We start from the raw sequence: 71,168 nt of genomic DNA, 5'->3' as shown, positions 1-71,168 counted from the left end.
AAAAAAAAAAAAATCAATATAGCAATTAGAGCTATAGATTTGATTCCAGAAACATGGAAAAGCAAAAAAATAATAATAGCGTCTGTTTGTAGCTCTTTAAAGTGACTGCATCTTTTTCCTAGATGACAGAGGCCAGCAGAGTGATTCTGGGTTAGGACTCTGCTGCCTTAAAGAGCTGCAGACGGGTGCTTAACATTTGTACTTTTCCAGATTATTGACAAAGCATGGCACAACGCTAAAAGCAGTGCATGTACACACAAGCAGAAGGAACTCAGATAAATCATCTTTTTACTTGCATCAGATTTTGTATCGTAGTAAATAGCTTTAGTGTGTTTATGCACGTACAGCTCCGTACGCGGCTTGATATTACAGATATAAGTCTGCGTGCAGGTGATGCTCGGCTTACAACCACAAAACTGAGCCCTGATTTCTGCCTTCAGGTGATTTTTCAGGGAAGATCCTATTGACCCCCAAAATCTCATTTAACAGCCAGGCAAGGCAAGACTCCAAGCTCTTGTTTCGTTGCTCTGCTGTCCGACGGTCCTAAACCGGAACAGGAGAGTAGAAGCATTAACTGAAATGAGCAAAGGAGGGCAGCATTACATAACTAGGAAACTGCAGCTAAGGTGGAAATTCTAGATTTTGAATGAAGGGCTCGTAGTTGGAGATTGCAATGCCAGCTGAGCTCAGCCAGGCAGCAAGTAAAACTCTTGAAACTTAACACACCAGTTACTCCAGGAGCTACAAGCACTAGCCTTGGATTGGGTTCAGCATGACCTCAAAACCCCCAGGGATTTTGATGTTAAAGAAACTATTTTAATATTGAATTTAATTACAGTGGCAAGGTTATTGATTGGTCAATACTGGAAGAAAGATTCATTGCCTACATTAGAAGAATGGATATTTAAGGTTTCCAATTTGGCAGAAATGGCTAAAATTTCTGCTTATTTAAAGGATCATACACAAGAAAGATATATTATGGTATGGAGAAGATGGATAGATTATATTCAGATTAAATATGGGACTGAAAAGTTTCATTTATTTTATGATTAAAAAATAAGTATTATTAATAATAAGATTTAAAGGGAGTTAAGGGTTAAGTATGATATTAATTGTACAAATTGTTAAACTTGTTTAGCGTATGATTAATATATTTGTTAACTTAGATTATGTTTAATATGTTTGTTATACCCTGTATTTGGTTCCGGGAAGTGGGGGGGGGGGTAGGGGGGGTTATTGGGTTTATTATGTAATTATTAATAAAACTTTTTAATAAAAAAACCCAGGGATAAAAAAAACTAAGACTCCATAGTTAGTGATTAGAGTAGGGGGTCTTCAAACTTGGCCCTTTTATGACTGGTGGACTTCAACTCCCAGAATTCCTCAGCCAGGCATGCTGGCTAAGGAATTCTGGGAGTTGAAGTCCACGAGTCATAAAAGAGCCAAGGTTGCCTAGCCCTGATTTAGGAGGATTTCAAGATGCAAGTTTCAGTTTGGTTTTGAAGGAATATTTTTTTGTTTTTGTTTTCCTGGGCTGTTTCACGTTGGTCTTGAGTTTTATATAGATGGTTGGGGACTTGCTTTCTGGTACTAAAATCCTGCAAAGTTGAGCCTCCAACCGTATGTTTTTTAAAGTCAACTGCTTTGTTGTATGACGATCTAGCATCAGTATTTATGTATAATATTGGACAGGCTTTGCTGCTAAATTTTCGAATTATTTTGTTCTGCTAGATTTCCTTTCTTTAAAATATATATTTTATTGATTTTTGTTACAAATAGCAATCTTTAGTGCTTAGTAAATGACGTGTTGTCTGGGTTCGTATAGTTAGCAACAATCAATAATAATTCATTTCTATGATTTCATAATCAGCACATTAACTAGAAATACCTTTCCTTGATGCTAGATTTCCTAATGCTTGGGTTTTTTATAAAAAATTTAAGATCGTTACTGGTTATTTTATTCATGCTGCTAGATATTGGAAGCTGGTACGGCAAAACTGTAATTCCACACTGTACTTCAGACACAAAGGGGGGATCTTTGTACACACAACCCAATTTCCCATTCCAGAGAGACCAATCAAGTATAATTATTGAGTGTAAGACTAAAATCTCAGAAATAAAGAATACAGGGGGGGAAAATAGACAGCGCCACTTCTTTTTAAAAAGTTGAGTTTTCCTTGGAAAGACAATTCAGTGTCTGAATGCATCGTGTCTGGAATAATTGGTATGTTGGGAAGAAAAAGGGAGTCATTGACTTAAATGAGTGCTCTCTAAATTAGCTTTGTTGCCAAAAGTTCAATGAGCCAGCGAATCTGTCTTCTTTCTTCTGCAGGACCTGGGGATAACGAAAGTGGGTCATATGAAGCGAATTCTTCAGGGAATTAAAGAATTCAGCCGGAGTCCACCGTTAGCGGAACTGTAACCGTGCCAGCTTCCTCTGTCGAGGAAGCACTACTTACGCAAAGGTGTTGAAGGTTGCGGGTTCCTCCCCGGCCGAGTAAAGGCCAGGTTGCGAGAAGAGCGTTCCTCTGATCGGGGGCGAGGTTTGACGAATGAGCGGGATGCGGGTCCCCCAAAAATTTTGTGCATCTAAAAAAGAACTTTATTGTGAGAAGTAATCAAAATGTCTCCATTACGGTAAAAACATTTCCTGGGTAGCGTTGGCGTCCCATGGACTCTGGTAATCCACACGGTTCCTTTCCGATCCAGGTCCCTTTCAACGCAACGACAAATTATTTTACAAAATGAGATTGCTCTCTTTGACACACCCTTGAAGCCAGCGGTGGGATTCAAATACGGGAACAACCGGTTCTCTGCATGGATGCCACTTCTGGAAGTCCCATCTGGGCCTGCTGGGCATCAAAAAATTGGCTACCGGTTCTGCCAAAGTGGTGCAAAATGGCTGAATCCCACCCCTGCTTGAAGTCTAACTTTATCTGGAATCTCTGGTGTCTGATAGACTTGGTCCCATCCGGGTGTTTCGGTGACGCTGGTACCTCAAACTATAACTCTCTCGGGTTTTTCTCCCCCCCCCTTTCATTGGCTGAAAATAATGTTGGAATGCCGTGAATGGAGACGCTAAACTCCTGGCTTTTTTGGCCCAAACCGCCTGCCTGTTTACATGATACTTCTTACACTTGAAAAACTTTTATATCTGTTTTAATAAGGTTTAATTTATTACTGTTTGGGGTTAGGGGTTTTTTTTTTGTTTTTTTTTCCTTATGTGATGTAAAAATGCTGCGTGTGGGCGGACCGGGTTTCCCCTATTCTAGCTGCGAAAAACATCTTATATATATACTCTGGCTTCAGGTCATTTCAGAGTATTGCAAAAATGCTAGAACAGGGCAGATTTGAGATTTGGTCCCCGAGGGAGAAAGATTTGAACGTTTTCCTTAAGTCTCTTCCTTAAAACCGCTTCCGGGTTTACCTCGAATGTCGGAGCTTCAAAATGTGGCGGTCGACTCAAAAGTGCATCAGATTTGGTGAACATCGGGACTCGGTTATGCAATTTGAACGAAATCTCGGAAAGTTATAGAGCCCTGTCTTTTAAGTATGCATTTTTCTCCCTCCCCTTGCCAGTTTAGAGATAGATTTCGCCTTGTCAGAAAGATTGCTATCCAATCATTTGTTAATATGGATTGGAAAATTTGGTGGATCGGGCCAGAAAAAGAAATTCCTTTTCTGAAACCTCGGGATTCTAGATATTACTGAACCCAGGAAGATCAGCAGAGGAATTAAAAAAAAAAAAAAGTTGAGATGGTATCGTGATGGTGTTGGCTATTATGGACTCACCTCCCACTCTGGTTGAACTACAGCTCCCAGCATCCCCCACGCTTGTCTACAGAGATTCTCAACCATTCAGCTCATGGATTTCCCAAAGGTGCTTTTTCCAAAGGACTTTCTTGCGTGTTTTTCGTTTCTCATCCTAGAAGCTTCTTCAGTTCACAATGAAGAGACCTGAAGAACTGAACTGAACAGAAGCGAAGAAGCTTCTTGGATGAGAAGTGAAATATTTTCAAAGGAAAAATAAACCAACAAACCAAGAACGTCCAGTTGCCTTTGGGGAAAAGCACCTTTGTGATCTCCCGCTGTTGATATTGTGAGCTCTTAAATTCCTTCTACCATCTTTTAAAACATTAAAAGCGAACCAGTATGCGGGCTGGCTGAGGAATTCTGGGAGCTGAAGTCCACAAGTCATCAAAGGGCGAAGTTTGAAGACCCCTGTCTTAAATCTAACCAACAAAATGGAGGCTGGCTAAGGGATTCTGGGAGCTGAAGTCCACAAGTCATAAAAGGGTCAAGTTTGAAGACCCCTGTCTTTAACAAACAAAATGGAGACTGGCTGAGGAATTCTGGGAGCTGAAGTTCACAAGTCGTAAAAGGACCAGGTTTGAAGAACCCTGTCTTAAATCTAACCAACAAAATGGAGGCTGGCTGAGGAATTCTGGGAGCTGAAGTTCACAAGTCATCAAAGGGCCAAGATTGAAGACCCCTGTCTTAAATCTAACAAACAAAATGACGGCTGGCTTAGGAATTCTGGGAGTTGAAGTCCACAAGTCATCAAAGGGCCAAGTTTGAAGACCCCTGTATTAAATCTAACCAACAAAATGGAGGCTGGCTGAGGAATTCTGGGAGCTGAAGTTCACAAGTCGTACAAGGACCAGGTCTGAAGACCCCTGCTCTAGATCAATCCTTTGTTTCCAGTTTGGGTTCCTTTAAGAACCCAACCTCCTGCTTCACACATTAGACTTAAGCTTTTGTCCTCTTGCTGAGTGTCAATTATAGGTAGTCCTCAGCTTACAGCAGTTAATTTAGTGACCGTTTGAAGTTACAGCAGAACCGGTTGTTAAGTGAATCTGGCTTCCCCATTGACTTTGCTTGTCAGAAGTTCGCAAAAGGGGATCACGTGACGCCAGGACATTGCAACCATCATAAATATGAACCAGTAATTTTGATCATGCTGCAACAGTTGTAAGTGTGAAAAACGGCCATACGTCCCTTTTTTCAATGTCCTTGTAACTTTGAACGATCACTAAATGAGCGGATGTAAATCGAGGTGCATAAGCTATAAGTTATTGAAAGTCACAGAGATTGACAATATAGCCTTACCAAGCTTAACTGCCACTAAAGAGAGCAACATCTACTCAAGCAGGCGAATATGATCAATATTAAATGTTTATTTAGATTCAAGATGGCTTAGTGTCTATGTGCAAACCCTTGGCATGGAATTGTGTGCAAGGCAAAGGAAGTGTAAGGAAGAGCAACTAAGATGATTAAGGGCCTGGAGATTAAAAACATGAAGAACGGTTACAGGATTTGGGTATGGCTAGTTGAGAGAAAAAAAAGGACTGGGGGGGGGCATAATAGGAGTTTCCCAGTATTTGAGGGTCTGCCACTTTTTTCAAAGTCTCAACATCTTTTTTGCAATCCAGTTTTGCTCACCACATTAGAAAAAAAAGATGTTGAGACTTTGGAAAAAGTACAAAGAAGAGCTACTAAGATGATTAAAGGCCTGGAGACTAAAACATACAAAGAACGGTTGCAGGACTTGGGTTTGGCTAGTCTGAAAAAAAGAAGAAATAGGGGGGACATGATAGCAGTCTTCCAATATTTGAGGGGCTGCCACAAAGAAGAGGGGAGTAGTCAACCTCTTCTCCAAAGCGCCTGAAGGCAGGACAAGAAGCAACGGGTGGAAACTAATCAAGGAGAGAAGCAACCTAGAACTAAGGAGAAACTTCCTGACAGTGAGAACAATTAATCAGTGGAACAGCTTGCCTCCAGAAGCAGTAAATGCTCCAACACTGGAAGTTTTTAAGAAGAGACTGTACAGCCATTTGTCCGAAATGGTGTAGGGTTTCCTGCCCGAGCAGGGGGTTGGACTAGATGACCTCCAAGGTCCCTTCCAACTTTACTACTATTACTATTACTAATTAACCAACGGAACTGCATTTTGGGTGCTCCATCCCTGGAGGTTTTTAAGAAGAGATCGGACAGCCACTTGTCCGAAATCGTCTAGGGTCTCCTGCTTGAGTAGGGGGCTGGACTAGATGACCTCCAAGGATCCCTTCCAGCTGTATTCTGATTGATTGGTTTGAAAAGCAAAGGGCTTGTAAACTGACCTCACTTACTGAAACCATCATAGGTAGTTCATTATTTTCTCAGTAGTTGCATTGACATTTTCCCCAGATTGCATTGTTACTACACTCATTTTGATATTTTGCCATACCTATCGCATTCTTGGCTCACAAAGTCGCAAATGCCGCCTTCCTTGGCGCAATAATCCTTTTTTCTTCTTCCCTTTTTTAAAAGCATCCTGGTGGATATATATATATATATATATATATATATATATATATATATATATATATGGAAATAACAGAAAGCTGCCATGCACAGAAAAGAAGGCTAGAATTATTTGTAATTTAGCCACCATTACTCACTCTGTGGTTTTTTCCCCCCTTCAGAATATTAATATGCTGTTCTAGGGAAGTTAACGGGGCTGAATGCAGAAAATTAGATATATATATATTTTTAAAGAAAAAAAAATCACCCATTTTCTACTCTTTGGAAGTAGAATTTCCCTGCTGCTTCCTTGTGATTTCATTAGGCACTGTTCTACATTTGCACAAAAAGATTGGTCTTCATTCTTCTCTTTCTTTTTTTCAATCCCGAAAAATAGAAATGAAGCCCTTTTAGGAAAACGGTATTAGCATAGATATTGTGAGGTTTCCCCCTCTCCCCCAATCCATAATTCACGGTTATTTGATTAATATAGTCCTAAATTTTTCTGTTGAAAGTAGCAGGTCACAAAAGTGGATTACATGACCCCGGGACACTGCACCCGTCATAAATATGAGTCAGTGGCCAAAAGTCTGAATTTTTGATCCCGTGACTGTGAGGGCCTGCTGCAACGGTTGTAAATGTGAAAAATGGCCACAAGTCCCTTTTTCAGTGCTGTTGTAACTTCAAACGGTCGCTAAATGAATTGTTGTAAGCCAAGGACTATCTGGGTCTGGAAGGTGGGGTGCCAGTTTAATATTTAAGGTGACGCTTCAGTATTGAGCACTGGAAAACCGAGTGAGAAAATGCCACGTTTTTTCCAAATAATGGGTTGATTGCAAGAATTTGAACAAGCATGTTGTAAGAGTTACCGTGTTAGTCAAGGGGCGAATTGCTCTTGGTTTCAGTTCTTGGGGGTTTATGCTTGCACTAGTAAGATTTGGCAGGTTTCATGTTTATTGTAATTTTACATCACCAAACCGTGTTTGGATAAAGTTTAGGCTTTAAGGTCACAAGTGACCCCCCCTCGACACAACCTCATATATTAGAGAATTATGCTCCGATTGTAATTTTGGCTTCCGTTTAACAGCCACTTACACATGTCAAATCCCACATAATTGAGAGGAAGAAAACGGATCACCTGGCCAGGTCAAGCACCTGCAATGTACTTGTTCTAGGTCAGGGGTCTTCAAACTTGGCCCTTTTATGACTTGCAGACTTCAACTCCCAGAATTCCTCAGCCAGCGTGAGGGAACTATCACCCTTTTATGACTTGCAGACTTCAACTCCCAGAATTCCTCAGCCAGCGTGAGGGAACTATGACTCTTTTATGACTTGTGGACTTCAACTCCCAGAATTCCTCAGCCAGCATGAGGGAATTATGACTCTTTTATGACTTGCAGACTTCAACTCCCAGAATTCCTCAGCCAGCATGAGGGAATTATGACCCTTTTATGACTTGCAGACTTCAACTCCCAGAATTCCTCAGTCAGCGTGAGGGAACTATCATCCTTTTATGATTTGCGGACTTCAACTCCCAGAATTCCTCAGCCAGTGTGAGGAACTATGACCCTTTTATGACTTGCGGACTTCACCTCCCAGAATTCCTCAGCCAGCATGGGGGAACTAAGGCCCCTTCATGTCTCGTGGACTTCAACTCCCAGAATTCCTGAGCCAACATGGGGGAACTATGGCCCCTTCATGACTTGCGGACTTCAACTCCCAGAATTCCTCAGCCAGCATGCCTGGCTGAGGAATTCTGGGAGTTGAAGTCCACAAGTCATAAAAGGGCTATGTTTGAAGACCCCTGGTCTAGGGTAATATGTGCTAGTGTATAAATGAGGTATGATGATGATAAATATTTCAGGATGAGGCCACTGTGGGAAATAACCAGGCTGAGACCGAGGGGGGGGGGGTCAAAGGCGTGATATGACTGACATGTGTCATATGTCCCTGTGTGCTTACAAATAATCTAAATCCCTTGAAGGCTGTTCTTATCTCCTGCTCATTTCCCTTGACCGTTAGTTGGTCAGATTCTTGTAGAGACCTTAAGCTTGCAATCAATCTTTATGCAGGTAATCCTCAGCTTACGACCACAGTTGAGCCCAGAATTTATGTTGCTAAGCGAGAAATTTGTTAAGTGAGATTCCCCCCACCCCTGCCCCATTTTACGACCATCAGATTCACTTAACAACCGTGCTACTAACGTAACTGCCGTGATTCACTTAACAACCGTGGCATAAAACGAGGCAAAACTCGCTTAAAGGGTGTTTCACTTAGCAACGGGCTCAACTGTGTTTGCGTACTTCGAGGACTCCCTGTATACATTATTTGGCCAACGCATTCACTTTGAGAGACCTGATTTCAGCCAGGCTGGTGCAAACATTGGGGTGAATTTCCCAACTGAAATACGGTAGGTCCCAACCCCCTTCACACACACACACACACACACACACTCACACCCATTGTCTCTCCCCAAAGCAAACATTTGCTATCTCGCGTTTTCTAAAATCAGGATCCCAAACGCAAAGCTTGAATTGTGTAGAGGCAACCGAAGCAAACTTGTTGCAAACTTAGAACGTCTTGGTATTAAAGGATAATTAATGAAGTCTCTGCAGCATTGAGAAGGCAAAAGCTAACAGGAACGATTGAAATGTTATCAAAAGCTTAGTTAGCTTATCGGGGAGCTGTCTTAATTATTGTTGGAACAGCAATTCCTGAACGTGTCGCAAAAAAACTTGAATTGCCAATCAATGTTCTCTGATGTTCCTTCTTTGGGGAGGTGTGATTTAATTGATTTACCTGCTGATCGATAAGTTAAATCACCAAACGCACCAAGTTACAAATTCAACACACGCCCGCTAAAGCAAAGCCACATTTCAGTGAGTCACAAAATCAGAGGTTGTTTTCTTGCTGTTGTGATGCAAAAAAACACAAAAAAACTGCAAGGGGTCGAGGCGACAAAACGTCTCACAAATAAGAGGATCCCACTAGTGCGCTAACCTGCTCTGCAGTGGGCAAGAGTCGTGTGACGTATGAGAACGGGGTATACAGGTTGTCCTCGACTTACGACAGCAGTGGAGCCCAACCTTTCCGTTGCTAAGCGAGACAGTGGTTCAGTTGAGTTTTGCCCCATTTTACGACCTTTCTAGGCGGGTTTTTAAAGTCAATCACTGCAGTCATCCGGTCGTTAAGTGAATCTTGGCTTCCCCCATTGATTTTGCTTGTCAGAAGTTTGCAAAAGGACATCACGTGACCCCGTGGGACGCTGCAACCGTCATAAGTACATGCCAGTGGCCAAGCATTTGAATGTAAACCACGTGACTGTGGGGAGGCTGCAACAGTCGTAAGGGTGAAAAACAGTCGTAAATCACTTTTTTCAGTGCTGTTGCAACTTTGAACGACCACTAAACGAACTGTTGTAAATTGAGGACAGCCTGTAATCTCTCTCTCTCTTTTTTTTAAACCTAGTTACTTTTTTAAATAAACTTTTGATAAGGCACCATATAACCCTAAGCAGGAAAGGACTGGATGGCGTTGAGTTATGTTGCTGTGAATCTATTAATTTATCCAGATTAGCATCGCGTCTGCTGCTTGAGCAGGGGGTTGGACTAGAAGACCTCCAAGGTCCCTTCCAACTCTTGTTATTCTGTTAGTAAGAAAAATCATATGGTCCCAAAGCCACTCTCCGTTTTGAAGAAACGGAATAAGATTTCCTGTGCCGATGTACTTTTCTGCTTAGATTTCTAAATATTTTCCCATAGTATGCTGGGTTTTAAGTCAATTCTTGGAAAAAATTGTGCAAGCGACAAATAATGGGGGATTGTGGAAAACAGGATTTCTTCATACAGAAATAACCAGGAACATCTAGACGAGATTATACTTCGTTGTTACTCCACCTTGGAAGTTTCGTGAACTTCATGACTGGTGGAGGAATTCTGGCTTCAGAAGCCAACACAACTTAAATTTTCCAAGGTTGAGAAACAGTCTAGACATCAGATTCTCCATTTTTTGCCAACTATTTCATAAAATTCAAGTGGTAAGACTTTTTTTTTTCTCTTTTAACTAAGCCAAGATGTCCAGGCATAATACATACGGAAAAGTCAGTTAGGTCAAGCTTTTAATATGCTATTTTTTTAAAAAAACTCGATGGAATTGAACAATTTATCGTTTCACACGCAAGAGGTTTCTTTAACTAACGTTTTGCGCTACGAAGTGCTTTCTCTAAAAACGAACACGCTGTGCAATTCTTATACAGTTCACGTTAAACTGAAGCCGTTGCAATTCTTATCCCATTTTTCCCTCATTCGTGAGCTGTTTGGGGAGGCAAGGATGGAAACACCGAGCTGCAGTAGTAAATTAAAGTCAGGCTTTGTTGGAAAATACTTGCAATTTCTTTTAAAGGAATTAGCTTTTGATCCTTGATCCTTGCGGGGGGGGGGGGGGGAATAGTCAATGGATTCTGGTAGGTCAAAAAAAAACAAAAAACAACGGCACGTGCAACACACCTAAAAAAGAAGAGAGAATTCAGTTGTGTGCTCACAGCCACATCTTGAGTCCTTTTAATCAATCAATCAATCAATCAATCAATCAGAATAGAGCTGAAAGGGACCTTGGAGGTCTTCTAGTCCAACCCTACCATTTCAGACAAATGGCTGTGCAGTCTCTTCTTAAAAACCTTCAGTGATGGAGCATCCACAGCTTCAGGTGGCAGGTTGTTCCACTGATTAATTGTTCTCAGTGTCAGGAAGTTTCTCCTTAGTTCTAGGTTGCTTCTCTCTTTGGTTTGTTTCCATCCATTGTTGCTTCTTGTCCTGCCTTCAGGGGCTTTGGAGAAGAGCTTGACTCCCTCTTCTTTGGGGCAACCCTTCAAATATTGGAATATTGCTATTAATGTCACCCCCCCCCCCGTCCTTCTTTTTTCTAGATTAGCCCAACCCAAATCCTCCTTATGTTTTACTCTCCGGGCTTTTAATCATCTTAAATTGCTCTTCTCTGCACTTCCCCCAAAGTCTTCCTGAAACAATTTGCTGATTTGTTCCTTGGTCAAATATTGAGAGCTAATTTCTTTAACCACCAACTGCCCATCACAGCCAGTTATCCAGGACGGTATATGATCTGCTGGCTTGAGCAGGGGGTTGGACTAGAAGACCTCCAAGGTCCCTCCAGCTCTCGTTATTCTGCAATGCATTTAGTTCAGACTTTTCATCAACCATGATAAGAGCAGGTTAAACTTTAAAACAGACTTAGGATTTGCCCATATGAAACCACGGTTAAAATGCCCAGGGAAAGAAACCACGTTTTATCCAATGCTTGAAAGTCTGCAGCTGTGCACTCATAAAAGAGTTACTTTCGCCCCCTAGAATTAAGATTTTCTTAATTAAGAATTATGGGTGCCATAACTGCCAGTGTCATAATTTTGTTCCCGATCTGTGTGATTTCGCAGAAGCTAACTTTTTCTCTGCTTGATTTCATTCCTCTTTGGAGAATGTTGATTACACCATTCCTCCTATTTTTAAATAGATATAGGAACCAAACAATAAATAATGCCAAGAGTTCACTTAAAGTTAGTGGGAGTTATTTTAATCGTGCACAATGCCCCATTGCTTGTTTTGAATTTACAATTTCACACGCATGAAAACATCCAGAGTCAGCAGCCAAAACAATCTAAAAATCATCTCCACGCATGCGATGATTAGTTGAATTGCAATTACAAGTAAGTCCTCGACTTACAACGGTACATTTAGTGACCGTTCATAGTTATAACGGCACTGGAGAAAAAAAAATCACGACCGTTTTTCAAAGTCACACCCTTTGTAGCATCCCCTTGGTCAAAATTCAGCCACTTGGCCACTGCCTCATACTTATGACCGTCCCAAGATCACGTGATCCCCTTCCGACAAGCAAAGTCAACGGGGAAGCCAGCTTCACGTAACAACTGGGTGGCTAACTTTACAACGGCAGTGCTTCTCTTAACGGCCATGGTGAGAAAGGTCGTAAAATGGGGCAACATTCATTTAACAAATGCCTCACTTAACGACATAAATTTTAGGCTCCGTTGTGGTCGTAAGTCTAGGGCTACCTATACCGCAAAGATTAGTTTCATTGTTTTAATTTTTTTTTTACAGGTTTACCGATCTTGACAAATAGGTCTACATTCCCGGCGGGAATAAATAGCAAATATTGTGTGAATTTTCCACCGACCTATAGGAGTTTTCAAAGCACTATCTAGCCAAACTCAAGGATCTCCAAATTTAGAGTAGCTTTGGAGTTAATTCTGCAGATTGCCCAAGGCTGTAATCTCTGCAGTATAGTTTAAATAATAATCACCATCATCATCAAAAATTTAAATCTTCACCCATGATTAAAAAAAAAAAATCTGCTGAGCAGAGAATGCTGTAAGTTTGGGAATATATTTACTTGTATTTTTTTTTTTTAAAGAAACGGTGAGTTTCGGTTGTTTACATACTGCTTACAGCAGCACAGGTTTATTTTTTAATATATATATATATATATGAAAAAGGAGATATTTATTGCATATCCTATTTTGAGAGATGTTTTATGTGTGTTTTGCACCTTTGGGGATATATTGTTACATTGCTGCGTGCAGAATATTTGGGCGGTTTTTTTGTTAATCGTAATTTTATGATTCCTAAATGACCAGTTTTTTTGGGGGGGGGTGTTGTGCCTTTTTATTATTGGACGCATGATTACTTATTTATTGTTGTATGGAGGTCACGGAGATGTGTATTTTTGTACGCTGTTGGAAACAATGGTTGACTTTGTTGTACTTTTATGAGAGGCCCTCCTTTCCAGGGTGCCATTTGCTCTTCCTTCCGAAATAAACACACGCATACAAGCCCCCAGGGTCTCCTTTTACCTATTTTGTTTTGAAAGTTTGATTTAATGGATTTAAACACCCGTGCTTCCCAGTTTTTTTTTTTCCTTTTAAAGAGGGAGGGTGATCCTTGAAGAAAAGTAAAATAATAAAAGCCTCCAGTTGACCCAACCGTCTGAAGGACATGAGGAGAACGGGACCACTGGAAATTAAAAAAAAAAGAAAGAAAACGAGAGAGAACGTGAGCCTGATGTGTTCAGATGAAGGCCCTGCAAACTCCATCAGAAGAGAATTCCAAGCCAGCAGGACTGCACCGAAGGCAACTGAGCCTTCGCACTCTGCTTTAGCACCACAACAGGCACCTTGCCTGAGCTCAATTCCATGTTGGTGACAATGCTAAACTCCATCCATCCATCCATCCATCATTCCATCCATCCATCCATAGGTAGAGGGATATATATATATGTATATATGTATATATATGTATGCATATAAATGTATGTATGTATAAAGTATATGTGTATGTGTTTGTATGTATGTGTGTATATGAGAGAAAGAGAGAGGGAGAGAGAGAGAGATTAGATGATAGAATACTTAGATAGCTAGATAGTCCTCCACCCATCCATCCTTACCTGTCTTTTTCTTTCATGTCTGTCTGTCTGTCTGTCTGTCTCTCTCTCTCTCTCTCTCTCTCAGTGGTTCTCAACCTTTCTAATGCCACGACCCCATAATACAGTTCCCCATATTGTGGTGACCCCCAACCACTTATACATCACTGGGTGCCAGGGCCGTGGCCAAAGAAAAGGGGGAAAAATGGCAGACAGTCTTGTGTGGCGACCCCTGTGAAATGGTCGTTCGACCCCAAATGGGGTCCCGACCCACAGGTTGAGAACCACTGATCTATCTATCTACCTATCTATCTATCTATCTAATCATGTCTATCTCTACCATCTATCATATCTAATTATCTATCTCTAGCTATCCATATGTCTACCATCTTTTCTATCTATATATCTGTCTGTCTGTCTACCTACTTCTTTCTTTCTTTTTCTATCTGTCTATCTCTATCTGTCTATCTATGTATCTATCTATCTATCTATCTATCTATCTATCTATCTATCTATCTATCTATCTATGTCTGCCTGCCTGCCTGCCTACCTGCCTGCCTGCCTGCCTATCCATCCATCCATCCATCCATCCATCCATCCATCCATCCATCCATCCATCCTTCATCTCTCTCTCTCTCTCTACCTACCTACCTACCTACCTATCTATCCCATCCATCCATCCATCCATCCATCCATCCATCCATCCATCCATCCATCCTCTAATGTATATGTATCTGCCTATCTACCTATTATCTATCTCTCTATCTCAGTGATGGCGAACCTTTTAGAGACCGAGTGCCCCAAAACAGGCCCCGCCCCCACCCTGCCCGCTCCGCCCCCACCTCGCCCCTATCCTGCCCCTGGCCCTGCCTGCCCGCAGGGCCACCCACCGCCTCCACAGCCTGCCACAGATTGCCCAGGCGGCCCAGCAGTGCCATGGCAGCCACACCCTCGGCCTGCACCCCACAGAATCAACTGCGCACGACAGGGCACGAAGGCAGAGTCTTGTCCCCACTGCCTGGCTGCCATGTTCTTGGCTGCGCTGCTCCGTGTGGGCCGCACTCGGTGACTCTCCTCTGGGGGGGCTGCTGGTGAGGTGGGGGCCGCGGGGGGAGGCGGGGCTGGGGCAACAGCACGCATGCCCACAGAGAGGGCTCCGAGTGCCGCCTCTGGCACGCGTGCCATAGGTTCGCCACCACTGCTTGATCTCCTAGGTAGCTACTTACAGGTCCCAACTTACCACCATTCCTTTACTGACCATTCAAAGTTACAACACCAGTGAAAAAAATGACTCATTTTTCACACTTGCAACCGCTGCAACCACCCTCATGGTCACGTGATCAGGATTCAGAGGCTTGGCCACTGGCATGTACTTATGACAGTTGCAGCATCCTCGGGGGGGGTGTCACGTGATCCCCTTTTGCGACCTTCCGACAAGCAAAGTCAATGGGGGAAGCCGGATTCGCTTAACGACCGGATTCCTAGCTTAACAACTGCAGCGATTCACTTAATTGTAGCGAGAAAGGTTGTAGACTCGGCAAAAGTCATGTATCAACTCTCTGGCTTAGCAACGGACGTTGTGGGTTCAACCGTCGTCACATCCCTGCAGGACCCAATTTTGATTCCTTTGCAGACTCTCAGTTGCACAACCAACCAGTCACTTCGGAGTGTTAGCATATTGCATTACCTCTACTAACCACAATGACACCCTTGGAAACCCCGCCCCCCCCCCGGTTTTATTCATTTCAGGGCCCCATTTCCTGACTACCAGGAACTTCCAAATTCACTGCAAGATTCTTGACTCCATTCTTAGGCCGAAACAGCAGGGACAGCCTTATTTCAAAATGTTTTTGCCCATCTTTCTTTCCCCTTAGACCAGGGATAGGCCATCTTGGCTCTTTTATGACTCGTGGACTTCAACTCCCAGAATTCTTGAGCCAGCCATGCTGAGGAGAAAGGGAGAGGTTTCCAAGCTGAGCCATGCTGGCTGAGGAATTCTGGGAGTTGAAGTCCGCGAGTCATGAGGGGGCCATAGTTCCCCCATGCTGGCTCAGGAATTCTGGGAGTTGAAGTCCACCAGTCATGAGGGGGCCATAGTTCCCCCATGCTGGCTGAGGAATTCTGGGAGTTGAAGTCCGCGAGTCATGAGGAGGCCATAGTTCCCCCATGCTGACTGAGGAATTCTGGGAGTTGAAGTTCACAAGTCATGAGGGGGCCATAGTTCCCCCATGCTGGCTCAGGAATTCTGGGAGTTGAAGTCCACCAGTCATGAGGGGGCCATAGTTCCCCCATTCTGGCTCAGGAATTCTGGGAGTTGAAGTCCACCAGTCATGAGGGGGCCATAGTTCCCCCATGCTGGCTCAGGAATTCTGGGAGTTGAAGTCCATGAGTCATGAAGGGGCCATAGTTCCCCCATGCTGCTGAGGAATTCTGGGAGTTGAAGTCCATGAGTCATGAGGAGGCCATAGTTCCCCCATGCTGACTGAGGAATTCTGGGAGTTGAAGTTCACAAGTCAAGAGGGGGGCATAGTTCCCCCATGCTGGCTCAGGAATTCTGGGAGTTGAAGTCCACCAGTCATGAGGGGGCCATAGTTCCCCCATTCTGGCTCAGGAATTCTGGGAGTTGAAGTCCACCAGTCATGAGGGGGCCATAGTTCCCCCATGCTGGCTCAGGAATTCTGGGAGTTGAAGTCCATGAGTCATGAAGGGGCCATAGTTCCCCCATGCTGCTGAGGAATTCTGGGAGTTGAAGTCCATGAGTCATGAGGAGGCCATAGTTCCCCCATGCTGGCTCAGGAATTCTGGGAGTTGAAGTCCGCGAGTCATGAGGAGGCCATAGTTCCCCCATGCTGACTGAGGAATTCTGGGAGTTGAAGTTCACAAGTCAAGAGGGGGGCATAGTTCCCCCATGCTGGCTCAGGAATTCTGGGAGTTGAAGTCCATCAGTCATGAAGGGGCCATAGTTCCCCCATGCTGGCTCAGGAATTCTGGGAGTTGAAGTCCGCAAGTCATGAAGGGGCCATAGTTCCCCCATGCTGGCTGAGGAATTCTTGGAGTTGAAGTCCACCAGTCATGAGGGGCCATAGTTCCCCCATGCTGACTGAGGAATTCTGGGAGTTGAAGTTCACGAGTCATGAGGGGGCCATAGTTCCCCCATGCTGGCTCAGGAATGCTGGGAGTTGAAGTCTGCGAGTCATGAGGAGGCCATAGTTCCCCCATGCTGAGGAATTCTGGGAGTTGAAGTTCACAAGTCATGAGGGGGCCATAGTTCCCCCATGCTGGCTGAGGAATTCTTGGAGTTGAAGTCCACCAGTCATGAGGGGGCCATAGTTCCCCCATGCTGACTGAGGAATTCTGGGAGTTGAAGTTCACGAGTCATGAGGGGGCCATAGTTCCCCCATGCTGACTGAGGAATTCTGGAAGTCCATGAGTCATAAAAGAGCCGAGGTGGCCTACCCCTGCCTTAGATTAACAATGTCTCAGTTAGATGGAAGACAATTCAGGGCCCAAGCCACATCAGAATTTAAGACCATGAGCTTCGCTCGCCCAGTGCAAAATCAACAGATTCAGAAGCACAACCTGCTAAAAGAAGCTAGTTTTACTCACTTTTTGAGTAGTTGTTGAGGTAGCTTTAGTGCGTGTTAGCAACACGATTTGTTTTCTTCTCCTTCGTTTATGTTATTACAAAACTTAAATACATTGTGTTGTTCCAATACATTGTTTGTGTAACATGACTGGGGACTGCTGACTGTTCAATTGCAGGGGACTTGCCGGCTTCCAGAATTCCCCAGCCAGCCATGCTGGCTAGGGGATTCTGGGAATTGAAGTCCACCAATCTCAAAGTTCCCAGCATTGCCCCCCCCCCCCGTTCTATGGCTTAGATTTTATTTTATTTATTTATTTTAAAGGATTTAGATAGCCCCCTATTTGCTCCCAGCCACTCTAGGTGGCTTACAAACACAAACACAACGTAGAAAATAATAATCATAATAAAGAATGATGGCTTCAAATAGGAACAGGGTTTATTTGGCTCACCTGCTCTTAACCCAGATCTGCAAAACTGGGTTTAATTTCGTTTCTCCAAACCTGCCCTGTCAAACTGCAGCTGGCACCCGCAAGAAAGAAACCTCTTTATGCTTTTTGCAGATTAAGACCCCCCCACCCCCCTCTGCCTCTTGCAGTGCCCCCAAAAACCACTTCTGCTGAGTAGCAGTCACAATCTTTGGGTTCAGCAGACCCCCCCTCCCCTCCCCAAGTAGCACTCGGCCTTCTCTCCAGAGAGAACTTGGGGTGGGGAAGGGGTTTCCCTTCCACGCTAAGCTTGTCTCCAAAGCGCCTGAAGGCAGGACAAGAAGCAACGGGTGGAAACTAAGCAAGGAGAGAAGCAACCTGGAACTAAGGAGAAACTTCCTGACAGTGAGAACAATTAACCAGTGGAACAACTTGTCTCCAGAAGCAGTAAATGCTCCAACACTGGAAGTTTTTAAGAAGAGACTGCACAGCCATTTGTCCGAAATGGTGTAGGGCAGTGGATCTCTACCTGTGGGTCGGGACCCCATTTGGGGCCGAACGACCATTTCACGGGGGTTGCCAAACAACACAGTCCGTCATTTTTTCCCCCTTTTCCTTAGCTGTGCTACTTCCTTTTATTCTATTGGCTTTTGAAAGCCAATAGAATATACTCTCTTGAATAGAGTCTAATTCTATTGGCTTTCAAAAGCCAATAGGAATTGTCCAGGCTGTCTCTGCCCTGCTGAGCCCGCCAAAAGTCCCATTCTGCAAACGGTGCTGCACCAGTTGAGTAGTCCTCGACTTACGACCGGTTGAGTAGTCCTTGACTTACGACCGGTTGGGTGTCGCGGCATTAAAAAGGTTGAGAACCACTGGTGTAGGGTTTCCTGCCTGAGCAGGGGGTTGGACTAGATGACCTCCAAGGTCCCTTCCAACTTCACTACTATTATTATTATTATTAAGCCAGCTGCGCCCCGCTTAAGCGCTTGAAGAGTCGCCCCCCAAAAGTGGGCATCAAGGAGAGGGGAAGCTTAGCCAAGGCGGAGAGGGAGGGAGGGAGGGAGGGGGGTGGTGGCTGCATCTGGGGGACCCTCCCCCCAATTGCAAACCCTAGGGCGCTTTGGAGAGCCCCAACCCAAAGGGGGGGTACCCCTGCTTTCCAGGCGCAGCTCAAAGCAGGGCGCACAGGCGCGCTCCAGGCTGCCGGGGAGACCCCCCCCTGCGCCCAGCCGCTTCCCGGGGAGACCCCCCCCCACCAGCGCACCCCGGTGCCTTGGAAGGAAGTCTCCGCTCTCGCGAGAAGCGGCGGAGAAGAGGAGGAGGAGGAGGAGGAGGAAGCGGCGGCGGAGGAGCCACGGAGCAGTAAGCTGGAGAGCTGCGGCAGGGTAGGAAGATGCGCACCGTGGCGAGGCCATGGGGACCCGCCGGGGAGAGGGGGGGGGGGAGATCAAAGGGGGTTGCTAGCGGCTGGGGGCGACCCCGAAGGCTTCCCCCTGCCTCTCTGCAGCCTCGTCCCCGGTTTGCAACGGGGGGAGGGTCCCCCAGATGCAGCCACCCCCCCCACACCCCCCCTCTCTCCGCCTTTGCTAAGCTGCCTCCCCTGTCTTGCTCCGCGCGCGGTCTTTAATGCTCCCTTTTTGCAAGGCTTTTTTTTGGGGGGGGGGAGGGTTCCTTGCAGCAGAATCCTTCCCCCTCCCGCTTCGGAGTTGGAGGAGGGGACCTCCTTCCTCCCCACCCCCTTTTTGCACGGTTTTTGCATGCAGCCCATCTCTCCCCCCCTCCTGTTTTGAGCTGGGGGTGGAGACAGGAGGAGGGGACCCCCACGCCACGCCCCTCCCCAGGCGCTTCAGGGCTTTGGGGGGGGGGTTCCGGGGGGGGAAGAGATGGGCTCCCCGAGTTCTATCCGTTCAAGGGGAGGGTCTCCTAGCAAGGATCCACAAGCGCTTCTGATCCCAGATTCTGCCCTTCCTTTGCCCCCCCCCTACCCCACCCCCTGCCTCTTTGGCCAAATTTTTCTGCAAGCAACTGGCCTTAAAATTGGTGGTGGAGGTGACCACAATGGGGATGTGAACCAGTTTGGGGAGTAAATAAAGACTTTGTCTGTCTGTCTGTCTGTCTGTCTGTCTGTATCTATCTATCTATCTATCTATCTATCTATCTATCTATCTATCTATCTATCTATCTATCTATCTATCTATCCACACACACACACACACACACACACACACACACACACACACACACGTGTACAGGTAGTTCCTCCACCACAATTGAGCCCCAGACCAAAAGGCGATCACGAGACCTTAAGATACAACAACGGTCGTAAGTATGAATCAGTGGCCAAGCGTCTGAATTCGGATCCCATGATCAAATGGGGATTTTTCCCTCACCCCCAAGCTCGTAACTGGGGAAAACGCTCCTGACTCCTATTTATGACACAGCAACGGTCATAAATATGAGACAGTGGCTAAGCGGCTGGATTTTGATTAAGGGGATGCTACAAAGGAAACTTTGTAACTTTGAAAAAATCACTTCTTTTTTTTCAGCGCCGTTGTCGCTTTGAATGGTCACTAAATGAACTGTTGTAAGTTGAGGACTCGCTGTGTTGCTTTTTGAAGAGTTAAAATGTCTGCCGGTGTTTCAACAACCTTGTGTGCTAAGAAAGCAGATCAAAGATTTTTAAGTGGAGTAGAAGCGGTTCAAATACCAACATGTAGTAATAATAATAATAATAATAATAATAATAATAATAATAATAATAATAATAATAATAATAAGAAGAAGAAGAAGAAGAAGAAGAAGAAATTGGAAGGGACCTTGGAGGTCATCTAGTCCAGCCCCCTGCTCAGGCAGGAAACCCTACACCATTTCAGACAAATGGCTGTCCAGTCTCTCCCAGTGTTGGAGCATTCACCGCTTCTGGAGGCAGGTTGTTCCACTAGTTAATTGTTCTCGCTGTCCGGAAGTTTCTCCTTAGTTCCAGGTTGCTTCTCTCCTTGATTCGTTTCCATGTTCCCCTTCTTGGCTCACCTGGATTTTCTGCCTGAATAATTTAGGCAGAATGGTTTCTGTTTTGTTGATTTAAGCCATGGGGTGTGTAATTGCAAGGGAATGTAAATTCCTGAAAGAGAGAGAGAGAGAAAACCCCAGTGAAAGTATTACTTTTCGGTTGGCAATACGCAGTTCGCACTTTCTTTTGGTTAGGCCTGTTCTGCAGTTTTGTCCACAGGGTCTGCAAAGCTGACCGACCGCCCCCCCTTTTTTCAGAAATTGTCTATTTTTTTTTACCTTTAAGGATCAGTTTTTCTTTTTTGTTTCATCCAGGCCTCACCTGTGCTATAAACACCTCCCTCGTTTGCATCGTTCCGGTGATCGGGCGGCGTACGGTTATACTTTGCATTTAATTTTTCTTTACGGTTGAAAGTTAGAGATGGATCTCAAATGACATATAATGTGTGGACATAAAAAGAAAGCAAAATAGATTTAAGAACTTGTTACATACAGCTCTAGCACTGTGCTAGGCTCCTACAACTGTGTCAGCACTTACTATGAGCACACTGTACCAGATCATTGCATGAAACAATTCCTACCTATGATTAAGTTACAGGTAAGTCCTCAACTTAAAACAGTTCATTTAGTTTGCAATGGCACTGAAAAAAAAATGACTTATGACCAGTATTCACACTTATGACCGTTGGAGGCTCCCCCTTCGTCCCCTGATTGACATTTGGATAATAATAATAATAATAATAATAATAATAATAATAATAATACTGCGACGATACCTGTAATACCATCAAACATCCACATCTGCCTATCCCAGGTCCTGGGTAAGGACTCGATAGGTAGACAAAATGCCAAATCCAGTCTGAACATCTGGCTGACTGTGCGATGATCGATAATAATAATAATAAAAGTTGGAAGGGATCTTGGAGGTCATCTAGTCCAAACCCCTGCTCAGGCAGGAAACCTATAACATTTCAGACAAATGGCTGTCCAGTCTCTTCTTAAAAACTTCCACTGCTGGAGCATTCACCGCTTCTGGAGGCAGGTTGTTCCACTGGTTAATTGTTCTAATTGTCAGGAAGTTTCTCCTTAGTTCTAGGTTGTTTCTCTCCTTGGTCAGTTTCCATCCATTGCTTCTTTTTCTGCCTTCAGGTGCTTTGGAGAATAGTTTGACTCCCTCTTCTTTGGGGCAGCCCCTGAGATACTGGAACACTGCTATCACATCACCCCTAGTCCTTAACAACAACAACAACAACATTATTATTATTATTATTATTAATAATAAAGTTGGAAGGGACCTTGAAGGTCATATAGTCCAATCCCCTGCTCAGGCAGGAAACCCTATACCATTTCAGACAAATGTCTGTCCAGTCTCTTCTTAAAAGCTTTCAGTGTTGGAGCATCCACAACTTCTGGAGGCAGGTTGTTCCACTGGTTAATCGTTCTCACTGTCAGGAAGTTTCTCCTTAGTTCTAGGTTGCTTCTCTCCTTGATGAGTTTCCACCCGTTGCTTCTTGTCCTGCCTTCAGGCGCTTTGGAGAATAGCTTGACAACTGCTTCATATTTATGACGGTTTCAGTGTCCCGAGGTCACGTTTGCAGTGTTACTCCCTTAGCAACGGTGGCAAGACAAGGTCGTAAAATGGGGCAAAAAACATGTTTATCAAACGTCTCAGCAACCCAATTTGGGGTTGTCAATTGCGGGTGGAGAACCGCTCGCTTTACAAATAGTTTTCAAAGCAGGAAATAAGGAATAGTTTGGGTGTTACTTGTTTATTCATTTGATGGGCTTTTCCACTGGAAAACAAACGGAATCCTGAACTTTCCCCTTTTGCAAAGACCGTAGATAGAAGCGATGGTAGAGTTGGCATGTCAGCCAAATCTATTCCATAAAACAATAATCTCCTTGGGTTAAAGTTTCCGGTCTACTTTTTTTTATTGCATCCTGCAGAGATTTTTCAAAACCTGGGTGTGTAGGGATCGAAAGGAAGGCGAAGTGGCAGAGATTTTTCAAAACCTGGGTGTGTAGGGATCGAAAGGAAGGCGAAGTTGAGTTTTTCCCGTTGACGCTGATATCCTGAATCTCCCTTTTAGCTTAATTGTGGGTGTCATCCAGAGCGAGGATGGGCCATTAATTTGTTGGAAGGAGCCACACAAGGAACTGGGAGCGCCATGGAGGGCTGTGAAGCTGTGTAGGCGTGCCTGCCTGAAAATGCAGGTAGTATTTATATAGTCCTCGGTTTACGACCACAATGAAGCCCAAAGTTTCCGCGGTTGTGTGAGACATTTGTTGAGTTTAGCCCCGTTTTACGACTTTTCTTCCGTTGTTAAGTGAACCACTGGTGGTTAAATGAAACATGCCCCTCCCCCTTGACTTTGCTCGTCCAAAGGGCGCGGAAGGGGGTGACGTGGCCTCATGGAAGGCTGCGACCGTCATAAATATGAACCGGTGGCCAAGCCCCTGAATTTTGACCACGTGATCACGGGAAAGCTGCAAAAGTCTGAAAAATGGTCCTAAGTCCCGTTTTTTTCCCGTGCCGTTGTGACTTTGGACGGTCACGATATGAATGTTTGTAAGTCGAGGACTTACCTGTATCTGACATCGTCGGTGCTAGGAGGAGGTGGGGTTTATTGGGGGGGAGGGGGAAAGGAGAAGAGGGGGGGCGGTGGGGTCCTGGGGGCTGTCTGAGCTTGGGGGTTTTTCTCGTAAACATTTCATGACCCAAACGAGGTAATGTCATCGATGCACTGATGAAGTTCCCTAGTTGGGTCGTGAAACGTCTGCAAGAAAAACCCCCAGCTCAGAGGGCTCCAAGGATCCCCCTCCTCTTCCTCCTCCTCCTCCTCTGCAAACTCCTCTCCCTTCTAGCACTGATGATGTTCCCTAGTTGGGTCATGAAACATCTGCAAGAAAACCACCAAGCTCAGAGAGCATCAAGGAGCCCACAGTTCTCCTCCTCCTCCTCCTCCTCCTCCTCCTCCTCCTCCTCCTCCTCCTCTTTCTTTCCCCAAACACACTCCCTTCTAGCTCTGATGATGTTCCCTATTAGGTCATGAAACGTCTGCAAGAAAAGCCCCAAGCTTAGAGAGCACCAAGGAACCCACAGTCCTCTTCCTTCCTTCCTCTCCTCCTCCTCCTCCTCCTCCTCTGCAAACTCCTCTCCTTACTAGCTCTGATGATGTTCCCTAGTTGGGTCATGAAATGTCTGCAAGAAAACCCCCCAAGCTTAGAGAGCACCAGGGACCCCACAGTCCTCTTCCTTCCTTCTCCTCCTCCTCCTCCTCCTCCCCCTTCCCCCCTCCCCCTTCCTCCTCCTCTGCAAACTCCTCCTCCCTTCTAGCACTGATGGTGTTGCCTAGTTGGGTCACGAAACGTCTGCCAGAAAACCCCCAGCTCCGAGGGCCCCAAGGAGCCCACAGTTCACCCCTGGGCCACAGATATCCTCCTTTATTGGAGAACCCTCAGTCCCCACGCGCAGAGAGCCCCCTCTGACTTCAGGACCTCGTGGAAACCTCAGGGCTTCCTGGCAGGGGATCGGTGCCCCTTCCGAACTGGGGTGGGGGTGGGGGTGGCAGGGGGCATTAGCGGCACCTGTTCAAAGTCCACTCCATCCCAAGAGGGCTTTTTCCGGGATGACGGAAAGCGTAAACTCCGGGTTTCAGCTTTCAGGAAACGGCCCCGGTGCCCAGAAAAGCGACAGACGCGACTTTAGCAGGCATAAAAATAGACCAGGATGCTTTGACTCAATGCAGCGTTTCTCCCCCCCCCCTTTTTTTCAACAGGGATCCTGAGAATAGAGTACAAGTCGGTCCTTGACTTACAACGGTTCATTTAGTGACCGAGATGAAGTTAGAACGGCGCTTTTGACCGTCGCAGCATCCGAACGGTTTAGGTGATCAAAATTCGAACCCTTGGCAACTGGCATGTACTTATGACGGTTGCAGCCTCCCCACAGTCATGTGATCTATATTTGGAGGCTCGGCAACTGGCATGTACTTAGGACGGTTGCAGCGTCCCGGGGGGGGTCACGTGATCCCTTTTTGTGACCTGAACAAGCAAAGTCAACGGGGGAGAAGCCGGATCTGCTTAACAACCGCGCAACAAATGCAAGAAACTGAGGCGAAACTCACTCAAGAAGCATCTCGCTTAGCAACAGAAATTTTGGGCTCAATTGCGGTCGTAAGGCGAGGACCACCCGTATGTGCCAGACAGACAGACAAGTGGCGCAGAACGAGGGCAGACCGGAATTGTCTACTTTTAAAATTAATTTGGCACTGCTCGTCTCCGGAAATGTAAATCTAAGTGATCTCCCTGACATTTTTTTTTAAAAAAACCTTGCTTTCGCAGGTGGTCCTCAGACTTACGACCACAACAGAGCCCAAAATTTCTGTCGCTAAGTGAGACATTTGTTAAGAGAGTTTTGCCCCGTTTTATCACACAGTTGTTACATTGGTAACACGGCTGTTAAGTGAATCTGGGTTCTCCCCTTGACTTTGCTTGCTGGAAGGTCACAAAAGGGGATCACGTGACCCCGGGATGCTGCAACCGTCATAAGAACATGTCAGTTGCCGAGCCTCCGAATTTTGGTCACATGACCCAACAGTCGTAAGTGTGAAAAACGGTCGTAAGTCCCTTTTTTCCGTGCCGTTGTAACTTTGAACGGTCACTAAATGAACTGTTGTAAGTTGAGGACTGCCTGGCTTTTTTAAAACAAGGAAGAGGTTGGCTGGTGCCTTTTAAAATGTATTTCAAAATGCAGCCACCTGTCTCAAATGGTGTAGTAGGGTCTCCTGCTTGAGCAGGGGGATGAACTAGATGACCTCCAAGGTCCCTTCCAACTCGGCTATTCTGTGATTCTGTCAGGGTCTCCTGCTTGAGCAGGGGGTTGGTTGGACTAGATGACCTCCAAGGTCCCTTCCAACTCTGTTGTTCTGTTATTTTCTCATTCTCTGCCTGTCTGTCTGTCTGTCTCACACACACACACACACACACACACACACACACACACACACACACGGGATGGACTAGAAGATCTCCAAGGTCCCTTCCAACTCTGCTATTCTATGATTCTGTCAGGGTCTCCTGCTTGAGCAGGGGGTTGGACTAGATGACCTCCAAGGTCCCTTCCCGTTCTGTTCTGTTATTTTCTCATTCTCTGCCTGCCTCTCTGTCCGTCTGTCTGTCTGTCTCTCTCTCTCTCCCTCCTACACACACACACACACACACACACGGGATGGACTAGAAGATCTCCAAGATCTCGTTTCCAACTCTGCTATTCTATGATTCTGTCAGGGTCTCCTGCTTGAACAGGGGGTTGGACTAGAAGACCTCCAGGGTCCCTTCCAGCTTTATTCTGATTGATAACCAGCTAGGAATTCCCACCAGGCAGGGGAAAAAAAAAAAAAAAACCCACAAAATGCAAATTTCCCATCAGCTTTCTGCCAGCTCATGCAAACAAATGACGGCATTTTTAATCCTCTCTCACATCCCTTGCACTCCGTAAGATTGAGTTCAAACGATTATCCTGATATTGCAGAGGATAGGTTTATTCTGTTGTGGGTCGCCTGAGGTTGTGTTGCTTAGCAAATCGCAAATGTGCCTTACCAACCGAGACGTTCCTCCGAGTCAAAATGGTGCGTTGTGCGTCAAAGTTCAAGTTCAACCACGACGCCGGCTTCTGAAACCTCGTGCTTTGTTTTCGTCCGGCCGTTTACACCCCCCCCCCCGCAGCGTGTTACCCGCGTAGTAATGCAAGAATAACTACGGTAGTTTCTGCCTGTGAGAATTGGGTTTCGCGCGTGCTGCGATCGCTCGTTTGGGAACTTCACTAAATCCATTCTCCAGATGCGGGGATGTTTGATTTTCTGGTGGGGCTTCTTAATGCTTGGGTTGTTCTCTTTAGTGTTGCCTTTTATTGGCGTAAAAACGTATTAATAAAGGGGAAGAGCTCAGCTTGCTTGTTTTCTTGCAGACTTTTCATTGCCCAACTAGGTTAACCTCATCAGTGCTAGAAGGGAGGGGGGGTTGTGGAGAGGAGGAGGAGGAGGAGGACGACAACAACTATGGGGTCCTTGGTGCTCTCTGAGCTTGGAGATTTTCTTGGAGACGTTTCATGACCCAACTAGGGAACATCATCAGTGCTAGAATGGAGAGGAGTTTGCAGAGAGGAGGAGGAGGTGGTGGAGGAGGAGGAGGAGGAGAGGAAGAGGAAGAGGAGGAGGAGGAGGAGGAGGAGAAGAAGAACTGTGGGGTCCTTGGTGCTCTCTGAGCTTGGAGATTTTCTTGGAGACGTTTCATGACCCAACTAGGGAACATCATCAGAGCTAGTAAGGAGAGGAGTTTGCAAGGAGGAGGAGGAGGAAGAGAAAGAGAAGAAAGAGGAGGAGGAGGAGGAGGAGGAGGAGGAGAAAGACTATGGGGTCCTTGGTGCTCTCTGAGCTTGGAGATTTTCTTGCAGATGTTTCATGACCCAAGTAAGGGGCATCATCAGTGCTAGAATGGAGAGGAGTTTGCAGAGAGGTGGTGGTGGTGGTGGTGAAGGAGGAGGAGGAGGATAGGGAGGAGGAGGAGGAGGAGGAGAACTGTGGGGTCATTGGTGCTCTCTGAGCTTGGGGCTTTTCCTGCAGACATTTCATGACCCAACTAGGGAACATCATCAAAGCTAGTAAGGAGAGGAGTTTGTAAGGAGGAGGAAGAGAAGGAAGAAGAAGAAGAGGAGGAGGAGGAGGAGGAAGAGGAAGAGGAAGGAGAAGGAGAAGACAATGACTATGGGGTCCTTGGTGCTCTCAGAGCTTGGAGATTTTCTTGGAGACGTTTCATGACCCGACTAGGGAACATCATCAGAGCTAGTAAGGAGAGGAGTTTGTAAGGAGGAGGAAGAGAAGGAAGAAGAAGAAGAGGAGGAGGAGGAGGAGGAAGAGGAAGAGGAAGGAGAAGGAGAAGACAATGACTATGGGGTCCTTGGTGCTCTCAGAGCTTGGAGATTTTCTTGGAGACGTTTCATGACCCGACTAGGGAACATCATCAGAGCTAGTAAGGAGAGGAGTTTGTAAGGAGGAGGAAGAGAAGGAAGAAGAAGAAGAGGAGGAGGAGGAGGAGGAAGAGGAAGAGGAAGGAGAAGGAGAAGACAATGACTATGGGGTCCTTGGTGCTCTCAGAGCTTGGAGATTTTCTTGGAGACGTTTCATGACCCGACTAGGGAACATCATCAGAGCTAGTAAGGAGAGGAGTTTGCAGAGAGGAGGAGGAGGAGGAGGAAGAAGAAGAAAAGGTGGATATATATAATTTCTTTTCTGCGGTAGCATCCAGGGATCAAAAGAGGTTTTGATGGCCCTGGACAGCCATAACCTCACCCGCCCTACTCAGATCGGATGGACTCGGTTATCTTTACTCAGGAAGTAAGCATAAACAGGTGGTCTAATTTTGTCTCGCTGGGAAATGTGAGGAGACGAGAACTCCGTGGGATTATGATTGTATTTTTAAAGTCTTAGGAAAATGGGAGACCGCTGGCTGATATTCCTCTCCCATCAGATCATGCAGTCCGATATAACCAGGCATTTCCGAACAGGAGCTGGCACCGGTGTGGCTGTGTCGCTTGCGGGTTAGGATAAATTGTGTCCGAAGAACGGAAGTGTTCGTTTTGTTCTCTCTGCTCTGGAAAGGTTTAACGCAGGATGGAATTCAGATTTTGGGGGTTCTGTTTTGTAGCAAATTTAGGTGAGTATGTGCGGATTACAGCTTTAAAAAAAAAAATCACACGCATAACGCTCATTTGAATGATAAATACGCCAGGACCATCACCTATTAATAATTGTGGATAATATCTCCGTTTTGAAAGAGTGAGAACAGCACCTGTTTTATACCAGGACATGGTAACAGGCTGGATGAGGGCAGATCAACTATAATTAAGTTCTTTTAATGAGCTGTTTGTTTTCTAGCTAGGCGATGGGCATGCTCCAAAGGCACCTGAAATTGTGTGCTGTCGGTTTGTGCACACAAAAAAATGCACCTGGTTGAATTGTCTTAACAGTATGCGTTATTATTTATCCGTCTCTCCAGTTGTGTTCCATGGGGGCTGCCATTAGTTGCTTGGATGGGTAGATGGATGGATAATAACACATGTTTGTGTATGTACACCGTTAATATGTGGTAGTTGTGAGGTTTTTTTTTTTTCTGACGAGAAACAGTTGGGTTAGACCTGGCTAGGCTGTTAGGAATGCTAAGGAAGATTATTTTTATGTGTGATTGTGGCTGCAAGGCTGTTTTTACGGGCAAAAATGGAAATACTCTGAAATACGCACAGCGTAAGCTGTTTGATTAGAGGAAGATCAACAACTGCATTTGTCAGGGATAGGAAATCCTTACAGACTTTTTGTTGACAAAAAAGAGGAAAATGAACTTGTGATGGGGGTTGAACTTTTGAAAGTTAGCTTATGGAAAGAAGGAAATTATAATGTAACCGTAAAATGAGAGGATAAAATATAAATGCATTTATAACCACTGTCAAAAAGATCAGAACTAGCCTTCCTTCCTTCCTTCCTTCCTTCCTTCCTTCCTTCCTTCCTTCCTTCCCTCCCTCCCTCCCTTTCTTCTTCCCTCCCTCCCATCCCCCTCTTTCTTTCTTTCTTTCTTTCTTTCTTTCTTTCTTTCTTTCTTTCTTTCTTTCTCTCTCTCTCTTTCCTTTCTTTCCTTTCTTTCTTTCCTTCTTTCTCTTTCTTCCTTTTTCTTTCTCCATTCCTTCCTCCCTTCTTCCCATCATCCCTCCCTCCCCTCCCTCCCTTTCTTCTTCCCTCCCTCCCATCCCCCCTCTCTCTTTCTCTCTCTCTTTCTTTCTCTCTCTCTCTCTTTTCTTTCTTTCTTTCCTTCTTTCTTTCTCTTTCTTTCTTTTTCTTTCTCCCTTCCTCCCTTCTTCCCATCATCCCTCCCTCCCTCCTTCCCTCCCTCCCTCCCTTCCTCTTCTTTTGTTTTTTCTTTATTTCTTTTCTCCTATTTTGTTAAAAATTCCTTCCATAAACATTACATTTTTTAAAAGAACCACCTGGTTAGATTCTGCAATATATTGCATATCAAGTTGCCTCTGAAGATGTTGCAGAAACTTCAATTAAAATGATTTGACTAGTATTAGACAATCATTTCTACAGCTTTTTGTCCTCTGTAGCTGCCTCCCTGAGCATGTCCACATCCACTTTAAATTATATGGGATTATATGTGTTGTTGTAATTTATTACTCAGCCATGCTTCCTCATTCAATGGAGCCTCTGGAGAAATACTTCACGATTTGAACACAACAGTGAGTGAGTCAATAGTATTCTCTAGTTTCTTTTCAAACTCAAGTTGGAGGATGTTAGACCAGATTTGCTGAGCACAAGTTCCATATTTGAAGACTCTTATTATGTACATTAAAAAAGGTATTTTTATCAGTCCTGAATCTCCCTGCGATTAGTCTTAAGAGGTAAAAAAAAGATATTTAAAGAAGTGGCTTCTGATCTTCTTTACAGCTGTTATAATCAGATCTTATATGTTATATGTACGTAAGGATGTAGGTTTATACGTATGTTGTATATAGCATGTTTAAATGTGTGTTAGGTATGTGTACGCTTTTGAGAGCAAGGAATAAAATTTCATTTGCCAATGTGCCCACAGTAAAAAATGACAATAAAGGTTATCTATCTATCTGTCTGTCTGTCTGTCTGTCTGTCTGTCCATCCATTCACCCATCCACCTACCCTATCTGTCTGTCTGTCTGTCTGTCTCTCTCTCTCCACCCATCCATACACCCATCCATCCCTCCATCCACCCACCCACCCATCCATCCATCCATCCATCCATCCATCCACCCACCCACCCTCTCCTTTTTATCTATTTATCTATCTGTCTGTCTGTCTGTCTGTCTATCCATCCATCCATTCACCCATCCACCTACCCTATCTGTCTGTCTCTCTCTCTGTCTCCACCCATCCATCCCTCCATCCATCTATTCATCCATCCATCCATCCATCCATCCATCCATCCACCCACCCTCTCCTTTTTATCTGTCTGTCTTTCTTTCTTTCTTTCTTTCTTTCTTTCTTTCTTTCTTTCTTTCTTTCTTTCTTTCTTTCTATATCTGTCTGTGTGTCTATCTATCATCTATCTATCTGTCTATTTATCTATGTCTTTCTTTCTTTCTTTCTTTCTTTCTATATCTGTCTATCTGTGTGTCTATCTATCATCTATCTATCTGTCTATTTATCTATGTCTGTCTGTCTGTCTGTCTGTCTGTCTGTCTATCTATCTATCTATCTATCTATCTATCTATCTATCTATCTATCTATCTATCTATCTATCTATCTATCTATCTATCTACTCCTCTTCCTTTGAGGTTTTCTGATCCTTTTTAATGTTTGTTGGCCTCTTATTGTCCAAAAATATCTATTTTTATTGGCTTCCTAGTTTTGAAATACAGTCTTAATATATAGTTTAAGGTTACTTGTAGCCTATGGTGTATAACAGAACACATCAGGAAAAGAATTTTATGATAGAAATGAATTGGAAAGAGATTTTTCTTTTCCTATTATTAGCTTTGTTCTAGAATTTTCCCCCAAACATGGAAGAAAACAATTGTGTTTTCTGACCAGTTGGGCAAAACAGTTACAAGGAGATTTTTTTTTTATCATTAATTAGGCTATTTGGAATTTTTAAAAGAACACTCATTGCGTAGTTTTCTCCAGACTGACCTTAAAACTTCACTTAGATCAGCAACTTTTAGATATGTGTGAACTTCATTTCCCAGAATCCTCCAGGGAGCCAGATAGAAAAACAGAAAGGGAGTAGTTATTACAATAGATTGGCAGGAGCTAAACACATGTAATTATACTCCTATTTTGCATAAGATTAAAACAGTATTTAAGTAAGAGCAACATCTACTCATAATTATCACTGCAGAGTAGGAAGGCTGCATTTTAACAGTCTGTTTTTCCTAAAATTCTCATTTTGTTCAGTGGAATGTGACTTGAGTTTCGGCAACCTTTTTTTCCCACCTGCATTTATGTATGATTATAGAATCCTATTTATTACGGTCACCGTCCAACTAATTAACCAGCCAGCTTCTTAAAAGAATAATGTAACAAAACCCTTGAAATCATGATGTTGGAAGAGAAAAACATCAATATTGCCTTAAATGTTTCCAAAACATCAGTAATCCTCGACTTAATCCTCGATTCATTTAGTGACCGTTCCAAGTGAGAATGGCACTGCAAAAGGGCGACTTAGGACCGTGTTTCACACTTATGACCGTTGCAGAATCGAAACTCACACACCTGGCAACTGACTCGTATTTATGACCGTTGCAGAATCCCAGGGAGTCACGTGACTCTGGGACACGGCAACCGTCATAAATACGAGTCGGCTGCCAAGCATCCGATTTTCAGTCACTTGACATGGGGGATGCTGCAACGGTCGTAAGTGTGAAAAACAGCCCTAAGTCAACTTTTTTCAGTGCCAGCTAAGCAAAAAAGTTGGTATTTGTATACCTCACTTCAGCGGAAGAGCTGAAATGTCCTGAAAAAGTGAGTTTTGAGCCAAAAACTAGAGCTGGCAAAGATTGACTTTAAAATCCGGAGCAATCACGTAATCCAGATTAAGAATCTGGACTGGATTGTAGCTAAGGACAATTTATATATATACAGGTCGTCCTTGGCTCGTAAACAGGTTGTTTACTGACTGTTCAAAGTTACAACAGCACTGAAAAAACTGACTTATGATGACCTTTGCAGTATCCCTGGGTCACGTGATCAAAATTTAGGTGCTTGGCTACTACTTACTCATATTTATGACGGTCGCAGTGTCCCTGGAGTCAACGCAAACAAACCTGTGACAAGCAGAGTTAATGGAGAAGCCAGATTTCAGTTAAAAACGGTGTTACTAACTGCAGTGTAAGTGCAGTTACTAAATGTCCTCAAGTGCAGCGATTGACTTAACGACTCTGGCAAAAAAAAAAAGGTCATAAAATGGGGCATAATTCGCTGAACGAACGTCTCGCTTAACAACAGAAAGTTTGGGCTCCATTTAATGTCGTACGTGGAGGACTAGCTGCATACGTACAGACCGTGGAGCCACATAACATTTCGGAAACTGATTTTAAGTTTAAAAAAACTTTAAACTTTTAAGTTTTTAAAACCAGTGGGTTTATATTCCCTCCCGCAAGGAAGACTTGGAAGACAGACGGTCCTTGATTTACAACCGTTTTGTGTGCTCCGCTGGAGGAACAACAACAGTCTTGTGGAAGTGACCTTGCAGTGGCTGCGGGTCTTTTAAGGCCACAAAATTGTTTTCTGAGAATTTGGCTGAAATCTCTTCCAGAGAACAGCAACAACCGTTTCCTACATTATCAGGAGATTTAGGTCACTCCTGTCGGATTCTCAATGTCCCACCGACCAGCAGGAGGAACACAATTGTGGCAATTTGTGTTCCAACAAATTGTAAAGCCAATTCATTATCTTAATTCTTTCTGTTATCGTTATTGGGGTATCCGAGACGGGTGGCTGTGTTCTCCTGCATACAAATTGGGTTTGAGTCGACAATACAGTTGCCAAAGGAAAGGTGTTTTTTGTTGTTGTTGTTGTGTTTTTTTATAAATTATACTGCTTTAAAAACTAGCATTTCCTTCCTTTGGGGCTCTCTTTAAGGGTTATTTCAGTTCTCCTGAGCAATAAATAGTCTTACTGTATTACGTGCTGCCCCTTAAGGAGGATTTATTTCTGTTTATTGCTTCTTGTTGAGAAAAGTATATTCCTTTTTAATTGCTTGGTTCTGAGGCAAAAAACTTCACAAATGTCGTGGTAGGCAACCAGGCCTGTCTTTCTGGTCCTCAACTTACAACTGTTCATTTAGTGGCCGTTCAAAGGGACAACAGCACTGAACGAAGTGACTTATGGCTGTTTTTCACACTTACGACCGTTGTAGCATCCCTGAGGTCACGTGATCAAAATTCAGAGGCTTGGCAACTGGCGTGTACTTATGACAGTTGCAGAGTCCTGGGGTCACGTGATTCCTCTTTTGCAACCATCTGACAAGCAAAGTCAATGGGGGGGGGGAGAAGCCAGATTCACTTAACGACTGGGTTACTGACTTAAGAACTGCAGGGATTGACTTAACAACCGTGACAAGTCATAAAACGGGGCAAAATTCACTTAACCCACGTCTCGTTTAGCCATGGAAATTTTGGTCATAAGTCAAGTATGTGATTCAACTCAGGAGAATGGAAAGCCATTAGAATTGGCGGGAAGCGTTGTATATTAGATGACAAGGAAAAAAGAATAATTTAAGATAATTCAACGGATTTCTTTCGGTGTGTCCTAGCAAATTCGTTCACTGTTAACCTGGCGCTGGACTTTTTGCTGCACACATTACAATGGTCCCCGACTTACGGCCAGGATTGAAACCCACAATTTCGTCGCTAAGCGAGACCTTTGTTAAGTGAGTTTTGCCCCGTTTTACAACCTTTCTGGCCACGGTTGTTAAATGAATCACTGCAGTTGTTAACGTGAGTGACTCGGCTCCTCATTGACGTCGTTTATCAGAAGGTCGCGAAAGGGGATCGCGCGACGCCCCCGGGACACACTGCGACCGTCATAAATGTGAGTCCGTTGCCCAGCGTCGGAATTTGGATCGTGCGACCCTGGCGATGCGGCAACCGAAATTTGGGGGGGGGGGTTCGTAAGTGGAGAGCTCCCTCTGCCAAGTTTCTAGTAGGTATAATACGGTCTCGTTGATGGAAGATGAAAGAGATGGAAAGTATCCCCTGATTAAAAAAAATGCTTGGTCTGATAAAGTCCCATTTTCTTGGGCTTCTGGTTCTGTCCCTCTCATGAAGTTGTTTCTTCTTTCAAGATGGCGGCCTGTAGAAGACCAGGGGCGACCTAGAAGAAGACGGGTGAAGGCCCTCGCCATCCGAAGCAGAGGAGACCTGGGGGCTGTCTCCCAGCATGGACCTTCAAGAAGAGAGCCTCGGGGGCTGAAGGCCGCGGGGCTCTTGCGTTTGGGTAGGCACCATCGGTGGTCATAGGAGCGCGTGATGGAGAGGACGGGGTGGGGTGAGGTGGGGGGCTGGGACAACTGAAGAGATGTTGTCTTGAGCTGAATTACAACTCTTAGGTCCGTAATAAAGCCAGAATCACAAGGGGGAGGGCATTTCAGAGTGCTTCTTGGTCCCAATCCTTAACTTTATGTTCTCCTTCTCCTCCTCCTCTTTGTGCTCTCCTCCTCCTTCTCCTCCTCTTCCTCCTTCTTTTTCTGCTTCTCCTTTTCCTGCTTCTCCCTCTCCTCCTCCTCCTCCTCCTCCTCTTCTGCTCCTTCTCCTCCTTCTCCTTCTCCTCCTCCTCCTGCTCCTTCTTTTTCTGCTTCTCCTTTTCCTGCTTCTCCCTCTCCTCCTCCTCCTCCTCCTCCTCCTCCTCCTCCTCCTCCTCCTCTTCTGCTCCTTCTCCTCCTTCTCCCTCTCCTCCTCCTGCTCCTTCTTTTTCTGCTTCTCCTTTTCCTGCTTCTCCCTCTCCTCTTCCTCCTTCTCCTCCTCCTCCTCCTCCTCCTCCTCCTCCTCCTCCTCCTCTTCTGCTCCTCCTCCCTCTCCTGCTCCTCCTTCTGCTCCTCCTCCTCCTCCCTCTCCCGCTCCTGCTCCTCCTCCTCCTATTTCTTCTTCTCCTTTTCCTGCTTCTCCCTCTCCTCCTCCTCCTTCTCCCTCTCCTCCTCCTCCTCCTCCTCCTCCTCCTCCTTCTCCCTCTCCTCCTCCTCCTCCTCCTCCTCCTCCCCCTCTCCTCTTCCTCCTTCTCCTCCTCCTCCTCCTCCTCCTCCTCCTCCTCCTCCTCCTCTTCTGCTCCTCCTCCCTCTCCTGCTCCTCCTTCTGCTCCTCCTCCTCCTCCCTCTCCCGCTCCTGCTCCTCCTCCTCCTATTTCTTCTTCTCCTTTTCCTGCTTCTCCCTCTCCTCCTCCTCCTTCTCCCTCTCCTGCTTCTCTTCTTTTTCCTTCTCCTTTTTCTGCTTCTCCTCTTTTTCCTGCTTCTCCCTCTCCTCCTCCTCCTCTTTTTATCAACTTGATATTGCACAGTGTAGCCAGCGGTAGATTAATTAAAAAGCGTAATCCGTTTTTGCATTTTAGAGATTATTGAATTCGTCGGTGAAAATAAAAATTAAAACATGGACGGTCCTGTCAGGGTCCAAAGCTGTCAGAAGAATCCTAGAGGAGGAGTGAAAAAGGTAAAAAACCCAGTTCTTGATCATATTGATTTGGCCAAGCTTCTCTCTTTGATGGTTTACGAGAAAGTTTTTTTTTTTTTTTTTACTTGGTTAAGGAAAGCATGTTTCAGGCCATTTAGCAAGGAGGCTGCTGTGACAAGTTCAGCAAGTCCCACAATCTGTAGGTCAGCCTTGAAAAAGAGTTTTTAAAGATGGAGTCAACGAGTTGACCAAGTCCAGTCTGAACCAATGAGATATATAATAATAATAACAACAACAAAAACAACAGCAACAACAATAACAACAATAATAATAAAGTTGGAAGGGACCTTGGAGGTCATCAAGTCCAACCCCCTGCTCAGGCAGGTAATCCTATACCATTTCAGACAAATGGCTGTCCAGTCTCTTCTTAAAAACTTGCAGTGTTGGAGCATTTACTGCTTCTGGAGGCAGGATGTTCCACTGGTTGACTGTTCTCACTGTCAGGAAGTTTCTCCTTAGTTCTAGGTTGCTTCTCTCCTTGGTTAGTTTCCATCTGTTGCTTCTTGTCCTGCCTTCAGGGGCTTTGGAGAAGAGCTTGACTCCCTCTTCTTTGGTGCAGCCCCTGAGATACTGGAACACTGCTATCCTGTCCCCCCTCGTCCTTCTCTTCGTTAAACTAGACATACCCAATTCTAGCAATTGTTCCTTATTTGTTTTAGCCTCCAGTCCCCTAATCATCTTTGTTGCTCTTCTCTGCACTCTTTTCAAAGTCTCAACATCTTTTTTACATCGTGGTGACCAAAACTGGATGCAGGATTCCAAATGTGGCCTTGCCAAGGCCTTGTAAAGTGGTATTAATACTTCACGTGATCTTGATTTCACGTGATTTCCTCCGGAGAGTTTTAGAAAAACAATTTGGCCCTAAGACAACCTCAACATCACTTGAATTTCTCTTTTTCTGAATAGGAATAATTTATCTCCTTTTCCTAGAGGAAAACAAGTCCTTGTCTCAAATCCCCTTTGATACCCTCATCCAGCATTTGCTGGAACGAGCAATTATAATAAATTTTAACTCAATAAACCCTTCAGACCAAATCTGTGGGACACCCCTCTTGAGATTCTTCTCCTCAGCAAGTCTCCTAGCATTTGGGGAGCCTTCAAAAAAGATGACCCCCCCCCCCTCCCCAAATTCTTACACTTAGTTTGAACAATAGGAAAATCAAAAACTTAAGACATCAGGATAAAATAAAAGTTTCTACGGAATCCTGAATAAAAAAAAAGGGGGGGGGACCCAAAACCCTGCAGGGAATAGCTACAGATAAAGTGTAGCTTGGGACCGCAACTGACCCCAAAATTTTGGTTGTTAAGAAAGACCATTGTTAAGCGAGGTTTGTCTCATTATACGGCCTTTCTTGCCCCATTGCCGCTGTTAAGTGAGTAACACGGTTGTTAAATAAAGCTTGGCTTCCCCATCAAGTTTGCTTGTCAGAGGATTACAAAAGGGGAAATCGCATTTTACCACAGCAGAGTCCCAAATTTCTGTTTTGCCTCATTTCACGGCCTTTTTTTTTTTTTTGCCACCTTTGCGTCTGTGGATCCTGCAGCTGTGCAGCGAGTGACGTGTTTGTGAAGTGGAATGGGCTTCCCCCATCGGCCTTGCTTGTCAGAAAGGTTGCAAAAAGCCATCGCATTTACCAATCTCCTTATTTATTTCTCTCTCTCTCTCTCTCAAAAGCAGAACTTGGGCGAACCTTCCCTCTCTCCAATGACGCCGTTTTTGCAAAGTCAAAAACCGCTGTGCGCCGTCTCCGCAGAAGACTCGCCCAAAGAAGATGAAAATGTCAACGAGGTCAGGCCGTTGTGCAGCCTTGTGTGTGTGTGTGTGTGTGTGTGTGTGTGTGTTTCAATTGATAACAATATTAATTACGCCCTTCACTCTGTCCTTCAGCCAGGAGGAGAGAGAGAGAGAGACACCCCTCCCTCCGTCACGTTCGCCATCTTCTATCTTCTATTACTTTTATTTATTTTTAGGACCTGTTATTAGATGATGGAATAAAATGCCAAAATGCAAAAGCAAACGGGGCACGGTGGGGAGGGAAAGGGGAAAGGAAAGTGAGGAGGAGAGGGGGAAAGGGAAGGAAAGGAAGATAGAAAAAAGGAAAGGAAAGGGGGATAGAAGAAAGGAAAGAAAGATAGAAAAAAGGAAAGGGAGATAGAAAAAAGGAAAGAAAGATAGAAAAAAGGAAAGGGAGATAGAAAAAAGGAAAGGAAAGAAGAAGAAAGAGATAGAAAAAAGGAAAGGAAAGGGAGATAGAAGAAAGGAAAGGAAAGGAAGATAGAAAAAAGGAAAGGAAAGGGAGATAGAAGAAAGGAAAGGGAGATAGAAAAAAGGAAAGAAAGATAGAAAAAAGGAAAGAGAGATAGAAAAAAGGAAAGGAAAGAAGAAGAAAGAGATAGAAAAAAGGAAAGGAAAGGAAAGGGAGATAGAAGAAAGGAAAGGAAAGGAAGATAGAAAAAAGGAAAGGAAAGGGAGATAGAAGAAAGGAAAGGAAGATAGAAAAAAGGAAAGGGAGATAGAAGAAAGGAAAAAAGATAGAAAAAAGGAAAGGAAAGGAAGATAGAAAAAAGGAAAGGAAAGGGAGATAGAAGAAAGGAAAAAAGATAGAAAAAAGGAAAGGAAATAGAAAAAAGGAAAGGATAGAAGAAAAAAGGAAAGGGAAAGGAAGATAGAAAAAAGGAAAGGAAAGGGAGATAGAAGAAAGGAAAGGGAGATAGAAGAAAGGAAAGGGAGATAGAAGAAAGGAAAGGAAAGGGATAGATAGAAGAAAGGAAAGGGAAAGGATAGAAAAAAAAGGAAAGGAAAGGGAGATAGAAGAAAGGAAAGGGAGATAGAAGAAAGGAAAGGAAAGAGATAGAAGAAAGGAAAGGGAGATAGAAGAAAGGAAAGGGAGATAGAAGAAAGGAAAGGAAAGGGAGATAGAAGAAAGGAAAGGGAGATAGAAGAAAGGAAAGGGAGATAGAAGAAAAAGGAAGATAGAAAAAAGGAAAGGAAAGGGAGATAGAAGAAAGGAAAGGGAGATAGAAGAAAGGAAAGGGAGATAGAAGAAAGGAAAAAAGATAGAAAAAAGGAAAGGAAAGGAAAAAAGGAAAGGAAAGGGAGATAGAAGAAAGGAAAGGAAAGGGATAGAAGAAAGGAAAGGGAGATAGAAGAAAGGAAAAAAGATAGAAAAAAGGAAAGGAAAGGAAGATAGAAAAAAGGAAAGGAAAGGGAGATAGAAGAAAGGAAAAAAGATAGAAAAAAGGAAAGGAAGATAGAAAAAAGGAAAGGAAAGGGAGATAGAAGAAAGGAAAGGAAGATAGAAAAAAGGAAAGGAAGATAGAAAAAAGGAAAGGAAAGGGAGATAGAAGAAAGGAAAGGAAGATAGAAAAAAGGAAAGGGAGATAGAAGAAAGGAAAGGGAGATAGAAGAAAGGAAAGGAAGATAGAAAAAAGGAAAGGAAAGGAAGATAGAAAAAAGGAAAGGAAAGGGAGATAGAAGAAAGGAAAGGAAGATTTAAAAAAAGGAAAGGCGTTGATTTACGACTCCCTCTGTTGCAGTAGAATAAATTGATAACATCAAACCTTACTTTTATGTCCTAGTATAAATTAGTCATTTCTATAACAATGAATCAATCTAAGCAGTAAAGCCCCAAATCAAAGTTAAAATACACTTAAAACCTGTATATACAGTATTTCTTTCCACAATGTACGTGACCTCTCTTTATTTGTGTATTTCTATTCCAGGTCACATTTCTCTGTTTTGCTAATGACTCAGCTGTGGCAGCCAAGGTGAGTTCTTTCAGAAAGAAGACTGCATCAATTCAATATTTCTGGGTGGGTTGTTTTTGGGGACCGGGGCCCTGACCATCGCTTTTTCTTATTAAGAGAAATTAAAAGAGACTCATGAAGGTACTTGAATAGCAAAAGAGGCCAGGTGTCGCAATACAAGTAGTCCTCGACTTAACCACCGCAACGGAGCCCAGAATTTCTGTCGCTAAGTGAGACAGGTTTTAAATGAGCTTTTTGCCCCATTTTTCTGTCCTTTCTTGCTACAGCCGTTTAGCGAATCCCTGCAGTTGTTACGTTCGTAACACGGTTGTTAAGTGGATCTGGATTTCCCACTGACATTTCCGTTGCTAAGCGAGGCATTTGCCAAGGGAGTTTGGCCCCGTTTTACGGCTTTTCCTGCCACAGTTGTTAAATGAATCCCTGCAGTTGTTAAGTCAGTAACGCGGTTTCTTAAGCGAATCCGGCTTCAACCATTGGCTCTGCCTGTCAGAAGGTCTGCAAAAGGGGATCACGTGACGCCGGGACGCTGAAACTGTCATAAGTACATGCCAGTTGCCGAGCCTCTGAATTCTGATAATAATAGTAGTAAAGTTGGAAGGGACCTTGGAGGTCATCTAGTCCAACCCCCTGCTCAGGCAGGAAACCCTACACCATTTCGGACAAATGGCTGTCCAGTCTCTTCTTAAAAACTTCCAGTGTTGGAGCATTTACTGCTTCTGGTCACGTGACCACTTTACTGATCACGTGACCACGGGGAGTGCTGCAACCGTTGTGTGAAAAACGGTCATCCGTCCTCTGTTTCAGTGCCGTGGTAACTTTGAACGGTCACTAAATCAACTGTTGTAAGTTTTCTTGTGTTTGGTTGAAAAACTCGCCGGCGGAATCTGCTGATAATTTCCCTCCTCAAGTTGCATTGTTCTCAGTTGTGCTCTGCTGGGTTTAGGAATTGGCAACCGTCTCTGTAGGCCTTCCAGATGTTCTGAAATCAGCCCAGTGGTGCAGTTTGCACGACCAGGAAGCTCTTCTGCTAAAGGATGTGTGCAAACCGGCGGAGACGAGTCACGACTTCCGACAAAAGGTAAGAGAATCGCATATGAGGTTGTTTGTCTGCTTTTCAAAGATCTGTTAAGGTGACTCAGTGCTCTGGATGAAAAGAATCTGAACCAATAATAATAATATAATAGTAAGTAGTAGGAGTAGTAGTAGTAGTAGTAGTTGGGAGGGACCTTGGAGGTAGAATATGGAATGGAATGGAATGGAATGGAATGGAATGGAATAGAATAGAATAGAATAGAATAGAATAGAATAGAATAGAATAGAATAGAATAGAATATATGGAATATAATAGAATAGGGAATAGAATAGGGAATAGAATAGGGAATAGAATAGAATAGAATAGAATAGAATAGAATAGAATAGAATAGAATAGAATAGAATAGCAATATGAACGGAATAGAATAGAGTAGAGTAGAGTAGGATAGGATAAGATAGGATAGAATGGAATGAAGAATAAAGTAGAATAGAGTAGCATAGAATGGAATGGAATGGAATGAAGAGTAGAGTAGAACAGAACAGAATAGGAGCTGGAAGGGACCTTGGAGGTCATCTAGTCCAACCCCCTGCTCAGGCAGGAAACCCTATCCCATTTCAGACAAATGGCTGTCCAGTCTCTTCTTAAAAACCTCCAGTGTTGGAGCATTCACCGCTTCTGGAGGCAGGTTGTTCCACTGGTTAATTGTTCTCAATGTCAGGAAATTTCTCCTTAGTTCCAGGTTGCTTCTCTCTTTGATCAGTTTAATCAGATTAATTTAATTTAATCAGATTAATCAGCCCATTTATGATATACAGATAGTCCTTGACTTACAAATGAGTCCATAATTTCTGTCACTAAAAAAATAAAAATGTTTGATTTTATTTATCCCTTGTGGAATTGCTGTACCTCCCAAAGATGGTGATGGTGAAACATTTACTGGCAAACTAACACATACACACCCTCTAAATTCTACTGCTACCTGTATTTAAAAGACATTTATTTTGAAGCGTAACAATACCAAACAAAAGACAAGACAAACGGCAGGACAAGAAGCAACGGATGGAAACTCATCAAGGAGAGAAGCAACCTGGAACTAAGGAGAAACTTGCTGACAGTGAGAACAATTAACCAGTGGAACAACCTGCCTCCAGAAGCGGTGAATGCTCCCAACACTGGACATTTTTAAGAAGAGACTGGACAGCCAGTTGTCTGAATGATATAGGGTTTCCTGCCTGAGCAAGGGGTTAGACTAGATGATCTCCAAAGTCCCTTTCAACTCTATTATTATTATTATTGATCATTGCACAGTCAGCCAGATGTTCAGACTAGATCTGGCATTTTGTCTACCTATCGAGTCCTTACCCAGGACCTGGGATAGGCAGATGTGGATGTTTGATGGTATTACAGATCTCGTCGCAGGATGGAAGCAGGTCCTAGTAAGGCCGCCTTTTGCAATTGACTAATGGCAAATTTGTCAGTGCCGATGATGGTGTTCAAGTGGTGCTTCAGTTGTTTTGGGATTGCACCCAAGGCGCCTATGACTATTGGTATTACCCTTGCTTGCTTTTGCCACAGTCTTTCTATTTCTATTTGTAGGTCTTTGTATTTTGTTATCTTCTCCAGTTCTTTCTCGTCTATTCTGCTGTCTCCAGGAACTGCCACGTCCACTATCCAGACTTTTTTGTCTTTCTTATCGACAATTGTTAAGTCTGGGGTGTTATGTGGCAGGTGCTTGTCTGTTTGAATTCTGAATCATCATCATCATCATCATCAAATCTTCCACTCAGTTTTTCCTTATTTTGGAGGGTTAAAAAATATCCTTCATGACTGCAGTTCTGCACCAATTACAGCAAACGTCAGAAGTAGCAGGTTTAGCATGATTGTGTGATCCAAATTCAGATGCTCGGCAATTGGTTCATACTTAGGACCGTTGCCGTTGCCCAAAGTCACGTGATCCCCTTTTCCTGACCGGCAAAATCAACGGGGGAAGCCATTATTCACCCAACAACCAGGTTACCAACTTACCAACTGCAGGGATTCCCCTAACCGCTGTGGGGAGAAAGGTCATAAAATGGGGCAAAATTCACTTCACCGATGTCTCGCTTAAATGCGGGGCTCCATTGTGTTCGTAAGTCGAGGACTATCCGATAAACAACCTGTGGGTTTTTTTTCCCCTTTCCAGCGGAATTGCGCGTCGCGAGTGCTGTGCGTGATGAGGTTGTCTCCTTCGATTCCGCGGCTGAGAGCGGAGACAGTCGTTGCTCTGCTGAGCAAGTACTCAGCTGCGATCAGATGCACGGAGGAAAGGCACGCCTTGCCGAAACCGGCGCCGGACTCCACCCACGCCGAGAACGATGACACCAATCAATCCGTGTCCTCCATTGAAGACGATTTTGTGACGGCTTTAGAGCACTTGGATGAGGAGGACCCGGCAAAGGCCGTCCATACTGGTGAGTCACCCCTGGAGTATTGTGCCTTCTTCAGCGTTTTCAGGTTTATGCAATGTACGTTTAAGGATGGCATGGTCTAATTAAAGTTTACTTTGCAGAAATATTTCTGTACATTATATATTGTATAAGAGCCATGGGTGATGCAGTGGTTAGGAGGCAGTATTGCAGGGAAAACTCTGCTCATTGTCAGGAGTTCCATCCTGACCAGCTCAAGGTTGACTTAGCCTTCTGAGAGATCCGTCTGTCTGTCTAGCTATCTAGCTATCTAGCTACCTAGCTATCTAGCTAGCTACCTAGCTACCTAGCTATCTAGCTGTCTATCATCCATCCATCCATCCATCCATCCATCCATCCATCCATCCATCCATCTAGCTAACTAGCTAGCTACCTAGCTGTCTATCATCTATCTGTCTGTCTGTCTGTCTGTCTATCTATCTAGCTAGCTAGCTAGCTAGCTATCATCTATATCTACCTATCTATCATCTATCTTATCTATCATCAATATCTATCTATCTGCCGTGGTGGTGTAGTGGTTAGAATGCAGCATTGCAGGCAAACTCTGCTCAGTGTCAGCAGTTCAATCCTGGCCAGCTCAAGGTTGTCTCAGCCTTCTGAGAGATCGATCTATTTATCTGTCTGTCTGTCTGTCTATATCTCTATCTATCTGTCTGTCTGTCGTCTCTCTCTCTCTCTCTCTCTCTGTCTACATCTATCTATCTATCTATCCATCCATCCATCCATCCATCCATCCATCTGCTGTGGTGGTGCAGTGGTTAGAATGCAGCATTGCAGGCAAACTCTGCTCAGTGTCAGCAGTTCAATCCTGGCCAGCTCAAGGTTGTCTCAGCCTTCCATCCTTTCAAGGTTGGTAAAATGAAGACCCAGACGGTTGGGGGGCAAGAGGCTGACTCTGTAAATGGCATGAGAGGGCTGTAAAACACTATGAAGCAATATATAAGTCTACTGCTATTTTATTTCCCCTAAAATGCTTCTAGACCCAAATCTAGAAGCAAACTGAGAAAATAAAGCGCATAGGTGGATCTGGTGACTAGATATTTTTTTTTTCATGACAAGCATCTGTGCCAGATTTTGTCGCCATCTCATTTCCTGACTTTCATGCAGTGATCTGTGCAATCTATTTTGGTGTGGTGTCCTTGGCGCTCTCTGAACTTGGTTGTTTTCTTGTAGACATTGCATTACTCAACTAGGTAACATCATCGGTGGTAGGTGATAATGTTAGCATAAACAGGCTTAGTTTTTTAGAAATGTCTGCAAGAAAATAACCAAGCTCAGAGAACACCAAGGACCCCACAGTTCAGCCCTGAGCTACTAATATATTTTTGTGTTTCGGAGTTGCTGTGTCCGTCCCTGTGCTAATAGAAAGAATTGGTTGTAGTAGACTAGAATTGCGGTATACAAGTGTCTGCCAGAAGTTACTAAGCATGATAATGTTTTACAATAAAAATAATCGCGCCTTACTTGAAACGTTCTACTTGCCTCCAAACGGTGTAATTAGATATAAGTCATTTTGTACTTATACAGCACCAAAAAAAAAAAAAAGACAGAACTATGTAGAATGTGGCACATAACTGATCCTTCGGGCTTTTAAAGCAAAACAATTAGCAATAATGCTCCTAGCATAATTGTCATTTTTGCCCTATTTCAACATTAAAAAGCCATATATTGTGAATTAATACCCACACAAAGCTCACAGTTATAGCATGTAGACAAGCATAACAGCCCATGTGCGCTCACCAGATATTATTCTCTTTGTAATTACATCAAATACATTGTTGTTTCCATGTTATTTTTGTTCTGACAAACAGAGAAATAAATAAAACCTGCTCCTTTTTTTGGTAGCGTAGCTCTGATATTGTCTTTCTAAATATCTCAGAGAGTGAGAGTTATTCAAAATTAGGTGTTCTAGAGAGACATATCTTGGGGCAAATTAATGTCACTATGTCAACCTTGCAGACATTACAGGATTTAAGCAATCAGCGTTTATTAATTCAGGAAGAAGAATTGACCACTTTTCAAAACCTACACTAAAGGTATTGAAAATACTTTTTGAAACAATACACTAAAGGTATTGAAAACATACTTTAAAAAAAAATAAAAATAAAAATTGCAGAGCGTGCCAATAGCTTAGCAGCATAAATGCTGTTGCCTTTACGGCTGGCTGCACCGTTTTTTATTCAATATAATGAGAAATATTTTCAAGTGATCTGGAAGAATTTAACAGAAGAACAGTAGAGTTGGAAGGGACCTTGGAGATAATAATAATAATAATAATAATAATAATAATAATAATAATAATAATAATAACAACAACAACAACAACAACAACAACAACAACAACAACAACAACACCCCAGACTTAACAATTGTCGATAAGAAAGACAAAAAAGTCTGGATAGTGGATGTGGCAGTGCCTGGAGACAGCAGAATAGACGAGAAAGAACTGGAGAAGATAACAAAATACAAAGACCTACAAATAGAAATAGAAAGACTGTGGCAAAAGCAAGCAAGGGTAGTACCAATAGTCATAGGCTCCTTGGGTGCAATCCCAAAACAACTGGAGCACCACTTGAACACCATTGGCATTGACAAATTCGCTATTAGTCAATTGCAAAAGGCGGTCTTACTAGGAACTGCTTCCATCCTGCGACGATATCTGTAATACCATCAAACATCCACATCTGCCTATCCCAGGTCCTGGGTAAGGACTCGATAGGTAGACAAAATGCCAAATCCAGTCTGAACATCTGGCTGACTGTGCGATGATCCATAATAATAATAATAATAATAATAATAATAATAATAATAATAATAATAATAATAATAATAATAATAATAGAAGAGCTGGAAGGGACCTTGGAGGTCTTCTAGCCCAACCCCCTGCTTAAGCACCATTTCAGACAACTGGCTGTCCAGTCTCTTTTTAAAAAAACTCAAGTAATGCAGCATCCACAACTTCTGGAGGCAAGCTGTTCCACTGGTGGATGGTTCTCACTGTCAGGAAATTTCTCCTTAATTTCAGGTTGGTTTTCTGCTTAGCGCTTAGCAATAAGCCCTTAGACCAGTGGTTCTCAACCTGTGGGTCGGGACCCCATTTGGGGTCGAACGACCATTTCACGGGGGTCGCCAAACAAGGCTGTCCGCCATTTTTCCCCCTTTTCTTTGGCCACGCCCCTGGCACCCAGTGATGCATAAGTGGTTGGGGGTCACCACAACATGGGGAACTGTATTATGGGGTCGCGGCATTAGAAAGGTTGAGAACCACTGCCTTAGACTTATATCCCTCTTCACAGTGCTTTACAGCCCTCTCTAAGCAGTTTACAGAGTCAACCTATTGTCCTCCAACAATCTGGGTCCTCGTTTTACCGACCTCGTAAGGATGGAAGGGTGAGTCAACCTTGAGCTGGTCAGGATCAAACTCCTGGCAGTGAGCAGAATCAGCCTGCAATACTGCATTCTAACAGGAAGGAAGGAAGGAAGGAAGGAAGGAAGGAAGGAAGGAAGGAAGGAAGGAAGGAAGGAAGGAAGGAAGGAAGGAAGGAAGGGCAATAAGCCCTTAGACTTATATCCCTCTTCACAGTGCTTTACAGCCCCCTCTAAGCAGTTTACAGAGTCACCCTTTTGCCCCCAACAATCTGGGTCTTTGTTTTACCGACCTTGGAAGGATGGAAGATGAGTCAATCTTGAGCCGGTCAGGATCAAACTCCTGGCAGTGGGCAGAGTCAGCCTGCAATGCGGCATTCTAACCACTGTGCCATCAAGGAAGGAATGAAGGGAGGGAAGGAGAGAGGGAGGGAGGGAGGGAGGAAGGAAGGAAGGAAAGAAGGAAGGGGCAATAGCAATAGCACTTAGACTTATGTATTGCTTCACAGTGCTTTATGGCCCCTCTCTAAGCGGTGTCAATGCTGCAAATACTGTATATTCTTGCCTTGACAATATGCAAAACTGTTTGGCATTTATTGGGTTAATACTTAGCTTAGACTGGGCGGGGGGAAAAAGCCTGGGAAAGAAAGAGGAAGTAAACTTTTGACCTTCTCACTAATTGGATAATGTGACCTGTGACTGCATGAGAAGGGAGGGGTTGAGCAAGGAAAGCTTGATGCCAGCGACCGGAAGTTCAGATTCTGGCATCAACTAGTCCAATGGTGACCGGCATAAATTGTAGCTCTGCAAATAAAGACTTTGGGAAACATGCCTGAAAGTTCTTTGAAGTGCTTCTTTAGTCGGAACCTGTGACAAGCGGTTTACAGAGTCAGCACATTGCCCCCAACAATCTGGGTCCTCATTTTACTGACCTTGGAAGGATGGAAGGCTGCGTTAACCTTGAACCGGTCAGGATCGAACTGCCAGAAGCCACCGGCCACCCGAATTAGCCTGCAATACTGCATTCTAACCACTGTGCCACCATGGCGCATGGAGTTTCCTACGATAAATCCATTTTTTTTTGCCATTGTTTCCTATTTTTGCCAGTTGTCTGATTTTGATTCATGTGCCATTAAACGGGTGTCAGGTCTTAATAGCCACCTAGGTAGACCTTCTCTAAGATAGCTTACAAAAATGCCTTCTCTTTATTTTCTTTCTTCTCTCCCCCCCCCTTTTTTTTGAATAGAGCCTGAGAAGAGTCCAGAGTCTTCTCCAAAGACGAGCTTTGCCCATCATCTCAAATCTAATGATCAAAAGTCCTTCATCAGTTCTCTGTATCGGAGGCCATCGGTCAAGTCATCCATCTCCTTGGTGAACATCTTAGAACTTGAAGAACTGTCATCTTCCGTAAGAAATCCGGTCTCTGCTTCTCTTTCTGATCCTTGGATACAGAGAAGTTTTTTCAGGTCCCACGGTTCTTCGGATCGCAGTGTTAATTTTTTGCACAAAACCTTGTTCTCCTCCTCCCCTGCCGACTCGTCTGAGTCAGACTGCTCTAGTCCCAGCCCTGTCATATTCTTGGATGAAGAAGGGTATCAAAAAAGTTTGAAGGCAAAGCTTCAACTTCCTAAAATCCCAGTAGGGAAAGATGGGGTAGAGGATTCCGACTCTGAAGTCAGCGAGTTTTTTGATAGTTTTGACCAGTTTGATGAACGTGAACAAACTTTGGAAGACGGTCCTAAAGGTTCTCGAGATCCCACCGCCACAAGTCATATCTCACAGAAAAGCATTGTTTCGTGTAAGAAGCCCTGCTCCACAACGTCAATGAATCCACAGAAGTTCAAGTGTGATCGTCCAGTTCTCCCAGCCAATGTAAGGAAGCCAACTCCACGCAAACTGGAATACAACAATCTGCTGGATGTTCCAGATTCTCCCCGCCTGATCAAAAATCCAGCCGATGATCACACGGCCTTGTTTAGCCCAATCAGATCTTCTGCTTTCAGTCCATTAGGCACTTGCTTTCCCACAGAGTGCCTTTGTCGACTCAATCGGGATTCCTTTAGCCAAAACCACAACATTGTCTATCACACCTACTCGGATTTTGCAAATAATATTTCCTTTGAAATTCTGGGTTCTGTGTGTAATGCTAGACCACCTTCCTTGTGTAGATGCACACAGGAGATGATCAGCCAGGGTAGGATTGTCCCGGAAGAAGAGAAAGACCGGACGGCCAAAACCCAAAGAGAAATATCTAGAAAAGGACTGCATAAGAAAGATAAATCCAAACACAAGTCTGGAGTGATTAAAGACCACATCCAGAAATTTGCTTCGGAGCTGGTGGAAACAAGTTTTGGAAGTGCGTTTAAAGATCTTCAGAAGGGCGTTTCTTCATGTACCAACGCATTGTGTCAGTTGGCTGCTAAGTTGACTTCTTCGGTCTTCCAGATGGCCTTCTACGAGATTGGGAGGCAGCAGGCTCTTTTGCTGAAAAAGAAAGCCCTAAATGGTTTAGCAGGGTTTTTGGTGAGCCAAGCCGTCACAGGAGCTTTGAAAGAACTATACTCCGTAAAGCAACAAATGTTTACGAACACCGTTACCAAATTTGCAGCAAACCTTGCCGAGGAACTGATATTTGAGGGGATAATGGAAGTTTGTCAGTTTTCACATCCAGCGACGCCCACGGCATCTCATCAAGGCTCCTTCCAGTATGACAATACCGTCGTATGGTCCTATGCCGAGGACTTGTCTGAATCCGTCATCCAGGATGCTTTTATTGAGCTATCACAGGTTGATGTGAGCTTTACACCGCAAGCTGCAATCAGCGTTTCCGTGGACAACGTACAATATGTCAGCACGGAAAGGGTGGTGGAGTTAACCCAGACATCCAGTGGATCTTCTGAACTTTGTGAGAAAGGACCAGTGGCCTTAAACCCTGCTTGGGAATTCAGGAAGGAACACACTATTAGTAGAGCCTTGTTCTACACATCTGGCATTGCAAGTTCAATTCCGGTGCCCTTAGCCGGAAGCATCCTTTCTCAGCACCAGATTTTATGGAAGGAAGCCAAAGTCAAGAATCAATCGGCATCCGGGAGCACGCTCTCCTTCTACAAAGGGCCCACGGAAATGTGTTGTGCCCCCAGAAAGAATCAAAGTGAAGTATCCTCACTTAGAAATGTCTACCTGACCACTGGTTTCACACCGGAGAAGGAATGCAAGCCACCCAACCAGTCTGAGGCCAACAAATTTGCTGAAATATCAAGCATCAATAACTTTTCGGGAACGATGGTCGATATGATCGTGTCGGAAGCCTACGAAGCTGTCACTTCTTCCAGGCTTTCTAAATCGGCAGAGCAGTACACCGGCGTGCTGCAAATGAAGAATGCTCCCTATTTGCAGTGCATTGGGAAAGACTCCTGCAAGAATATGTTTGCTAACTATTTGACCAAACGGATCATAAAACAGTCTGTCGATGAGACAAAATCGACGTGTTCGGCTACTGGCGAAAAATTAGCCTACTGCGTTGGTCTGGGAACCAATGCAAGAAGCCGTAAGAAGGAATCGCAGAGCGTAGGGAAACAAGGAGACAATACAAAGAATATCCCGGTTATCGTGGGTCAGCAGCAGATGCCTTTAAACAACATATCGAAGTTTCATATCTCCACCGCTTCTCCGAATCGGTGTTTGCTGTTGGGGTGTAAAGACGGTGTTCAGGAAAAAAAGAAACAGGCGTCTTGCAAACCATCCCCAAGTACACTCTCTCCTGTCGTGTCATTTGTCAAATCTAATGAGCAGGTGCCAGATGTGGAGGACGGTTCAGCGATACCGATCAGTACTTTACTTGAAAAACAGAGCGTGTCTAAAGCCACAGGAGGTTCTGCGTTTGGTTGCGGAATGTCTTTTTCAGAAATAAATAACTGTTCCGTGGTGCCTAAGTGTGAAGATGCACTTCGGCTGGAAGATAAATTGAGTGTCGGAGAGAGAAATCTTCTCGCAGTGACAGAAACACCGCCATCTACGCCTTTAGTACCTTCTCAGGCAAGCTCGGAGTGGAGTTTAAGGACGTTAACAAAAAAGCTGAAAGGGGAATTAGCGAAGGAGTTCGCACCTGCTACACCGCCTTCGACTCCTTACGTACCAGAAACAGATGGAATATACTCTCCGGAATGTGAAAACTTAGAAAAGGAAGAGTTTATGCTGAAATTAATGCGGTCTCTTTCTGAAGAAGTGGAAAACAAGGAAGTTGAAGAACAATCTGTCACATTGATAGAGCAAATTCAACCATTGGGACCGACAATAGATTATGCTGATCATCTGGCAACTTGTATCATCTCTATGGCAACCGAACAGGCCTCTTCACGTTTGCAAGATAAAGCTACTCTGAAGAATGGATACTTTCAAGTGAGCACTGAAGACAAAAGATGGGGGTATTCCACGCTTATTAACCTTCCAGAAAAACACACACACTCTTTGTGGATTTATGCTGGTGAAATGGCTGGAAGAGTCATCCGAGAAGCCAAGAAAAGGGTCAGCTCAAGGCAGTGTAAACTTCTGAGGCTCAGTCAGGTTAATTACGAGGGCGATTGCTTTCATCTGAAAAGAAGTTATCATGAATGTTGGTCGAAGGACAAAAGACAAAAGTCACGTGGTAGAGAACTGGACGGTTCTGTTCTTCCTGTACCCCTGAATTCGGAAGCTTTGGGTCTTAACTCCAAGTATCCGAGCTGCGAAAGTGTGACGGATGAATATACTGATCACATCATTCGGATTTTGAAACAGGAAGGGGGACACGGTGATCTCATCATGGACAATTTTGCAAGCAGGCTCGCTTACAAATCGGTGAGGTCTGGAATACAGCAAGCTGCCAGGAAATTCCGAGTGAAGTACAGTAGAAAAGTAGCTCCCGAAAAGAACTCCAGGCTAAATGGTAAGCTTGAACTGTTTGAGGCAGCAAACCAGGATGTAGATCTAAAGAATCAGAAGAACGGTATGATGCTTCATCTTGCAAAGCAGCCTTGTAGGAGCAAGTGTCCCTTACATGGAGCTGAAAGTTCAAAGTTGCTGGATTTTTCGGAATCTCTCGCTTGTCGCATCACGTCGGATGCCAGAAGGACATTCACGTCCATGACGAGTTTACCCAAATCTTTGACGGATTCTTGTTTGTACCAACCATCCCGAGATGATAAAGTCACAGATTTCAAAGCAACGTGGACTGAAAGACTGCCGTCTTCACATTGCAAGCAGAAATTGTATCACAGCACTGAGAGTTTGAGGGACTCTACCTACCAAGAGAATGTTTTGCAAGCCCTAGATCAATACGCAAAGAAGATAGTAGACGACACTTTAGAAGTGAGTTTAGAATCAGCTACTGGGCAAGCTCCCGAAGGCTGGACAAATGGAGAGAGATTAACCTGGGACAAAAAAATGACTCCATTTTCTATAGCTGCCTGCAAACACTGCACTTTGAAAGAACGTCACTCCTGCACGGGAGGTTTGTCTCTGCAGCTAGCTGGACATGAATTTCCTTCTAATGTTCGATACGCTTCAGACGGGAGTGTAAACATCACCTTGCCTAAATCTCACGTGCTTCATTTGGACATTCCCCAAATTCACGTCAATATGGACGAGAAGGTCATATTTGCTGAAAACCTGGCCCCTGTCAATTTGGACCGAGCACGGAGGCAGCTGAGCAACACCAGTTTGACAGGAGATAGCGGAATCAGTCAGGATGGAATCAGCTTTGCCGAAAGTCTAACCACGGAAATTATGACTTCTTGCATGACAAATATTGCTCCAGCCATCAATATAAGGTAATGTTGATTTTTTTTTTTTGCATGGAATATATGCTGTAGGAGGCAGAGTTCGGGAGAGGGCGGAGTTGAATGAGTCCTCAGCCTAGAATTGTTACGTTCTATAAACAGTCTAACTCAACTCCTCTTGAATTCTGTTGGCCCTTATCTAGCACCAATTTAATATTGAACTTGGGATGGGGAGTTAAACGAGTCACCAGCCTAGAGTCGTTATGTTCCCACAAACCATGTAAGTCCAACTCCTCTTGAATTCTGTTGACCCTTATCTAGCACCAATTTAGCATTGAACTTGAGTTGACTAGATTAGGAGAAGAGAAGGAGAGCGGGGGGGGGGAATTAAACGAGTCACCAACCTAGAGGCATTATGTTCCCACAAATGGCCTAAGTCCAACCCTTCTCGAATTCCGTTGATCCTTAATTGGTGCCAGTTTAGTATTGAATTTCAGTTGACTAGATCAGGGGTCTTCAAACCTGGCCCTTTTATGACTAGTAGACTCCCAGAATTCCTCAGCCAGGCATGCTGGCTGAGGAATTCTGGGAGTTGAAGTCCACAAGTCATAAAAGGGCCAAGTTGGAAGACCCCTGGACTAGATTAATGTCAGGAATCAGGACCATATGTTAGGTTGCAGTTCAGAAGATTTATTGTTTAAGTCTATACACACAAATCTATAAGGGGTGGAACTGATGTCACAAAGCTTGTTTCATCTTTCTGAAACAGCTGTTGAAATTTGAGGACACCTCTGGAGTAGGTTCCATGGGTGGTCAACAATGAAGGAAAGTCAGGTATCTGGAATGCAAGGACAAATAGTGATGCTACCCCTTTTAACGTGCGTTAGCGCCATGGAAACAGAGGGAGTGAATTCTGCTGAATCCATGGTCAGCCAACATACTGGAGATGACAGCACCGGCAGCTGGTCCAACCTGAGTTTTGATGAGGAACATCCAGATGAGAGCAGCAGCTTTCTCCACCTCAGCGATAGGTAACTAAAATTTGTTTCTAACGGCGACTGATGATGTCCCATCGATCGATGTCAACTCTTAGGGACCACCCAGGCGGAATGTCTCCAGAATGAATGTTTAATGTACAGTTTGGGATGACATGGCTGGACTACCGGTCTCAGACTGTGAAAGTCCGTGGTTGACTTTAATAGAATTTAGCTTGAGAAATTGGTGCTTTCTAAATGACAAATGATTGAACTGTGAGATAAGGCATTTGTTGCCAAAAATACGTGGTGGCGCGGTGGTTAGCAGTCTACGACTCTGCCCACAGTCTGGAGTTTGATCCTGATGGAGCTCAAGGTTGATTCAGCCTTCCAAGAGGGGTAAAATGAGGACCCAGATTGTTGGGGGCGATAGGCTGACTCTGTAAGTAGAGAAAGCTGTGAAGCACTGTGAAATGGTATATAAGTCTAAGGGCTAATGCTATTGCTATAAAAAATATTGCCACTGCCAGGAGTTCGATCCTGACTTGTTCAAGGTTGACTCAGCCTTCCAGCCTTCCAAGGTCAGTAAAATGAGGACCCAGATTGTTGGGGGCCAAAAGCTGACTCTGTAAACCACTTAAAGAGGGCTGTAAAGCACTGGGAAGCGGTATATAAGTGCTAATGCTATTGCTATAAAAAACATTCCCACTGCCAGGAGTTCGATCGTGACCAGCTCCAGGTTGCCTCAGCCTTCCCAAGTCAGTAAAATGAGGACCCAGATTGTTGGGGGCTACAGGCTGACTCTGTAAACTGCTTAGAGAGGGCTGTAAAGCACTGGGAAGTGGTATATAAATCTAAATGCTATTGCTATTGCTAACTCTGCCCACTGCCAGGCAGTTCGATCCTGACCCGCTCAAGGTTGACTCAGCCATCCATCCTTCCGAGGTGGGTAAAATGAGGACCCAGATTGTTAGGGGGCAAGAGGCTGACTCTGTAAACCGCTTAGAGAGGGTTGAAAAGCACTGTGAAGCGGTCTATAAGTCTCAGCGCTATTGCTATTTTATTTCCCCTAAATTGTTTCTAGACCCAAAGAGAGATCTAGAAGCAATCTTAGAAAAATAAAGAGCATAAGTAGGTCTGGTGACTCAGTTGCTAGACTTTTTTTTTTTTTCATGACAAGCATCCATGCCAGATTTTGCCACCATCTTATTTCCTGACTTTCACGCATGATCTACCATCTCCACCTTCTCTGATGCCTTGCCCTCTAAGTTGAAGGTCCTCCACTGGATCTTTGAGACAGACCCCCACTCACCACCACCGGTATGGGAGTGGGAGTGGGAGTGGGCTGGCTTTTTCTTCTCCTGATGGTCCTCCTTGCTTGTTGTTCTTGGACGCTCCTCAAAAGCGGTGGAGCCCCTCCGTAATCCATCTGAAGCAACCCAGTGGTCTACGGGAAGTTCTGGTGGAACTAACTATCTATTTTGTTGTAGTTCAGCCCTCTTCTCTTCTCTCCTGGCAGTAATGGTAACAGCAGTAGCTGGAGCAGTCTTGGTTTAGAAGGAGATTTGTCCTTGCCAACATCAGACAGGTTGGTCAAACCAAGACCCAACAACAGGACGGTCCCCTTCCGTTTTAATGCATGATCGTGATTACTTTTCAAGACTCAACAATCTGGTGCATTTCAGTGGCCACCCACCATCGGCCTGCTTTTCACTTACAGCCGTGCTGTTCCTTAACCAACTCCATACAGACCGGGGGGGGGGTCCATTTTGATTGTGTTACGGTGTGAATGCCTTTGCAGAAAGAATGACAACCATCCAATCTATTTTGTGCATCTCCCGCTTGCTTTTCCCCCCTTCTCCTGTCTGTTATTTCTTCCTAAGGATAAGGGCTTGCTTCCTACAATATTTCTGGTTTTTGGGTTTTTTTTTAACCGAACCCCCAACTCAAATCGTTCTCCTCACTCTCTGCTACCCCGTAGAAATCTTTTGTAGACCTTTGAAGCAATGCTTTCTTCTTGAAATCATTTGATAGAAAGAAAGAAAGAAAGAAAGAAAGAAAGAGAGAAAGAGAGAGAGAAAGAGAGAGAGAGAGAAAGAAAGAAAGAAAGAAAGAAAGAAAGAAAGAAAGAAAGAAAGAAAGAAAGAAAGAAAGAAAGGTTAATTATTTTACCTGGGCAATTTGCAAGGAAATGGTGTGAGAAGCAAGGCTTTCTTTTCCACCGTGATTCCTTACAACCTTTTGTCAGTTCATACTATTCTTTCTTGAATGTTCATCCCTGCCTGCCCATCACCGAAGGCGTTAATAGGATCAGCTGTTCTCATGGTGCTCCTTTCTTTTTTAGTGATGGAACAGAAGAGAAGGAGGAAGAGCTTAAAGATTCCACAGAAGGTAAGGTTGAAGAGGAGTAAATGTGGATTATATTGGCCCAGATACTGCATCCAGTTTGGTCACCGTGCTGCAAAACAGATGCTGAGACTCTGGAAAGAGTGCAGAGAAGAGCAACAGAGATGATCAGAGGGCTGGAGGCTAAGACATATGACGGACGATTGCTGGAACTGGGCATGTCTAGTCTAGAGAAAAGAAGGTCCAGGGGTGACATGATAGCAGTCTTCTAATCCTTGAGGGGCTGCCACAAAGAAGAGGGGGTCAATCTATGTTAATACCACTTTACAAGGCCTTGGTAAGGCCACACTTGGAATCCTGCATCCAGTTATGGTCACAACGATGTAAAAAAGATGTTGAGACTCTAGAAAGAGTACAGAGAAGAGCAACAAAGATGATCAGGGGAAATGAGGCTAAAACATATAAGGAACGGTTGCTGGAATTGGGAATGTCTAGTTTAACGAAGAGAAGGACGAGGGGGCACATGATAGCAGTGTTCCAATATCTCAGGGGTTGCCCCAAAGAAGAGGGAGTCAAACTATTCTCCAAAGCGCCTGAAGGCAGGAAGAGAAGCAACGGATGGAAACTAATCAAGGAGAGAAGCAATCTAGAACTAAGGAGAAACTTCCTGACAGTGAGAACAATTAACCAGTGGAACAACCTGCCTCCAGAAGCGGTGAATGCTCCAACACTGGAAGTTTTTAAGAAGTGACTGGACAGTCATTTGTCCGAAATGGTATAAGTTTCCTGCCTGAGCAGGGGATTGGACTAGAAGACCTCCAAGGTCCCTTCCAAGTTGTTGTTGTTGATGACGATGATGATGTCTAGTTCAGGGGTCTCCAAACGTGGCCACTTTAAGACTTGTGGACTTCAACTCCCAGAATTCCTCAGTCAGCCCTGCTTGCTGAGGGAATTCTGGGAGCTGAAGTCCGCAAGTCTTAACAGTGGCCACGTTTGAAGAGTCCTGATTTAGTTTAAGGAAAAGAAGGACTGGTGTGACCTGATAGCACGGTTCCAATATCTGAGGGGCTGCCACAAAGAAGGATTGGGGGTCGATCTATTCTCCAAAGCACCAGAAGGCAGGACAAGAAGTACCAGATGGAGGATCCTTAAAGAGAGAAGCAACCTAGAACCATGGAGTAATTCCCTGACAGTGAGAACAATTAATCAGGCGAACAGCTTGCCTCCAGAAGTTGTGGGTGCTCCATCCACAAGGAGAAACTGGACAGCCATTTGTCAAGAATGAAATCAGGTCTGTTTGAGCAGAGGGTTGGGCTACAAGACCTCCAAGGGCCCTTCCAACTCTTGTTATTCTGTGTTCTGACACACGTTAAGTCTACTCAGGAGCGCTTCTACACAGATGGATTTTTTCGACTGTACGTCTGTTTCGTGTTTTCCTCACTGAGCAGGAATTTGTGTGATTGAGAAAATGGCAGAAGGGTAAACTGCAAGAAGGTGACAAAGGGGAATCCACACTGAAAGAGCCACTTAAATTTTAAGGAGGGGGTTAGTCCAGCTGCGATGGACCACGAACGGGGGTTTTGCTCAGAGGCAAAGTTACTCTGATTCACATTTCCCAAATGAATATAAAAGGAGCAGCTCCACCTTATGGACATTATTAAGCATTCTTTTTTAACAGAGCAATTGCTCCCTGCTAAAATTAAAAACCAACAAAGCCAGAAGTTAAACTTTTCCTCCAACTGATGGAACATAAGACAGCCCCCTTAATTTTCTGCGCAATAAGGAGTTTAACAGTAGATAATGGGTTACTTTGAAAACCCAACGGCTTTCAGAATAACGAAGTTGGAAAGGACCTTGGAGGTCTTCTAGTTCAACCCCCTGCTGAAGCCATTTCAGACTAATGGCTGTCCAATTTCTTCTCGAAAACCTCCGATGATGGAGCATCCACAACTTCTGGAGGCAAGTTGATCCACTGTTGGGAAATTTCTCCTTAGTTCTAAGTTGCTTCTCTCCTTGGTTAGTTTCCATCCGTTGCTTCTTGTCCTGCCTTCAGGCACTTTGGAGAATAGCTTGACTCCCTCATCTTTGGGGCAGCCCCTGAGATACTGGAATATTGGCTATCATGTCCCCCCTCGTCCTTCTCTTCATTAAACTAGACATCCCCAATCCCAGCAACCGTTCCTTATATGTTTTAGCCTCCAGACCTCTAATCATCTTTTTGCTCTTCTCTGCACTCCTTCTAGAGCCTCAACACCTTTCTTACATTGTGGCGACCAAAGGAATCTTTACCCCCCCCCCATTCATTTTTCCAGCAAAAACATAATCCGAAAGTTTAATCTGCGTGTTTTTGATTAAAAAAAAAACACAACCACCTGCCTTGTCTCTTATGAACTGTCACAGAAAAATGGTTTAAGCATTAGACGTGGTTGACATGCGCGGAAGGCAAAAATAGGATTGCCTCTCTTCATCTTGGCTTACTCAGTTCTTTATCACGATCTACAGTTTCCTTAGCTGTTATAGTTAACGGTGTCTCTCCAGTGGTGGGATTCAAGTAGGTGAACAACCGGTTCTCTGGGTGGATGCCGCTTCCGGAAGTCCATTCTGGGCCTGCTGGGCAACAAAAAATTAGCTACCGGTTCTGCCTAAGTGGTGCGAACTGGCTGAATCCTACCACTGGTACCACTTCAGTGGGAAGATAACAGCATGGATGCCACTTCCGGAAGTCCATTCTGGGCCTGCACCGGTTCTGCCAAAGTGGTGCAAACCGGCTGAATCCCACCACTGTGTCTACTGTTGGTTGTTAGGATTTTGAGAGAGAAAGGAGGGAGGGAGGGAGAGAGAGAGAGAGAGAGAGAGATATGGATCGTTCAAAAACGTGAACTATACGTAAATAAAATAGCTATATCACTTTATATTTAATTTCAAGTAACTATAAAGCAATATAGCAGTGATGGCGAACCTTTTGGAGACCGAGTGCCCAAACCGCAACCCAAAACCCACTTATTTATTACAAAGTGCCAGGGCCGCATCAGCAGTGTGGTGCCCTTGGGGGGGGCAGAAAGACATCTCTGAGTGCGCCTCTGGCATGCAAAACCCGGGGGCACAAAAATGGGCCACCGTGCTGCAAGGCGCAAAAACGGCCACTGTCGCACCGCGGGGTGCAGATACAAGGTACTGCACCACATAAGAACGGGGTAGGGCTAGTGAGTATCATGCAGGCACTAGCCCCATCCCATTTGCAGTGCGTGCGTGCTCGCGGCCCCGTGCACGCATGGACGCATGTAAAATGCTTCCCCCCCCCCCTTTTCTTCCAGTCCACCAATCGACAATGTTTGATGACCTCTGCTCTACCACCTCTACTCGACCTTGCTAGTCGGCCGCTTTGCCTTCTTTGTGCTGGGCGGGGCTCCTGCTCCGGGCAGCGGGGGCAGCCTGATGGACCTGCTGCTGGCGGCGGTGGCACGTGTGCCGACAGAGAGGGCTCTGAGTGCCGCCTCTGGCACGCGTGCCATAGGTTCGCCACCACTGCGATATAGCATAGATATATAATAAAATAACTATCGCTTTATAGTTATTTGAAACTGAATTATAATTGCCGGTCCGTTTCCCTTTCATCCAGTTTGGAAAGATCTCTTTTTTTCAACCTTCTCGGATTGTTTCCCCCCCTTGTTTTTACCACTTTGTATAATTTGATGTCATTAGCAAACATGTCTGACCCGATTGCTCGGCGGTTCTTCCCTATCAAGCCTTAGCAGCAATTGGCTCTGTTTCCAAAGTAACTTCTCTCATTTGTGGACTAAAATGTGTGGCTGACCAACCAACTTTTTCCGTTTCCTTGGCTTGTCCTAGAGGTGAGGAAGAACCCCCAAGCCTTGGTCGTTGTGAATGTGGATGTGGGACCATGCACGGTGGATCCCCAGCTGAGAATGACGCTGCAATGGCTTAGTGCTTCCGAAGCAGGTGTGGCCGAGCTGCGTTTCCGTGATGACACGCCGGGAGAGTTTGTTCTTGTGAGTAGCAAAGATGTAAACTCGCAATAATTTCCCTCAGACTTGGTCTTCAGACGTCGAACACTTGAGGAACCCTTCTCTTTATAAAAAACCAGTGTGGAACTCATTAATGCAGGGATCTTCAAACTCGACCCTTTTAGGACTTGTGGACTTCAACTCCCAGAATTCCTCAGCCAGCATGCCAAGGGCCAAGTTTGAAGATCCCTGTCTTAAATCTAACAAACAAAATGGAGGCTGGCTGAGGAATTCTGGGAGTTGAAGTCCACAAGTCATCAAAGGGCCAAGTTGGAAGACCCCTATCTTAAATCTAACAAACAAAATGGAGGCTGGCTGAGGGATTCTGGGAGTTGAAGTCCACAAGTCATGAAAGGGCCAAGTTGGAAGATACCTGTCTTAAATCTAACAAAATGGAGGCTGGCTGAGGAATTCTGGGAGTTGAAGCCCACAAGTCATAAAAGGGCCAAGTTGGAAGACCTCTCTCTCTCTCTCTCTCTCTCTCTCTCTCTTTCTCTCTCTCTCTCTTTTTCTTGGTACCTTTTCCAGTACCTTTCCCTCTGGATGGAAAATGAACATAAACTACAGCTGACTCATGTTGGCATCTGCGCTGAATCTGAATCTCAGAATGATCCCAACTCTACAATCTGTAACGATCCGACCACTTTCGTCTTTATCATCCTGATGCTTCCCTTACATTTCATATTTCAGCCCGCCCTATCGCAAATTTTCAGAATCCCTTTTCTCACGTTTGTTGGTGGTAAAAATTGTACAGTCATAATGCGTTTCCTGAGGCATTTTTTTTTTTATTAAAAAGTTGTCCGCTAATTTCCTTTGGGTGACCTGTGGTGGCATGGCTAATTTGCCTCCTGCGCTAAAAACGGCTCGCTTGATTTGAATGTTTCCTTCAAGTTCACTGCATCCTCATTCCTGTTGAATACCTTCTAGTCAACAATTTTTGCTGCCTGTTTATTTCCGCTACGCTATTTTTGTTTTCTATCACAACAGCTACACTTAATTCTTACTTTTTTTTCCTGTTGCCTTTTCAGCGAGAGCGCTTTCTGAAGCTCAGCATAACTTCCCATTTTAAGTATTCAATATTTAAGAAAATCGTCAGTATCAAGAACACAGAATGGTTATTATAAATGATAAGATACTTTTGATTATTTCTACTTTCATTTGTGTAAAGAGATATGTAGTATAACAGAAATGGAAGAGGATAGATTGTGTGTCTTTGTGGTGATCAAACATGCCTGATTGTGTAATTCTAGGGGGAAAAAACAATTGAAGGTTTGATAATTAAGACCCTCATCTGATATTTTTTACCAATTTCTGCTTGGAAACATCAGGCAGTATTTAAAATTATTCAGTTATGTGAATCTCTACAAAGAGTGCAGAGAAGAGCAACAAAGATGATTAGAGGACTGGAGGTTAAAACATAATGAACAATTGAGGGAACTAGGTATGTCTATCTAACAAAGAGAAGGACTAGGGGTGACTTGATAGCAGTCTTCCAATATTTGAGGAGCTGCCACAAAGAAGAGGGAGTCAACATATTCTCCAAAGCGCCTGAAGGCAGGACAAGAAGCAACGGATGGAAACTAATCAAGGAGAGAAGCAACCTAGAACTAAGGAGAAATTTCCTGACAGTTAGAACAATTAACCAGTGGAACAACCTACCTCCAGAAGCTGTGAATACTCCAACACTGGAAGTTTTTAAGAAGAGACTGGACAACCAGTCTAGAAGAAGACTAGAAGACTTCCAAAGTCCCTTCTAACTCTGTTATTCTGTTATTCTATTCTGTTATTCTGGATCACCTGAAGGTAGAACAAGAAGCAAAGGATGGAAACTAATCAAGGAGAGAACCAACCTAGAACTTACTAGCGAAACGTCTTCAAAGAAAATCAAGAAAGTCTAGTTGCCTCGTGAGAAAGCACCTTTGTGACTAGAACTAAGTAGAAATTTCCAACTCTGTTATTCTACTAAGGCTTGATGATGACCAGATGAAGACCCTAATCTGATATTTTTAATCCATCTCTGTTTGAAGATCTCAAGCTGTGTTTAAATATGACTTTGAATCCACTTTCATTTTCTTCCTTGGGATAGTAAAATGCCTTGCAATACGATCCTCTCCTTGAGTTCATCCATAAGCAGATAATGACCTCATTGTGATCTGAGTTCTGTGATCTTTTTAGAGAGAGAGAGAGAGAGAGAGAGAGAGAGAGAGAGAGAGAGAGAGAGAGAGAGAGAGAGAGAGAGAGAGAGAAGAAAAAAACCCCTTCCCTTCCAGGTACTTGCTTATTTGTACGGATCACATTTCACCCGCAATTATGTACGGCCACATCTCCATTTGTATGAACTCACAGGGTGTAATTAAGCGATGTTGTTGTCTGCCAGGATGGCCTGCTCCAAATTCAACTCATCAGAAGCCATTTGGGTTAATCTTTTTAGACAGTCGCTATTTAGCAACTTCAAGGAGTCCTAAGGCAGCCATTATGGCATTTAGCTTTTTAGAAAGTCACATTGAAGTAAAATAGGTTGGCTAATGAGGTGAGTCAGAGAGCCTGTGGAAACGTTTGTGAAATGGTAAAGCAACTCTGGGTGAACCTTGGGAGAGGCACTCTCTCGGCCCTCAGAACATTTTAAGAACCCATTTCTTAAAAATATTGTCAAGGAAATGAGAAGGGTAATCCCCAGGATTCAAAATTGACTTGGAGGCATGAATTTGAATGGAATTCTGGACACTGCTAAGGTTTTATAAAGTGGCACTATAATGTACAATTTTATATATCCATCCACCCACTCACTCATCTGTATTCTATCTCTCGCTCATCCATCCATCCATCCACATTATCTATTGATTAATCTATCTATCTGTCTGTGTCTGTCTGTCTGTCTATCTATCTATCTATCTATCTATCTATCTATCTATCTATCTATCTATCTACCTATCTATCTAAACTTTACTCAGATCACGCCTGGAGTACTACAGAGAAGAGCAACTAAGACGATTAAGGGCCTGCAGACAAAAACATATGAAGAACGGTTGCAGGAACTGGGGATGTCTAGTTTAGTGAAAAGAAGGACTAGGGGTGACATGATAGCAGTGTTCCAGTATTTGAGGGGCTGCCACAGTTGGGGCCAACTTATTTTCCAAAGCACCTGAAAGCAGGACAAGAAATAATGGATAGAAACTAATCAAGGAGAGAAGCAACCTGGAATTAAGGAGAAACTTCCTGACAGTGAGGACAATCAATCAGTGGAACAGCTGGTCTTCAGAAGTTGTGGGTGCTCCATCACTGGAGGTTTTTAAGAAAAGACTGGACAGCCACTTGTCTGAAATGGTGCAGTGTCTCCCACTTCAGAGGGGGTTGGCCTAGAAGACCTCCAAGGTCCCATCCAGCTCTGTTCTGATTGATTGACTATGTGGTCATCAACCAAGGAGAAATTTTGTAGCTCAGCGGTGAAATGAAGGGTCCTTGGTGCTCTCTGAGCTTGGTGGTTTTCTTGCAGAAGTTTTCATTATCCAAACTAGATAACATCATCAGTGGTAGCGTTGTCTGTCATTGATCATCACTCTCTAATGCTGATGTTGTTAGCTAGTCTGGGTAATGAAACGTCTGCAAGAAAACAGCCAAGCTCAGAGCACCAGGGATCCCTCCTCATGTAGTCATCTTGGAATTGAGCCTGATATTTCTGTTCTGGATCCATACTCCTCCTGTCTGATCAAGATCTCCTGGGTAATGCCGGCAGATGGATCCAAGCATTGGTTGAGGAAGGAAGTGGTTCCGCCATTTTGGAGTTACGCTCCCTTCTCAAAAGGCTAATCTTGGAACTGACTGTCTAGTCCAGGGGTAGAGAACCTTGGCTCTTTTATAACTTGTGCACTTCAATACCCAGAATTCCTGAGCCAGCCATGCTGACTCAGGAATTCTGGGAATTGAAGTCCACAAGTCATAAAAGAGCCCAGGTTGCCTATCCCTGGTCCACGATAACTGATTAGCAAGACTAATGTAGTACATTTTCTTGCTCCAGATATTCAGATTTTAAAAAAAACAAAAACCAAACGTGCTTATTTTTCTACTTACCTTTTTGCCATTTTGCTTAGAAGTGCATTCAGTCATCCTGCTTTGGTTTGGAAGTAAATTCTCCCCCTGTTTGAGAAATAAATTGAAGACACCCATACATGGAGTTAGCATTTAGTGCTTAGAAGTAAAGTTGATGCAGTAAGATTGTCAAAAACAAAAAAACAAAAAACCACCCTACCATTGTCACCCAGTTGACATCATAAGGGGAAATATTTTGGTTAGATACAGTGTTTCTCAACCTTGACAATTTTAAGGCATGTGGACTTCAACTCCCAGAATTCCACAGCCAGCATTGCTAGCTGTGGAATTCTGGGAGTCGAAGTCCACGTGCCTTAAAATTGTTGAGGTTGAGAAACAATGGGTTAGAACAATTCAGAAAGGATACAGGATTAATCTCAGGGGCTGCCCCAAAGAAGAGGGAGTCAAGCTATTCTCCAAAGCACCAGAAGGCAGGAGAAGAAGCAATGGAAGGAAACTCATCAAGGAGAGAAGCAACCTGGAATTAAGGAGAAACTTCCTGACAGTGAGGACAATCAATCAGTGCAACAGCTGGCCTTCAGAAGTTGTGGGTGCTCCATCACTGGAGGTTTTTAAGAAGAGACTGGACAGCCATCTGTCCGAAATGGTATAGGGTTTCCTGCCTGAGCAGGGGGTTGGACTAGATGACCTCCAAGGTCCCTTCCAACTTTATTATTATTATTATTAATACAGTGTGATGTGTTTGGTCCAAAGAAACTTTTAGGGTTTTTTTTTTAATTCAAACTTCCAGTTCTCATCCCAGATAGCAAACTACCTTTCCCTCTGCATCCTACACATGTGTTTTTATTCAAGCTGTGAGACAAGGAAAAATTTCCGCAGGGCCTCTGAGCAGCAAAATGTGTTTGAACTATACAAGCTTGGCTTGTAGTTGGAAATTCTGATTTCTGCCTTGTGTATCTTTACATTTCCTAAATTGCCACTCTGGAGTCAGTGGTTTCCACTGACAATAGAGTACATTTACCAAAACAACCACACTTTATGTCATGGAAGGATGGAAAAAAAGAGATATGTTCATATTCACCCGAGCAATTGTCAAATATCAGCTTATTCAGGATTGTTAGCAATGAATTGATTTGTGCGCATTTTTTTTTTTTAAGCTGTTGCCTTACTAATAACACAATCCTGGTCATTGGAACTCTTGGGAATGTCTTTCTGAAAAACAGGTTTAAGGACATGATTGGGAAGAAGAAAACCAGGTTTTGAGGCTATCCATTATAGAAGTATCTATTTCCTAGCTCAGGGGTAGGCAGCTTTGACTCTTTTATGCCTCCTGGACTTTCAACTCCCAGAATTCCTCAGCCAGCATGGGGGAACTATGGCCCCCTCATGACTGGTGGACTTCAACTCCCAGAATTCCTGAGCCTGCATGGGGGAATTATGGCCCCTTCATGACTGGTGGACTTCAACTCCCAGAATTCCTGAGCCCGCATGGGGGAACTGTGGCCCCTTCATGACTCGTGGACTTCAACTCCCAGAATTCCTGAGCCGGCATGGGGGAACTGTGGCCTCTTCATGACTCGTGGACTTCAACTCCCAGAATTCCTGAGCCAGCATGGGGGAACTATGGCCCCTTCATGACTCGTGGACTTCAACTCCCAGAATTCCTCAGCCAGCATGGCTCAGCATGGAAACCTCTCCCTTTCCCCTCAGCGTGGCTGGCCCAGGAATTCTGGGAGTTGAAGTCCACAAGTCATAAAAGAGCCAAGGTGGCCTACCCCTGCCGCAGCTTAAGAATAACAACTGTGTCTGTGGAGATTCTTGATCATCCAGGTTGTGGTTGTCCCACAAGTGCTTCTCAAAAGGCAACTGGACTGACAACAACAATCAGACTTTATGGGTTCCATATGACTTTGGGGTCTCCAGGCCCGTTGGCAGAACCATGTCATCAGGGCCTTGTGAAAGAGTGTCAAAGTGGGGGCCAGTCTAGTCTCCACAAGGGTGATGTTCCACAGCAAGGGAGCCACCACAGAAAAGGCCCTTCTTCTTTGTCCCATCATAACATTCTCTGCCTCCCCGGTCAGGTGAGTCAGGTAGATCTGACTGGGAAAAATACGCTCCTTCAAAGGGTGATGAAGCTCTCCAGCCTCCTTTTCTGCTGGTCAGGTAGATCTGACTAGGAAAAGATGTCTTTCAAAGGGGTGATGAAGCTCTCTGACCTTCTCTTTTGTGGGTCAGGGAGATATGACTGGGAAAAGATGATGTCCTTCAAAGGGTGATGAAGCTCTTTGACCACCTATTTTGTGGGTCAGGCAGATGACTAGGAAAATATATCCTTCAAAGGGTGATGAAGCTCTCTGATCACCTATATTGTGGGTCAAGTAGATATGACTAGGAAAAGGTGTCCTTCAAAGGGTGATGAAGCTGTCCGACCACCTTTTTTGTGGGTCAGGTAGATACGACTAGGAAAAGATGTCCTTCAAAGGGGTGATGTAGCTCTCCGACCACCTTTTTTGTGGGTCAAGTAGATACGACTAGGAAAAGATGTCCTTCAAAGGGTGATGTCCTTCAAGGGAGTGATGTCCTTCAAAGGGTGATGAAGCTCTCTGACCATCTTTTTTGTGGGTCAGGTAGATACGACTAGGAAAAGATGTCCTTCAAAGGGTGATGTCCTTCAAGGGAGTGATGTCCTTCAAAGGGTGATGAAGCTCTCTGACCATCTTTTTTGTGGGTCAGGTAGATATGACTGGGAAAAGATGTCCTTCAAAGGGTGATGAAGCTCTCCGACCTGCTCTTTTGTGGGTCAGGGAGATATGACTAGGAAAAGATGTCCTTCAAAGGGTGATGAAGCTCTTCAACCCCCTCTTTTGTCCCTATAGGATGAGACTTGCCCTGTACTTGGGCACTGATATTTTCAGCAATCAGCTATTGGATTTCTAAATTGCCCCCGTTCTTTTCCTTCTAGCTTTCCAAGACATTGCAGGAGAAAGGCTGGCGAGTGGGAGACCTCTTCGAGGCAGTTCTGAAATATTGCGAAGCCATGGAGAAGTCTGCTGATGGGGACAGAGCTCTGGAAAGCAAAACACTCTTTGTGTGGCTTCGGGAGTGTGTCTGAATGGCCGGGAAAGTTTCTGCTTGCTTCAATGCTGGAATCCATCTTGGAAAAATGAAAAAAAAAAAAAAAGAGAGAGAGAATGTGTGCTAACTAGCCAACGTAACATAATTTGCATTGCGAGGAGTATTAAGCTGGAAGTAAATATTAACCGTACTGTACTGTCAAGTGGCTTTGTGAAACTTGGTGTGCTTTTTATCCTTGTGTGTAGGATCAGAATGAGTGACTCCGCCTGGCCTGCCCTCATCCGTCGGCAGCTCTGCCCTGTTCGTTGTGGCCATGAGGAGATTTTTGCTTTCTATATTCGAAGGAGAATTCCTGCCCAACTAGGGCAAGGAATGACATACCATCTCAGTCTAGTTTCATGTATTTGTCTCTGTCATTTGTCTTTGCCCTTTTTCCTTGCTTTTTTTCCCCTTGAAACAAACTGCAGGTCAAAAATTAGTGTTCAGTGGGTCCAGCTACTGCCTTTTTCTGTGAGGGCCTCGTGGCCTACAGATTTGATCACTCATTTCTTTGCTGCTTCTACCGACTTCAACCCAGTTCTGCTGATGAGGCTGAAAAGAGGACCAAATTACCTCAGAACTGAGGTAAAAGTAGAGGTCAGGGTCAAAATGTAGATTGTATTACTTGCACCATGAGACCGTAATTCTTAATATTGGGAATATATTATGGTCTTCAACCACTCTTCATTTGGGAAGGAAGCATACTTGGTTTTTATTGGTGCAGGTAATAAAATCTACACTTTGATTTAAAATATTATACGGATGAAGAACATACGTCTACATTCCTCGTTCTCCGATACAGCCGTCTTTCTCAAATTGAGAACATTGTATCGGAGAATGTGGATTGTAGATTTATGCTCTTCATCACTATAATATTTTAATACTTCCTTTAGATACCAAAATATTATAGTCCCTCCCGATTACATTTTTCTTCCATTCTGTTAAGACACTATCTTCATAAAACAAATAGCTGCAGAAAAGAGGACCAGAGTAGACCAGTAGCTAAAAAACTTGAGTCTGTCAATCATTGTGTTTTTGGTTTATAAGGTGATGTCAGGAAACATATTTAATGTTGTGTCGTCAAAACATTGTCCCAAAACCAATGTTGTAGCTTTATAGATCTTTTTTCTTTTCTTTATGCAACTGCCTTCAGTTAAATTGGGAACACAGCAGATAAGATAATGTTGGCAGAAGATAATGTTTCTCAACCTTGGCCAGTTGAAGATGCGTGGACTTCAACTTCCAGAATTGAGGTTGAAGTCCACCCATCTTCAAGTGGCTAAGGTTGAGAAACGCTGACCTAAGACATATCAGCATTGCATAATCATTTCGGAGAAACGAACACACATCTAGGAGATTCCTCCATTTTGTGATGTGGATCAAGTTGGGACTAGATTGTACTGGAGGGAGTAGAGAAGAGGAAGCTATGCCTTCTTGAGACCATATCACCGCATCATTCACGGAGGGGAGACCACCATTTCAAGCTGGGGAACACTGCTGTGGGGTTACTGGTGCTCTCTAGAAAACAGGAAATGTCTCCATTTGCTTCTAGTAAGGGTAAAAAAGAGGATGGAATGGAAGACCTTGCCTTGACCAACTTGCCATGGTCAACTCATCACAGCCAACTCGTCATGATCAATTCGTCTTTCTAACTCATCATGGCCAGCTCATCACAGCCTATTCACCTTGGCCAACTTGCTGTGGTCAACTCACCACAGTCAACTCACCATGGCCAACTCGTCAAGAGATAACCCGCTGCAGGACAAGTCAACAATTCAATTATTTAAAATAATTTTAAAAATAATTTTTAAGTTTTGTCATTCACATGTTACTTTGTCCCTCCTATCTTTAACGATTCTATGCCACTATTTCTTCGATAGGAGTGTAACTCTTGCCTGTGGAGAGTTAGCCATGGCGGGTTGGCTGCAGTGAGTTGTCGTAGACCCAGCTGAGGATGCTGAAAGGAAGCAGAAGCCTGTGAGCTACATCAATATTAAACCTCTCTAGTCAACGGAGAGGAAGTGAGTAGCAGGTAGAAGGTGTGAAGATTAAGGAGATCTTCCAGGATTCATAATTGAGAAATATGCCAAAATACGTCTCTGAATGCTGTTCTTGCGTTGTTTGCTGTACACGTTTCAGATTTCCCTTGTAGAGAGCGCTGTCTTGTTTAGGAATTGCATAATATTCTGAATTGCGCTTAGGTGTGTTTGTGTGCACGGGTGCACCTGTAAGTATAATGAATGAAAAGCCAAGTGAAGATTTTCCACCACTCTAATGGTGATGGGGGTTAGAAAATGAACGCCATTAGATAACGAGATGTGAATGTCAAGTTGCACTAAAGTTGTTGTTTTAACAGTACCTTAAAATAAATTGTATATAAGCAGACTTTTGTGTGGTTTAAAATTTGTCTCTTCAAAGAAGGCAAGCCTCAAAATAATTTGAGAAGACAGCAGATGCAAGTCAATGAAATGTAAGTATTAAATTTAAGTTATTTTCATAATTTTACTTAAAAGTATTGGCCCAGGGCAGTATTATGAATTCTTGCTCTTAAGTAGTCTTGTAACCATGCCATACAAAATTTAAAAATTCCAAATATTTAGTTTGTTTGCCTGTGTGTTTGTGCATGTGCCCTCCTCTCTCTCTCTTTGTATTATCTGTCTGTCTAGTATTATTTCTCTGTCTATCTCTATTATCTACCTATCTCTCTCTTTCTCTCATCTAATCTCTATAATCTATCCATCTGTCATCTGTCTGTCTGCCATCTGTCTCTGCCTATCAGATTATCTATCAGATTATCTATCTATCTATCTATCTATCTTGTATCATATCTCTATTTTTATTATCTACCTATCTACTTATCTCTCATCTAATCGCTATGTCATCTTTCTATCATCTATCTATCTTCTATCTATCTATCTATCTATCTATCTATCTATCTATCTATCTATCTATCTCTCTCTATCATCTTTCTCTCCCTATTAGATAGGTAATCTGTCTATCTATCTATCTATCTATCTATCTATCTATCTATCTATCTATCTATCTATCAATATCTATCATCTCTATCATCTTTTTCTCCCTATTAGATAGGTAATCTGTCTCTCTCTCTCTGTCTATATCTATCTATCAACCTACCTACCTACCTACCTACTTACCTATCTAATCTCTCCTAGTTATACCCCTGCATTCATGAGATTCTTTGAACAAATTACAACAACTAAGAGCAAAACTATCTTGAACAGATCCAAGGTAAGATTAAAACCACTAAATGTGGTACTAGAAGTACCAAGAAATATTCTAATTTTGGGATAGGATAAAGGCAAATGCTGTTGCAATGGTAAAAATGTAAAACTACTAACAGGCCAAAGGAAACCAATAAAAGGATCTCAAAAACTAATTTTAGACACTGTTCTCTAGAGGATGAGGGATCACTTCCCACATGTCAGAAAATTTCCCAGGTCTCTAGACGAGATCCTTTTCTGATCAATTCTTAATTTTAGAATCCAAGGCAGCTTTTCAAAACAAATTCTTTGAAAAGGCGGATTTTAGAATTAGGATGCTGACTAACGTTTTATTCATATAAGGGGAAACGATATTAATGAGCCAGTAAACTGCTTTTCTATGCATTTCTAAGGTTTTATATCCCACATGAATATTGTTGAGTTCCTTTCCAGCCTTTGCATAAAGATCTGGCTGGCCCCACTTCTAAAAGTCTTCAGCAAATGAAGATGTGTTTGCTTAATATAAGATCAATAATCAAGTGTCTATTTCTGGATTCAGATCAAGGACACTTGTCTTAATAAGCACAAAGCACAGTAACAGCTTTGCTGGATCTCAGCCCAGCAGGGTAATATTCAACCTCCCGTTTTTGAAAGTCAGCCAGATGCTTTAGAGAAGGTTAAAAACAGACACTCTTTCATCCAAGTTAACTGGCAGGCTGGTCAGAATAAAACTTCTTTTTCAGAGTCCAGAATGTTTTTCCAATACTCTTGACAGAGGGCAGGCGTAGTAGTATAAAGAAAAGTTAGAAAAAAATTAAATGTCAATGAATGAATGCAATGTGAAATTGTATTTGGAAATGATTTTTGCTGGAATTCTTGTAGACGGGAGTACAAAACAGTAACATATACTTTTTTTTTTTTGCACCACCTGAATCTTGTCAGGTTGAAAATAATGGTGATTTGCATTTTTAGGTTTTACAGACCAATGCCTGTGTAAAATCAATATAGAAGATTTTTTAAAGTCAATTGGAATAATAAGATGGGCAGCATATAAATTTAATAAATGA

General features: G+C 43.9%; 2 protein-coding genes across 10 annotated transcripts in view; both read left to right on the top strand.

The window, feature by feature from the left end:
- Positions 1–3,235, top strand: part of DGKH (diacylglycerol kinase eta) — a 60,599-nt gene extending 57,364 nt beyond the window's left edge. For both annotated transcript variants that reach the window (XM_039366709.1, XM_039366708.1), the window contains one exon: positions 2,333–3,235. In XM_039366709.1, coding sequence (XP_039222643.1) covers positions 2,333–2,385 — 53 coding nt within the window. In that variant the 3' untranslated portion in view covers positions 2,386–3,235. The remainder of the gene's footprint in view (positions 1–2,332) is intronic.
- A 15,823-nt stretch (positions 3,236–19,058) lies between these two features.
- Positions 19,059–69,265, top strand: AKAP11 (A-kinase anchoring protein 11). Of its 8 annotated transcripts, none has more exons than XM_039366698.1 (13): positions 19,059–19,121; positions 34,612–34,763; positions 35,868–35,965; positions 37,665–37,775; positions 39,710–39,754; positions 40,698–40,832; positions 42,970–43,237; positions 47,865–52,425; positions 53,262–53,405; positions 54,868–54,936; positions 55,693–55,739; positions 59,544–59,704; positions 66,729–69,265. In XM_039366698.1, the coding sequence occupies exons 3-13, from the start codon at positions 35,906–35,908 to the stop codon at positions 66,876–66,878; spliced, it is 5,751 nt and encodes a 1,916-aa protein (XP_039222632.1). In that variant the 5' UTR covers positions 19,059–19,121; positions 34,612–34,763; positions 35,868–35,905; the 3' UTR covers positions 66,879–69,265. The 8 variants fall into 8 exon arrangements, with proteins under 8 accessions (XP_039222632.1, XP_039222629.1, XP_039222633.1 ...); XM_039366695.1 differs by having other exon boundaries at positions 37,662–37,775; XM_039366699.1 differs by lacking the exon at positions 66,729–69,265 and adding an exon at positions 60,748–61,137 and having other exon boundaries at positions 37,662–37,775.
- The last annotated feature ends 1,903 nt before the right edge of the window (positions 69,266–71,168 follow it).

Source organism: Crotalus tigris, unplaced genomic scaffold (genome assembly GCF_016545835.1).
Source record: "Crotalus tigris isolate CLP2741 ecotype Arizona unplaced genomic scaffold, ASM1654583v1 scf7180000020351.1464749751:1500972, whole genome shotgun sequence".
NCBI lineage: Eukaryota > Metazoa > Chordata > Lepidosauria > Squamata > Viperidae > Crotalus > Crotalus tigris.
Note: the sequence above shows the minus strand (reverse complement) of the source record. Positions and strands in the feature narration are given on the sequence as shown.

Bases quoted from the DNA above. Each gene is read 5' to 3' on its own strand.
- AKAP11 (XM_039366695.1), top strand. From the start codon at position 35,906: ATGGACGGTCCTGTCAGGGTCCAAAGCTGTCAGAAGAATCCTAGAGGA. The intron at 40,833-42,969 runs GTAAGAGAATCG...TCCCCTTTCCAG, and splicing joins GTCACGACTTCCGACAAAAG to CGGAATTGCGCGTCGCGAGT. The intron at 54,937-55,692 runs GTTGGTCAAACC...TTTCTTTTTTAG, and splicing joins TCCTTGCCAACATCAGACAG to TGATGGAACAGAAGAGAAGG.